We start from the raw sequence: 72,089 nt of genomic DNA, 5'->3' as shown, positions 1-72,089 counted from the left end.
TGGGTGCAATCGCCTAAAAATCCTCCTGAACAGGCTGATATTATTGCGACCGGTCATGACAACACCGTTTTGGTGATGAAGCCAGGGAAAGATGGCTGGGAAGCTGTCCCAGCTGATAAATGTTACTTACGAGAATGATTAAGGCCTGTGTTTGTATTTTTTCAGATCATTCTTTGGATTGCTGCTGCAGGATGTGTCGGCGCTGGACTCCTTTTGGCTTGTTACGCCGGGAGAGGAGAGGATCCACCGACGCCGGTTGATGGGATAATAAGAGCCCCGCGGTCCGCGTGGGTACAGTCATCGAATTTCTGGGTCACACTCGCGAAGCGGGTGACGAACTCTCCGCATTTTTGCCTTACACCCATGAAGAGCGTTACTGACATTTTAGCGACCTGTTTGGTAGCTGTCCCTGCATCCACTGAGACTCTTCGCCATGTCTTCAATGTGTCTAATGCCCGACCTAATGTTATTCTGGGTGATTTCGCGGCCCATGAGTTTTGTCCCTCATGTACTCTTATTCCAGATCTTGATGTCCCTATTAATTCCAGAATTACTACTTTTAATATTACCCCTGGAGATCTTTGCTTCGTGATGACCTGTAACCCTAAAGCTATTACCGAGTGTTTGCGGTTGAAGCTCCAAGCCGCTACTACTTTTTCATTTCATCAACGTTTGTTATGTTCAAAAAGACTTCCTAATTCATGTCTTTCAGTTAAGAATAATATGACTTGTAAACGTTTAGTAGTAGCCACTAGCCATTATCGTTCAATGCTATTGCCAGCTGGATGGCTCTTTTCTTGCGGGAATTCATCTTGGCCCTATATTCCTGCGAATATTTCTGGTGGCCCATGTGCCATCACTAGATTGAGTTTGCTAATGTTTTCCTCACATCCTACTTCACATTCCCGTATTGTACGTGATTCTATGTCATTGCATGAAGATTGTGATTCCTCTGTTCATCTCTATTCCAGATCAGAGTACCTTGGTTTAGCTTTTTCTATTATTGGTGTGCCAGCATTGGCCGTTTATAATGCCAAAACAATCGGCAAAATGGCCTGCTGGATGGTAAAGTCAATTAACCAAACGTCTACTGTTTTATCAGACTTATTATTAGATGCCCAAGGTGAACGTAGAGCTATTTTGCAGAACAGGGCCGCTATTGATTATCTCCTGCTGAAACATGGACATACATGTTCCGATTTTGAAGGTCTATGCGGTTTTAATTTGTCTGACCATTCTAAAGCTATCCAATCCCATATTGACAAACTCCACGACTTGACTGCAGAAATTAGACAACATATAGCTATTTGTTGCTTTATTCAGTGTATCCCTTCCTTGCTGCAATTTTTTAGACTTAATAAGGGTCGTAGATCAATTAATTTTGTTTCATATTATTCGTCTACTGACGTTAGCTCCATTTAGTTTGTGGTTAATAGACTGGAGTCAAGGGGTGTAATGTTATGGCTGTCTTTTTGCTAGCCCTTTGGAGAAGGAGAATGATGGAGAGTGACTCCAGCCTATCACCCCCATAGCATAGGGATTAGGCCGATAGACAGGGGCCCTGTCTTACATATATAAGGGTATTTTCGTACCATTTTCCTTAGAGTAAGGCTTATGAATTTAAGTTAGGGGATAGATATATAAGTATTAGTCATGATTTGCTCATTTGCTAACATGCTAGGCTATTTTCCATGGAGCTATGCATATTGTGGGCTCCGTAGGCCTTAAACGAGACAGACTCCATTTTGCTTTCTGCCCGGTAGCTCGAGAAGGCTTTCTAGGTGAAGAGTAATGTTTTAGTTTCAAGCTGTTGTTCGCTTGGAGAGAACCGGTTCAGGCTGACCCTTATCGAAGGAATGTATTTTTCTCCACTCCGAAGACACAACTTCAGGCCGGCCGGCTGGGAAAGTGTCCTTGGTACGGGGAGGTACAAGAATTTGGTGGGCGGCAGGTTACTGGCCGTAACTTTCCATGAAGGAACGGGCTTTGATATTAGCGAAGGTGTTAGTCAGTTTGTGAGTTAGTCCGTAGGCGGCATCTAGCCGTTAGCATCTCTGCCATTATTCATTTTCATGGTGGACAAATCGCCATCTTTGAAGTCGGAGAAAGATTTAAGACCGAAACTCTGAGAAAGACTGAACGAGAAGTAGCGCGGAGCGCACTGATACAGAGAGAGAGAGAGAGACGGTAGCTAATAATCAGCAAGGTTCCGAGGTCCTGAGGGGAAGCAGACGAGGTTGAGCCTAGCGGTGCAGACGTGTACTTGTGACGGCTGAGGGTGACTGCGAGGCGAGCCAGGACACAGAGACGAGAAGGGAACCTAGATGACTGCCGAGCCCAGACTTCATATTAATCAGGTGACGTCCGACCAGCTCTAATAGAATGTGCACTCTAATCTTTACCTTTTCTTTGCAGAAGTGATGTTGCATAGTAATGTGATTTGTGTCTATTGTTAATAAATACCCTAATTCTTATGGAATTATCGTGTGCCTTGTGTTCCTGTTCAATCTCGGTAAATGCATCTCCTAGTCGAAAGTTGTTTATGTGAACGGATGTGTAATCCCGATCAGGTAAATGGTGATCGAACAAAGAGGGAGTGAGTGGACCTTTGATGCCAAGAACAGAAAGTACACCATATAATTTGGAACCGTGTTTAAAGTCATTATTATAGTTTTATTCCGAGTAGGTAACTGAGATATTATCCTGATAACTGTTCATAGGAATGTGGTCGTCGTTGATATGCGGCGTTAATGAGAGCACTGGGGGGGATTACCAGTGTGGATACCCACAGGATTGTGGCTTGAATAAGTGAGAACGCCAGGGAGGATACTGGTGTGTAGTTTCGCAGGATTGCGAACAGTTTGGAAAAGAGAGCATTGGGTTCTGCAGGCCCATGTGTAGACGCACCGGATTGTGTGTCAGATCTGCCCTAGGGTAGAACGGTCTGGGTCGGGGTGGCCGCGAGACCAACTGATGTGAATAAGATATTGTAGAAGATCCGTACATGTATATTGTCATTCCCCATCCTTAGGTGCGACCTGTATATATATCTGTATATCTATTCATTGTGAATACGATCTGATGAGGGAAGGTGAGTACGTTTTGGCTGGGTCACAGGGGCCCCTGGGGGCTGATCCCATCTAAACAGAAAATCCAGCCATTACAACATCTCTGGCTACATGTCAGCATGGTACCACAGGTCTCCAGGGCACTGTGACAGAGAACGCCTCTAATGGCTGCAGCACTTATTGTGCCACCCTTAGAGGCCCTGTACCCTGACACTCACACACTGCCTTTGCAGGCTGCGTGTCATGATGCAGAAGAAAGTGAAGAGTCGACATGGCACCAATCCTTGTGTGCCATGCCCACAAACCACTGCCCTGTCTTACATAAGTCACCCCTCCAGCTGGGTGCCCTATGCCAGTGGTGAGGGTACAGGTGCATGAGCCCTGTACCCCTACAGTGCCCAAGTCTATTCCCAGGCACTTTAAGTGCAGTGCTGCCATTAAGAGTATATGGTACTGGGAGTTTGTCATTACGAACTCCACAGCACCATAATGTCTACACTGAAGACTGGGAAGTTTGGTATCAAACTTCTCAGCACATTAAACCCACACTGATGCCAGTCTGGGATTTAATGTAAAATGCACAACAGAGGGCATCTTAGAGATGCCCCTTGAAACTCGACCAACTCCTAGTGACCTGACTGATTGGCTGCTTAGGCTGCCACCACCAGACATGTTTCTGGACCCCTGGGTTGAGAGCTTGATGCTCTCGGGGACCTGAAACAATGCACATCCTGGGATGAGGTGCCATGCCTCCACCCCCAGGATGGGCAGGGTTCATGAAGGGGAAGCTTCAAAGGCATGCCATGCAGCCTTTGTGAGCCTCTCCAGACCATTTGCCACTTTCAGCAACTGTTCCCCACTGGTTCTACCCCCCACTTTGGGCGGGAGAACCCGCAGGAAAAACAAGTGAGGAAGAGAGGTGTGCCACCTCTGCCAACTCCACCCCTAAGGTGGGGGAGGCGAGGTGAAGCACTACCTCGAGTCCCTGCCATCTTGAGGATGGGGGACCCAGCCAACCAGGGACAGGCTTCAGCCCCACTCCCACTGGAGAGTGGCAGAATAGGGGGTGTACCCACCCCAGGGGAATGGACCCATTAGTCCCTGCCCTTTACCTACCTTTAATGCCCCTAAATTTCGTATTTAGGGGCACCCTGAACCTTCCTTCCTCAGATCCAGCAACAACAAGAAAAGAAGAGAAGGACGAGAATCTGCACAGAGCTAATAAGAGTACGACGCCCACTGACTTGGCCCAAGCTCTACAGGCCTGTCTCCCCTAGAACCTGCTCCTGCAAAACCCCGGCGTGTCCAGTAGCCAGCTACCTCACAAACCCCGGAGGACCTGCCTTCACTTTCAAGACTGTTTCTCTTGTGAACACCGGACATGTTTAAACTGCAGCTTCTGGTGCCAGCCACAAACCGAGAATCCAGACCACTGTGCACCTGCCGAACCTGGCACGAGCTTGAGTGAAACAACACCACGAGGAGGTCCCCCCGGCAATCCTGACTAGAGATCCAGAGACCCCTGACCTGTCTCAAGCCTCCAGACAACGCCTGCAGCCTCAATCCAGAGGTCCCCCCTACCGCGACCAGAGCAGGTAAGAAAAACTGATGTTGAAAGGGCCCCCTGCACTCCACGCCCCACGGCCTTGTGTGCCCAACCAACCCTCAACATCCCAACTTACCCCTCGAAGTGGTGGTCGCTCCTCGAAGATCCTCGTCCCCGAGCCTGCAGTGTTTTGTTTGTCCCGAGAATTTCCATTGAAATCAACAGGGCACCCGACCTCAAAACAGCCCCCTGTGCCCGGCCGCCCTAGTGCCGCGGAGGGTCCACCTTTGGTCCCCAACTTGCCCTGAGCAAAACCCTAAGAGCTTTACTCCCACAATCCCGTGGCCTGCTTGCCAACCACACAAACCGGTGCTCCCCTATCCTCCATAGGATAACATTGGGCCTCAACATTCTGCACCCCGCTGTCCTAGTGCCGCTGAAGGTGTAACAACAGTGCATCATTGACCCTGGGCGACCCCTGAGTCTAACCCTAGAACCTGAACACCCACAGTTGATTACTTACCTGAAAACCGTTATTCTGTTTTCCCTACATAGGATAACATGGACACTTTTTCTCCAAAATGTTTTTAAGTGTGGAGTTTTGAAACCTCAAAATAGTCTTTAAAAATTGCACTAATAACCAAAACATGTTTACTTACCTGTTTCTAGGGAATGCCCCAGTGCTGAATCTAGGTATCCAGCATTGATTTAGAAAAGTAATGCAACAAGTAACTTACCTGCAATTTATTGTAGAAGACCATTCATTTCAATGTGCTGCTCCAAAAAGTTTCCAAGTGTGGTGTTTTGAAAACTGAAAATATTCTTTAAAAATCATGTGAATAACCAAAACGTAATTACTTACCTGTTTCGAGGAAATGTCCTAGTTCTGAATCTAGGTATCCAGCACTGAGTTAGAAAAGTAACGTAAAAAGTAACTTACCTGCAATTTACTGAAAAAGCCAATTCATTTCAATGTACTTTATTTGCTAAGTGTTAGATACTACTGCTCCCCTGTAATTCAAACAAAGTACAATTTCTACTGCATATTTGAACTGTGTTCATACTGTTATTGTTATTTTTGATTTGTAACGCGCTCAATCACCTGCAGGCCTCTAAGCGCTCGGAAATCGATGGTACTAACAACAACTTTAGCAATACAGAGAGGCATCCACTAGCCTAGATGGCACTCAAGGACCTCCTAAACAGCAGCGTTTTCAACCCCTTTCTAAAGCGTAGGAGGTTCTCTTCCCTGCGCAGCGGCTCAGGTAGTGTGTTCCATAGCTGAGGAACCAGCACCGAGAAGGCTCTTCCACCCTTGGTGACAAGTTTGTACCGAGGGCAGACCAATAATTGAGAGTCTGAAGATCTGAGAGTTCTCCTTGGGCTGTACACCGCCACACGATCTTTGATGTATGCGGGCGCCATGCCATAGATGGCTTTGTGGGCTATACACAAGCTTTTAAATTCCACTCGCTCCTTGATGGGGAGCCAATGGAGGCTCTGTAACAGGGGGGATGCTTTGGTTCGTCTTGGCAGTCTAAAAATGAGACGAGCCGCATCGTTCATCACAACCTGTAGCCTATTTGTCAGGATTTTTGGCAGGCCAAGGTAGAGGGCATTTCCGTAATCTATCCTTGAGATCACGGTGGCTGCGACAATGGAGCGTAACATACAAGTAAATTATTACTGCAAAGTATTTTTATGCTTACCTGTGCCAGACTAGAATAAACAAAAGAAGTGCAAATACTGTGACTGATTTCACAGACAAAAAACAACAACTCAATTGGGAACCAGACTAACAATGACTCAATTGCTAGTCGGCTTTTGAAATAAATCAATTGTATTTATTTATATATATTTTTGAAATACCTTATTTTTTTGTACAGACAAACAAACATTGGCAAAATACTTTGTGTATTTATATGTATATATATAGAAAGACAAACAGAAAAATGAGCAGAATAAATTACAAAGTAGGACAAGCAGTCCGTGTTGTGAACACACTCTTTCATGCATCAGTCATTCCACATTCACACTCGCATTCCTTCCATACCATAATCAACATTGTGCATGTGAAATAAGACAAACAAAGAAATCAACAAGGTCAGGCAAGCAAAAGCAAATCAGAAATAACACTAAAAATGTTGAAAAATACTTAATATCACAGCAATTGTATGACAGACATCATATATACAATTCCTTTCTGACCAAAAAACCTAAACAACAAAAGGTACACAAGGTCGACGCGTTTCGAATCGGACCCTTTGTCCGATTCTCATCAGGACCAGAGAATCTGAAAAAAGGAAAAAATTTCCTTTAGTATCTTTACGTTTACAGAGTGAAAACAGCGACCAACAAAGCCAAGCATAGCCTCCTACCTGTGTGTATTCAGTGTTAGGTCACGGGGGTTGCTGTGGACAGAGAGTTAGCCTATGGTTAGTAATATATAACAAACCTGCAGTCATCTATAGGGGTGTACAGCTAAAGAAAAATACCTGCATCAAGTGTTGTTTAATCCAAAGGGGCTGCGTGAAATGGGAGTCGTCAGGGAGCCATCATGACGAGGCACTTTTTTGTGAAGGCTGTGAACGTGGAAGACACATGCACCATGAGTTGTTTGCAATAGAGGGAAAGTAACGTTGAGCTAGTTCACTAGAATGGTAATGAAGCGCTAAGTACCTCTGGGACGTGGAAGATTGCTCGGGGTCCCGTTCCGATCGTTTGTGTAAGATGGTCGATCAACAATTCACAGCCGCTGGCTGAAAGGGAACCCGGGAGCGCGCGTTAGTTCTTACGCTCGGAAATTGAAAAATAAATAAACGTCGAGCAAAACCGCATAGCAGTGTTACCTTGTGTGAACTCCTCTCGCAGCATAAACCGGGGCGTCTCTTAGTATTCAGCAAGCCGGTGTTCATGTGCTGGGTTCAAGCAGGACCATTGAATGAAGGCATACAGTGCGCGAGATTTCAGTCACATGGTCTCAAGGAGAGTTATGGGAGTTGTAGTTGCAAAGTGAAAATGAGGCGAATCGCGTTGTTTTTTAAAACACTCTAGAGACTTCAGAGAGTTCATTTAGCCCATTAAGGACCGTATCGAATTTTAGGATAAGGGTAGCTTCACGTTGACACAGTTTTTCTTCGATGTCGCCGCCCCTTATGTCTAGATCCACCTTTGACAACACAGTCCATTTGATGTCCTGTTCCGTGTGTCCAGCAGCAGTCCAATGATTGACAAGTGGTGCATTTGCAACAACTTTTCTCACTCTTGATTTATGTTGGCTGATGCGCTGCCTGATTTCCTGAGATGTTTTGCCAACATACAATTTTTGGCAGGGGCATAAGATTCCGTAGATGACATTTTTAGATTTACAATTAGTGAATGTCTGGTGCCTCCAAAAAACACCATTGTACGAAAAGACGTCACCCTCAATCGTTTTGTCGCAACACACACAGGTGCCACATTTATGATGTCCCCGTATAGGCTGTAAGCCCAGCAGATTTCTTAGTGTGGGTGGTTCCTTTAAGGGGACTGCTGCACGAACTAGAAAGTTGGCAATGCTTTTTTCTTTTTTAAATGCAAACAGTGGTGGTTGGAGTAAGCTATCTTCAAGGTGCCTCACTAAGTGCCAGTTCTGATTGATGGCTTTCTTAAGTTGATTTGCGTGCGGGCAGAATGTCGTTACGCAAACTGTTCTTTCGAGAATTCGCTTCTTCTTTTTCTCCAGCAGGGTCTCACGTGGGGTCCACCATGCTCTACGCATGGCATTTTTGAGCAGTTTTTTAGGGTACCCACGTTCCAAAAGACGTTCCAGCAGTTTTTGGGCATGATCAAAATATTCGTCTTTGACTGAACAATTACGCCTGATTCTTAAAAATTGGCCAAAAGGAAGATTTTGGCGAAGATTTCTCGGGTGATTACTGGTGTAATGTAATGCCCGGTTTCGGTCTGTTGCTTTTCTAAATAGCGTTGTCGCCAATGTCCCTTCCAGTGCATAGACTTTTACATCAAGAAAAGTAGTTTGGTGATTGTTGTAATTGATGGTAAATTTAATGTCCTGAGTGCGTCCGTTCAACCATTCCAAAAAATGTTTGAGGTGTTCTTCTGTTCCATTCCAAATAAAAAATGCGTCATCAATATAACGCATGTAGTGACTGATACAATCTTTAAATGGGTTGTTGTCCATGATGAATTTAGCCTCAAACAGGCCCATAAACAGAACAGCCAATTCTGGAGCAAAGGGGCAGCCCATGGCTACCCCTTTGATTTGGTAAAAGAAATCAGATTCAAACATAAAAAAGTTTTTTTGGAGTGCTAGTTTAGCCAGAGAGATAATAAAATCTGTAGGCACTCTCACTGGTTGTTCCCTGTTGTTTAAAAAGTAACTCAAGGCCTCGAGTGCTTCTTCTTGGGGAATCTGAGTATATAGGGCGACCACGTCCATTGTGACCAGCAACTGGGTGGTTGGGTCAAACGTAATGTTAGTAAGTCTGTTAAGGAATGCCGTGGTGTCTTGTAGATGAGCTGGGATTAAGGCAGTGAATGGTTTCAAGAAGAAATCAATGTACTTCGACACTGGTTCCCATATTGACTCGCAACCGGAAATGATGGGTCTACCAGGTGGATTAGTTTCATTTTTATGAACTTTAGGAAGTGCATAAAAAAGTGGTATACGTGGTTTTTTATTTTGAAGGAAAGAGGCTTCCTTTGGTCCAAGAAATCCTTGTTCAAGTCCCATTTGAATGATATTAGACAGTTGTCCTTGTAGTTCTGCAGTAGGATCACTTTTGATTTTTCTGTAACACTCCAAATTGTTTAGTTGGCTCATAACTTCTTCTTTATATTTATCCGTTTTCCACACCACCTGTGCCAGACTTGCATGGTTCTAGAAATAAAACAGTATTTTTTAATACAAAAACAATTGGCCTAGAGTTCAGTTCTTGATTATATGAATTCATTTGCTGACTGAGTGTGTACATCAAATGCTTAACACTGTCCTCTGATACTGCCTCACTGCGCGACCAAGCTACCACTTTAAAGAGTAAGGTTCTATCTAACTTTAACCTCTATCTACCTCTGGAGAACTTGGACTCTATACACACTGTACCTCACTTTAGTGCAGTATACAGAGCCAGTTTCTTACACTACCTCACTATATGTCTCTCCCAATTCACATGTGATGTTGTTGTCCAGTGGAAAGAGCAAGCTACTTCTGGGTAAACTATTACAACGGGGGAGTTACACACCCGGATGAGGGCTGTATAACTCTGCTGGGGTCTGTATTTCAGGATAGCATCTTGAAAGGTCAGAGTTTTTTTTTTTTTTTTTGGAAGACCTTTATTGCAATTGATACAAGTACACAGCAGCGTGCCTACAACCCATAGAGAGGGCCGGCTGCATCCAACGAGATAGAGAATAAAATGAAGCATACAATCAATGACATCTGGCATTACTGTGCGATATATGCAAGAGCAAACGATAAACCTTGCTCCAGGTACCACTTGTATCTTGTAATAGCATCATACACATTAAACGCGGTCTCATTTTGTAATTTTATATAACTAACAATACAGAACCCCAACATCCCTCCACCCAAACATCCCAGTATTCAGGTCATAGCATTGTCATATATTACAAAAGAGCATAGGTCAAGCAACGTACAATACGCATTTGATCAGGAAATCAGGTGATCAAACCTCGTGGCCCGTGATCGCCCACCCCAGCCTGTAGCACAAGTCATTGGCACACGGTTAAAAGGTCAGAGTTATCACTACATTTTTTTAACAGGGGATTTTAACACTCATGTGTGGGGACATCAGGCAAGGAGGAGTGGAAGCTATGGGCTGTGCACGACAAGCAGGCTTACACATGGAACATACTCCCCAGGGTATTGAGCTTAACTCCATCTTGCTTGAATTTGATCTGACATCTGTAATGAATAAGCTGCCTCCAGGGAAAAAAGACATTACCCCACCTTTTTGGGAGAGGGTGTGAGACCTTTATTGATTTCACATTTGTATCTACCCCCTTTTACTCACTGGTTACCGATTTTTCTGTGCAGGCGAGTGAATGTAGTGTCCATAACCCCATTTGTGTCTTAACAGGCTGGACCGGAACACTTTGACACACCAAGGTGGGCGTGGGGGGGGCTGGTGTCGCCCTTAAAGCGGTGGAAGCAGGAAGGAGCGTAACGTGGGGTTGTATTGTCCCACAGCTACTCCATTAGTCCCTTTTAACTCAGTCTCGCAGTGAGTTTGCCACCTGTCTTGATGATGATGCAAGTGCTTCGGAAATCATGGGTGCATTTGGATCCATGTCTACTGTCATAAGGAAGTTACTACAAGCCCCGGGTGGGGGCCGTAAGCAACCAGGTCCACGATGGTTTGACTCACGTGCTCTCACGCTTCCAGGAACCTGAGACTGGCCTTGGGTGTTAAGCACCAAGACCGGGTGGCGGTCAAAGGACTAAGAAGAGCATATAAGGCTGCTCTAGCAACTCGCAAGCCTGCCCTGAAGGAGGAGGCCTGGATCGATTTAGTGGAGGCTAGTACACTGCGTAATAGCTCAAAGTTCTGGGGCATTATTAACAGCCCATTTCTATCTGGAAATAATGCTAATGACTAGAATTACTAAATGCTCATGTCACAGAGGATGATTGGGTACATAATTTCGAGAGTATCTTCCAGTCGGATACCCCTCCAATTGAGGGGCAGGAAAGGGTGGAAGGCAAGTCAGAACTTATTTTCACCATGAAAGAGGTGAGAGGCGGTATTCTGGGTCTGTCTAAAAACAAGGCCCACGTGCCAGATGGAATCCCGCCAGATCTCTACATCGCCCACATGAAAACCTGGGTGCCTGTCCTCACAACTGTTATCAATGCTGCAGTCCAGGTTGGCCGCTCAGATTCTTGGGCTTTATATAGTCCCGGCATTTAAAAAGGGAGATCGGTACAGTACCTATTGTTTTAGGCTCATTTCTCTGTGGTGAAGGTGGTGGGCCACATGGTACTTGACACACTTGTATCTTGGGTTGATGAAAACAACTTTTTATCCGATATCCAAAACGGCTTTCGCCCAGGTCGTTCCACTGTGGAACAGTGTTTGAACCTGTACATGGTTCTGAACAAATACACTGTGGCTCGTTCCAGCCCCATATACCTAGCCTTCATGGACCAGTCCTCATTATTCCACTGGGTCAATAGGTCCAAGCTGTGGCAGTTGATGACCTCCATTGGCATTGACAGTAACATCATTTTATTTCTGAGGGATCTTCACCGTGATTCAACCGCGGTTGTCTGCTACCAAAGGACCTGAAAGTGTCCAGTCTGCTTGACATCAAGAGAGGGATGTGTCATGGGTGCATTTTAGCACCCGTTCTTTTTAACCTATATATTAATTCCTTAGCCAAGGCCCTTTTGGCCACAAATGTGGATTGTCCCCAGGTAGGCAAGCGTAGCCTACCAGTCCTTCTATACGCGGATGACGCAGTCCTCTTGGCGAGGACAGCTAGGGGCCTACAACTTCTCGTAAAGCTAAACAGTTCACTTTTAAACTCGGACTTTTGTCAATACCGAAGACCAATGTTTTCTCCTATTTGGGAGTTGTGTTTGGCGATTCCTTGAGTTGGTGCCCTTTGCTTACTTGGAAGAAAGGGGATCTAGTGAAAGCTTTTGCAGCTGTTTTTAACTTTGCTAGCAGAGTGGGAGGGAAGCCAATAGGGTCTCTTTTGCAGATATATGAAGCTAAATATATCTCAAAGGTTAGTTATGGGAGTGAGATATTGGGCCACATTGGGGTAGGGGCAGAGCAAAGTGCTGAAAACTCTTTCCTGCGATGGGCCTTTCAGTCCCACAAAGCACCCCATTTTATGTCGTGCATGAAGAGTTGGGGATGCCTTTCCTCTCAGATGTACTGACTTTCCGTCCCCTGGCTTTGTGGCTTAATATTTGGGCTAGGTAAGAAAATACAATTCGCAAAGATGTCCTATGGGAATGCCTTTCACTTGACCGTGTCTCGCGCATCCGATGGCTCCAGTATATAAGAGTAGGCCTTACCAGGGTAGGTGGGAACTATTTGCTAACCCGGAGCGCATATGTAAGAGGGACCTTTCTCTGGTCCAAGAGTGTTTTTTAAGAATGAGCCGCTGTGATAGAGAGGGAAATGAGCTGTGTTAGCCTAGTGTGCGTAAGTACATCGTGTCAAAAACTGTACCAACCAATGAACCTTATCTTCTAGGGTTTAAAAGCATCCATGATCATTTTCTAGTGACCCGGTTTCAGCTCAACCTCTTCCATTACCTCTTGGCACACCCTTGCAGCTTCCACAGAGGCCAGTGCCTCATGCCCTGTGGCTGCAACGGTGTGTCTCCTCAGGACATGATGCACTTTATAATGTTTTGTAGTTTTTATGCTGTCCCTAGAAAGTTATTGATTATTCCCATTCTCAAAAAAGCGGGTTTTAGGCAGGTGAGACCAACTCTTATCTGTTTACAACTTTTTACTGGTTGCTGTTAGACTCAGGTCAAGCTGAGATTAACTTCTGTACTGTAATTCATGCATTTTTATCTTGTGTTTTGATGAACTTAGACATATTATATTTGTCAATCTGTAACTTGGAAGATGTTTTATCATTTTATATATGACTTTTATTGTTTTCTTTTATAAAACCGAATAAGGTAGGTTGATAAAAATCACTAGGGGATTCATTTTCAGGGTAGCATGGTATCCCTCACAATAACTCCAGGAGTCACAGTCCACACAATGTACATGCTTTGTTCCCCCTACTTCCAACCTTACATATACCCCCAATCACCTGCCCAAACCTCCCCCTGATGATGCCAATGTGGTCCTCCGTCATCCCGCAGACCATATTTTTGGCCCCTTTGAAAGTTCCCATACAATAAAAATGCTGCAGTTGTAAATACATATAAACTACCATTTGTTGTGTTTGAAACATTTTATTGAATAATAAAACCTAATAAACATAAGCTGATTATTAAAGCAAAACAAAACATAAGTTGCTATGCACATAAGAGACAAAATGTGTACATAAAAATCAAAATACTGAAACAAAGCAAAGTTATGTAGAGCACAATTCTTAATTTCGGGTAAACTAGAAAGTTCAACAATAGAAACGTTCATAAAGAACAGGAAATACTAATTATTTTCCTTAAGCAATAAAGTCTGCACACTAAAATACTAAGAGAAATATACTGAACAATGAACATTTCATATGGAAATAGAATTCAATTTGAATATTTTAACCTCCTCAGCCTTATTTGACTCATGATTACAACCTGACTGCTTTCTGGAAAAGAACCACCTCATGGGGTTCAAAATCACATCTTTTCCAACAATAGGATTCAAATGATAAACTTGAATTTCAATTCAAGTTATTGATTTAGGCCTTTTTGGAGATCAACAATTTTAAGTATATACAAAATCCAGATATATTTGTGAAATTGTCACCTAAACTTTAATTCAATCCACCTTCTAATCAAACACTTCCAGCACGCATCACAGGATCACTTGTTGTTATCTTCCTAATTAGTGATAATTTTTCGGATGGCAACAACAATAAATATGTTTAGAATGTTACCTCCGAAAGCAAAAACATACCATTTCTGAATCATGATGCACAATAAAATGTAGGAACAGAATGGCATCTTTTGGTGTAGCATTCATTAAGGTTTGACCAGGCTTGAAACTAGAATTCCTGAACTTTTGGACATTTAAATGTCATATTTCAAAAGAGTTCAAACAGCCAGCACGAGCTCCGCGAAAAATAGAAGATGAGTGAAAATGTGCTGATAAGTAATCTATTGATGAAAAATACAGTGTTCAGGCAATGCTTGTGGATATAATCTATTCAGATTTTAACTCCATAGTTTGTTCAATAAATTGACTGAGCATAATACTTGAAGGTCCATCTGTCAGATCAGTTCTATTACAGTTTTAGTTGCGATAACACTAATAGAGATCATTGATAAATAGGTTTTAAAAGCCATGGGTGGAATTGATCCTTGGTCTAAATCTAGATTATTGTCTGCAATAGACACCAGTACAAACAAATCAAATCTAAAAGGATTGAATATGCTTATTATAGTGGTTTAGAGTAAACCCAGAAGACACACATTGTTCCTAAAACTCAGAAGATGTATCTAAAGATTATGATTACATCCTATTTTATGTCCAGAGACTGTTTTCCTGTTTAAGTTACAACATTTGCAAATATATTTAACAAAGCATTAAAGCTGGATGTCAGAAATTCTGTCTTTAAGTATTGTGTAAGAGTTACGTGTGATGGTTTTTATTTGATCTGAAGCAACACTAACACTAAATAGGTACATGTACAGGTTATCATTCAACTAACATTATTATCAAACTTAATTTGGAGGAAATTGAGAAAAATTGCCTCATGTACCAAGGGTTTTATTGTTAAAAAAAATCCACTGGTTCAGTATTTCACAGAGTTTGGAAATGCTAAACCCCTTTTAGAAATGTACTAAGCCCATTTAACAATTCAGAATTTGGAAGGGGAATGTTAATAGTTTACCTTCTTAATATTAAATACATCCTTAAGGTATGTATTAAACTTTGAAACCATATGTGGGCTGAAAAACAGTAACAGGAGGTAGAAACCCAAGGGGACATTTGTAAATCTGAAAGTAAAATGGGGTGCATTAAAAAATTCCATTATTTAAAAGCAATCACAGACACAGTAGTGTGCTGACTCTACAAGCAACCACTTTTTACTAAATGGATTATTAGTACATGAACCTCAGTATTTCCTATATTGCTGACATTTAGTCTCTAATATTTTTGTAATGTTGTGTAAATATGTGTTTCTGTTATTTCAATATTGTCATGAAATGTACCTATTCTTTTTGTCAAACATATTGAAATATCTTTATCACAATTTTTGGGGCTTTCTAAAAAGTGTTTCCATTCTCTAACTTGAAGCTTCCTAAGAAAAATACTGACGCCAGTTCCTGGTTTCTCCTAGATCATTTAGCTATCTCACTAAACAAGCACAATATTGATTTGTGAGCGGTGGTTATTGTAGTCATACGCACTGGGGTTAGTTCAGAAAAGACCAATATAGAACTTCCTTTATATTTAGAAATAATACTTGCAAAATTTATGTTCAATAATTTCAGATAATTTACTGATAAATATATCAGATAAAGAACACCCTAATTTCTTATACCTTGTGGTATCAAAAATCTGCTAGAATTAACAGACTTCTCTTCTAGATAAATCCAGGTATGAGAAGTTATTAAATGCGATTATCAACTTTCCGTTATTTTAACACATTTTCTCAGTGCACAGAGTATTTCCACTACATAGATCACAACATTTCATGCAATGGTCTGTGCTTGAACGTACAATGAAGGGGTAAAAATTTATTTCTACCACAAACAAGAAACCCTTGGGTCTATGAGGATTACTTTTGCAAATGAAGACCTAGCTAAGATGAAATATCCCTCTAAAGGGAAGATTTCCCTCACCCACCATAGTTGGCATGCTTCCTTATTGGGAATCTCCTTGCACCGTGATACAACCCCTCACTGAGAGGAAGGAGTTCAGGCATATTTTGTTATAGAGAAAGGTATAACTAAAAACCACAATAATGAGCTCAGGGTAGTGGGGGCAGCAGAGTGAAAGTTAAAACTGGCTAAGTGTTTAGCCATGCAGATCAAGTAACAATGTGAAATAATTTCTATTAAAAAAAAGAAGACTATAAACTAAGCTAGACGTGACTTTATAACTGGTTAATCAAACGTTTCTGGAGGTTTAGTATATATAAACAACTCCTTCTTTCTATGGTGTGTCATAAAATTGATGCTCTAAATTTTGGTAAGAGTACACAATGTCAAAAAATTCAATACTGCTTTTATATAAATTTACTTTTAAAAGCTTGAAGTAAAAGACAATTCTAAGTGGCATTTGGTTATGAGTAGGCGCTAATGACTATTTACGGATGACAATGTAGTTAGTATTTTTTGTATAAGATGTGTTAAAAGTAGGGGTAGGGAAAATGGCTATTTTGGCCAAAGGCTCCCCTTTCTATATGCATGCCAGTTTTAATTTGTAAACAGAATCACAATTTTTTATGTGGTAAACTGTAATGTTAGATGAATCTATTTTACTCTGATAAGCAAGGGATGACGATGAACCGTTTTTTTGTCCCTGGTTTTAAATGGAAAAAGGTTGGAACAGACGAGGTGTTGGTTGACTTTGCCTCAGAAAATGGTTGTTTCCCGCATGCTGCTTTCATGAGACTTAAATCCCTTCAGTGGAAGAGGCGGCTGCATGCCTGCATATATGGCCAGATCAGTACTTGTCTGTTTCGGTTCTACAGTGGGGCTAGAATAGAAGCTGTTAAGGGCTTCCCATTGGTGCAGCAACTAGAGTGGCACCTGCTCCCAGATGCCTTAAAGGCCCACTGAACCCTGATAACTGCTGTTTGTCACAGTTCAAAACAGAGGCCTGATGGGCCCACAGAACAATGATTATTGCTGTTTTCCACAGTCCAAACAGAGGGCAGGGGTCACATTTTCTTTCTTGCCTTGGGGCCCAGGGCACACTGGCTAGGCCACTGGTTAAGGATGCGGCAGGGAAAAGGTGGCGAGACAGGTGGATTATTTAAACAGCTCGATGATGACTTCATGCCTGGGTATTAAAGTATTCATTGCAATTAAAGACTGAAGCAGGAATAGATCTCATAATATAGGAAGGCCTATGTACAAATGCAGCTCGATTAAAGGCTGCCTTTTTACTTCTCACTTCTCACCTCTCCTAATTTACAGTTTTATTTTAGATGCAGACTTAAATTGTGACCTATTAATATGTTTATCTATCTTTAGGTTCCAAATGACCCATCTTTTCCATATGCAAGTATCAGACAGGTCGGGAAAGCCTAATGGCTTTGAACTTGATAAAGCCATATTAATCACTGTATTGAAATGCAAATGGCAGCATTAGGCACGCAGAGGTGTAATCTACGTAATCCCATTATGTTCAGGGTACGGGAGGGTGTTGAGGGCATAAAGCACTTTGACAAAAACATTGCTGCCACCGTAGAAATTCAATCTTCCTTGTCCTACCCTAGTATACAAGTAGTACCACATTCTTTTTATACCTGAATTAAAACACAAAATAATACCGTATTTAAAGGCCCAGTTCAGAATTACATGGAAGGTGCACTATCCCAGACTACACAACGATGCAGTCTTTAGTGGGTGCTATCATCCCACACAGGGGGAGTACACCAGATTATGCTGGAAAAAGCATGTGGTGCCCCAACGTAGGTACAGTCGTAAACCACCAGTCTGCTTACAAAGGTAAAGTGTCTGGGAGCTATTAAACGGGGAGGCCCGTTTCCCCTGCAGGTGGTTGGGGTCTGTCACCATCCTGTCAGGTGGGGGAATACAATCAGTGCGCCTCCTGACTGCTTGTTTGCCCTTTCACCCGTGTCAGTAATACAGTGCAGTCGCAAGACAAAAGGTTTTCCCACATTTGAAAGTGGCCATGCCCAATACAAAGGAAAACATGCCTGCTTAGCATCTCTCCTACGTGATCCAAGCTACATAAAGGGCTATGGAAGTGTCTGCAGCCTCTTCTGTAGAACAAAAGCCAAAATGCCCATGGGATGCAGAAAGAGGGTGCATTCTGATGCTTCATTATGTACGAGGACCTTTGGCGTTCGTCTGTACTTAGCTAGTGACAGAGTTAGTGGAGTGTTTATTGCCCTCTATGTCACTCTACTTCTAAGCACCTAATACAGCTTGTACTGTGGTTACTGTCATCTGTTCACCTACATTATGCTTAATATAAATAGTGCACAATTTCGGCGTTTGTGTCTGCCTAGAACCTGGACCTGATACAAATAGCAGAACCTACAAGTTGGATGGTACAATTCAACAAGAGTCTAGGATACTCCAGCACAGATGACTTTGCATCAACATTACGGGGCATCAGTCTTGATGGCAAGCCAACTTTGTATACATTATTATCAGAGACTATACTTGCCTCTTGGATACAACTTTACAACAGAATTGTTATGAATTTTCGTACAGTTGTATTTATAGAATAAAACAACCTACCCACCATAATTGATCTATCTATTCATCTTTTTGGGTTCTGGAGTAGCATGCTACACACTGAAAAGCACTTCAACACTACATATGGGGTAGAAAGCGCTATATAAATGCAAAACCTTCCCTCTTCTATCCCCCCACTCTCTTTTTCAACCCAACTAACAGACCAACATGTCCAGCTCTCAAATACATTTTATATTTCCCTACACTAATTCACCACTAATCATTTTTGGATCCTGGAGTAGCGTGCTACTCGCCGAAAAAGCGCTTCAAATTGACCCTAACGCACTCCGCTGCTCGCAGAACTCTGCGTTGAGCGGTTGAGTTTTTTTTACACTTTGCGGAGTTCTTCAATGCGGAACACCGCCTAGGCCTAATCTTATCATGAAAATCTAGATTTCAGTCATATGTAAAGAAACAAGTGTGAGTAGAAACCTTTTGGGTGGAGAAAATTTAAGACATTAATATTGTGAATTTTTTGTTCATTAGTTGATGTTTGCAAGTACGAACCCTTCTCTGTGTCAAGTAAAGACCTTGAGAGTTTTGTAACTTTCAGACACTCAAATTGTGGATTTTGTTGCAATTAAAACATTTTCAAGGCCTGAAATTTCTTTGGAGGTTGCATGCGGGCAGCCTAAGTTACCCTGCAAGAATTTCTTGATGAATCCTATTGCAACTACAATATGTGCTCTCTCATGTAAAGTCAGATTGTTAGAAGCTTTTCTGCAACTCAAGATATGCCTTACTTTTCACATGGTGGGGGTGCATTTCTCATGTTAAGTGAGATCTCCTTTCTGAGTATAACGTTTCTGGCTTTCCCCTCCTGTATAAGGCTTTAGTCCAGTGTGAATTCTCTCATGTGAAATGACATTGTATTCGTGAATAAACCTTATCTGACATTCCGAACACACATAAGGCTTTTTTCTCCCTTGTGAGTTTGCTCCTGACAAGTGAGAAGTAATTTGTGACCAAAACTTTGCTTGCATTTCGAGCACTCATAAGGTTTTTCCCCAGAGTGGGATCTCTCATGAAGCATAACACTGTCTTTCAGATTCAAGCTTTTATGGCATAAGGATTTTCTCCAGTGTGGAGTTTCTCATGGTGAGATAGCGTTTTTCTCTGCAGCTTTTCTGGCATTCAGAGCACTCATAAGGTTTTCATCAGAATGGAGTTGATTATGGTTAGTAAGGCTGTGCCTATCAAAAAATAGGAATTTCTGGCATTCACAGCATTGGTAATGTTTTTTCATTGTGTGCGTCTGCTCATTTAGAGTGAGATTGCATTTTAAATTGATGCTTTTCTGGCACTTGGAGCACTGAATTATTTTTGTTGGTGTGTTTTCTTATGGTGCATGTAACCATCACTACCTCTGAATCTTTTCTGACATTTAGAGCACTGATAATGTTTTTCCCCCAGTGTGGATTCTCACATGTGCAGTGAAATCAGATTTACAGCTGAAACATTTTTGGCATTCGGAGCACTGATAAGGTTTTTCCCCAGTGTGGGTTCTTATATGGTGAGTGAGATTGATTTTTTCACTGAAACATTTGTGACATTCAATGCACTGATAAGGTTTTTCCCCAGTGTGGGTTCTTGTATGCCGAGTGAGTATTCTTTTTTCACTGAAACATTTCTGACATTCAATGCACTGATAAGGTTTTTCCCCAGTGTGGGTTCTTGTATGTGTAGTGAGCATTCTTTTTTCACTGAAACATTTCTGGCATTCAATGCACTGATAAGGTTTTTCCCCAGTGTGGATTCTTATGTGCCGTGTGAGATTACTTTTTATACTGAAACATTTCTGGCATTCAGAGCACTGATAAGGATGTTCCACAGAATGGGTTATTGAATGTTGAGAAAGACTTTGTTGGTTACAAAACCTTTCCTGGCATTCAGAGCACTGATAAGGGTTTTCCCCAGTGTGGATTCTGATGTGCTGTGTGAGTCTACTTTTTAAACTGAAACATTTCTGGCATTCAGGGCACTGATAAGGTTTTTCCCCAGTGTGGATTCTTATGTGCCGTGTGAGACTACTTTTTAAATTGAAACATTTCTGGCATTCAGAGCACGTATAAGGTTTTTCCCCAGTGTGGTTCATTGCATGTTGAGAAAGACTTTGTTTTTTACAAAACCTTTTCTGGCATTCAGAGCACTGATAAGGTTTTTCCCCAGTGTGGATTCTTGTATGTTGATTGAGTCTTTTTTTTACCCTGAAACATTTCTGGCATTCAGAGCACTGAAAAGGTTTCTCCCCAGTGTGGGTTCTTATATGAAGAGTGAGACTGTTTTTGTCAATGAAACATTTCTGGCATTCCGAGCACTGATAAGGTTTCTCTCCAGTGTGAGTTCTTCTATGCCGAGTGAGATGGGTTATGGCATTGAAACATTTCTGGCAATCTGTGCACTGATAAGGTTTTACCCCAGTGTGGGTTAATACATGTTGAAAAAGACTTTGTTTTTGACTAAACCTTTTCTGGCATTCAGAGCACTGATAAGGTTTTTCCCCAGTGTGGGTTAATACATGTTGAGAAAGACTTTGTTTTGTACGAAACCTTTTCTGGCATTCAGAGCACTGATAAGGTTTTTCCCCAGTGTGGGTCCTTATATGTACATTAAGGTCTCTTTTATTACTGAAATATTTCTGGCATTCAGAGCACTGGTAAGGTTTTTCCACAGAGTGGGTTAATACATGTCGAGAAAGACATTGTTTGTTACAAAACCTTTTCAGGCATTCAGAGCACTGATAAGGTTTGTCCCCAGTGTGGATTCTCATATGTTCAGTGAGATAAGATGTAAAGCTGAAACTTTTTTGGCATTCAGAGCACTGAGAATGGTTTTCCCCAGTGTGCATTTTCTCTAATTCAGTGAGATGAGATTTATGGCCGAATCTTTTTTGGCACAGGTAACTTTTTTCCCCAACTTGGGTTACTTTGCTTTGATTGAGGCGAGTTTTAACACTGAATTTGTTCTCACAGCCCGTGTTTTTATAATGTGTATTCCTTGAGTTAATGTCTCTACATTTAGTTTTCTCTTGCTTATATGCCACGGTAAGAGTGAACCCGATTTTAGAGTCGGGCTTGTTTAGATAATGTTCAGCATTTATCTTTAAACGAAATTGCGTGTAATCTTCTTAACACTTAAATTGAGAAAAATATGTCTGGATGCAGCCCTTTAAAACCTGTTGAAATGTTTCTAGCAAATAACAGTCTTTTGGTTATAGCCTCTCCGGCAGCAACTTATTTTGTGACTGAAGTTTTTCTCAAATCTATTTGTATAGGTTCTTAGCAATGCAGTGATAAGGTGTTAGTCTGATATGTAATGATTAAACTGCTAAGTACCTTTTTGCACTGGCGTAATGGCAGTAACTGAGAACATTAGAAACATGCACAGTAATATTGTGTCTCACCAGTCGCAGAACATCAGTTCCTTTTACCCTTTCTATGTTTGGTGGAAGGTTAAGGATTGCAGTTCTGAAGACGAGGATTTATTTACATTAGCTATAGCGCAACGGTGCTCATTCAATCTATTTTTATATTTAACAGTTTTACAGATCACTCCTTCACAACAGATAATGTTGAGGCAATTTACATAGAATTACAGAACAGTACACAATAAAAAGGAAACAATCTGAGATGGTCATGAACACAATAAAGGGCTGAATTTTTAAGGTTTTCGCCAGAGTGATCAGAGTGGGTCGCAGTGTTGTATCCCGAGGCAGATAGTCTCAAACTTGCGTAACTGGTTAAAAACGGTTGTTGAACAAAGGTGATTTTCCAATCTTTTGGTTGGTAGCGTGTCAGCTTCGGAGTCTTCTTTAAGTGTCTTTTCTTTGATGGTCTGCAGAAGAAACCTTTTGTTATATCTTTCTTTTATGCAGTGTGTGCTTCCACTCTGGAATTACATGATGCTTTAGATCATGCGTGCTTTAGATGAACGTTATTCTGTCATGCTGAGGCAATTTGTCTTTCTGATAATATTTCAGATGAGGATGTTGTGATTGGTCTTTCTGGCATTATCTCTGATGCTGTGTGGACAGATAGGACTTTGCTCTCGGTTAATGAAATGCAAAATTAGAGACTTCACTTACATGTATAGTACCTTCCTCAGCTCCCACTTCCTCGCCACACCTAGATTTTGGAAATTGTTTAAACTTAGAACGCTGGATGTCAATCAGTTTTTCAAAATTAACCTTCTAATGGCGCTTACATTCAGTTGGCAGGTGCTAAATCTTGCCTTCTTCGTCCGTAATTTCAATCACCTATAGTATTACAATTAAATAGTTAATACATGTAAATATCCCCAAAAATAATTTACAAGCCATATCAATGCAGAATTGCAGAATTTTGAAAGTGTTGAGCTGTTCTTCAGACAGAGCAGAGTGTAGAATGGTAGCCTGAGAGTACTTGGATCTATAATTGAGGATTTGTAGAATTTCCAACATTTTATTAAGCTCACAAAGGATACATGTACCCTATGGACTTGTAACATAGAATCCCAAAAGCAGACATTAAAGTCATATGGACTGGCACCAAAAAGATATTGAAAATAGAATACTATTAATTAATTTTTAATGTAGATTTCTAGGATGGGAATTTCCCCTCCACGGACAACAGGCGTTTCCCGCTGCCCTGAGTTACCACCTACTTGTATCTGGTATCCTGACTTTTGAGCTCTTGCCTCTGCCGCACGCAAATCTATTGTGTGTTGCGAGGACTATGACGACGAAGTGAGGGAGGTGGCAGACGAGCGAGGCTTCACCGACACCATGACAAACGTCGGAGGAGAGAACGCTGACAACATAATCAATGTAGGTTGAGGAGAAGAGAAGGTGGAAGTCGTCGTCGTAGCAGTGGCGACGGAAGTCATCGTCGACGAGGAACCCATTTTTTAGGCAAATTTGTCTCAGGAAGAGACTTAGATGCCTGAGACTTAGATCTCGGAGGCGTAGAGGGGATAAGTACCCCTTAGAAAGAACAGGAGCCCTTTTTGAGGAAGAAGTCTGGCCTTCATGAGTAGAGGTGTGGTCTTTCTTGAGCACCTTAGCCTTAGCAGATACCATCTGAGCCGCACTAGCCCTCTTCTTAGAGATGACAGTCCTGAGAGCGGAATCACTCTCAACATCTGATAAGGGATTATCCTTAGTCTTGAGTTTCTGTAACCACAGAAGTAGACGTCCCTCTCTGTCTCTTAAAGTCTTTTGACGAAAAGTCCTGCAGATTTTACAATCATGTTCAGGGTGGAGGCAATAGATACACTTTTTGTGGGGGTCTTCGGAATGAAGCCAGAATTTCCCACAAGACTCACAGTGTCTGATGAGTGACCTTTTTGTAGTAGACAAAGCAGTGAAGCTATTCTGAAGAGTTTCTGAAGTGAAAAGGTAGAGGTGCTGAGCAGAGCTCAGGGAGACTCCCTTCACATGACATGCAGTAGAAAATCTGAGAGCCTGAGCCTCTGAGGAGAAGGTTCCAGAGGGTGCTGTTGCCTGATTGGCTGGAGTTTGTACCATATCTAGTAACTTGGACAAGTTATTAAAGTGACAAGTTTTTTCCTATTAACGTCCATGTTGCAATACTTCCCATTGCTCCTTTAGCTATGCTATTGCTATATTGCTATTCTATGTACCGTGGGAATCCCACTTCAACGACGGGGAATGATTCAAGCATGTGAATCTATGAAAGATACCCCATTACTGGAGAACAGCAGATTTCCCACTACTGAAGCTCTTACCCAAGTTGCTTTAGCCTTAGTAATGTCTCACATTGACTACACTAACTCTTTACTTTGGCATTCCGGCATATCAATCTAAAAGACTGCAACTAGTGCCGATAATGAGGCCTGCACTTCTCAGAGCCTCCAGTTCTTTCCTAAGGTGGATCAGATGATCCTGCCAGGTGGAGCTAACGACAGCAATATTGTGTAGATATGCTGCACTCAAAGATTCCAATAAAGCAAGGCTTAGTTCACCAACCTTTGAAAAGTGGCAGGTGCCTGTTTCAAACCAAAGGGAATTACAGTGAACTGATAATACCCATCTGGGGTTGAAAATGCAGATATATCTTTTGTTACTGGAGTCAGACCTATCTGTCAGTACTCTGATGTGAGATCGAACATACTCAGATACTTGGTAGCTCCCAACCTGTCAATAAGTTCATCTGCCCATGGAATTTGGTAACCATTAAGAGAATGGGGTGACCCAAAAAGTCAAAAGACCTGGGTAATAAATGTTATTCAAAAACAATGGTCTCAGACTATTATTTTAACCCAAGACAAATAAATCAAGTGATTATTTAAACCTTCTCTTAGTTGTGGGACATATCCAACAGATCAGCCCACAATCATGGAATTTGGTATGCATCGCTTTTGATCACAGCATTCACGCCCCAATAGTCCACACAAAACCTCATTTCTGTCTTACCATCCTGGTTATGAGGCTTGGAGATTAAGACAACTGGGCAGGGCTCTCAGAAGGCTTTAGAACTCCCAAATCCAGCATCATGCTTACTTCAGCTTTGATGCTCTCTTTCACATGTTCAGTCTGCCTGTATGTTTTATTCTCGAAAGGTAGGCTTTCATCAGCGTCCACATCATGGATACACCAGCTAGTCTGGCGAGAGGTCCAAAAGAAACGCTCTGCAAACTGATTTAGGACTTGCCTGCAATCAATCTCCTGATGGGCAGGTAGGGTATCTTACAAGACTGCACCTTCCACTGACCCATCTTTTGGATTGTCGGACAGGTCAGGGACAGGTTCACTCTTAGCTTCCTGGTCCTCATCTGGAAACATGAGCATGGTCACATCTCAAAGAAGAAATTGAATGCACAGTTCCCCTGAATTTAAACAACAAATATATAAGGGAGAGACAGTTGTAAAAACAAAGTGAGTGAAGGCACACAGAAGGGGAATCCTCCTTTCGGAACTAGAGACCTCACACACCCAGCAAGCTAGGTGTCATGCTTCATCATATGGGCTCGCCCCTCGTCGGGTCGGCAGTGCAATACATAAAGGGGCTCTTTGGCGGGGATCTTTTGTTCCTGCCGTATGGTGCTGTGGGTGTGAGGGCCCTAGCGGGAGATTTGGGGAAGGGAAGTGTGTGTAGATGTGCAAGGGTGATTTAAAAAAGTTAGGGTAGTCCACAACTTTCTTTTTTAATTCTGCAGCTTGTCTGTGTATCTTTTATCTGCACCTCACGGACTCCTCACATTCCTCTCGAGAGAAGATCCTGCCTGCCTCCTACTCATTAGGGTTGTTTCAGTAACTGTTTCTATCACGTGTTCATGTTTCATTGACATGTATTAAAAATACATTGTGTAGCCTTAGCTTTATATACTCCAACTTGCTTTAGAGTGGATGCTCTCGTCCATTGCAAAGACAATCAGGGTTGGATTGGGATTGAAAATCGTCTCGGCATGCAAAAAAAAAAATCGGCCCACATTTGAATAATGCCTTTCCACAAATGACTGCTTCGGCGTAATTTTATAATCTTGTAATACTATAAAAAAAAGAAATGCAGCGCGGGGGGGTGCGTGAGGAGGGTTAGGTGAATGGGGGTAAAACATTTTTTACACGTTAGTTTACACTGCTGAAATACACCTGGAAACAAGTGAGGCCACTTCTGCTCAGGCCCCCTGCCCCCACTCAGTATGCACAGGTTAATGGGCCTGCCAGCGAGACTAAGGGAGAGATACCTCTGCCTGTTGCTAAACAGGAGGTAACGAGCGTCCATCTGCCTATAGAAAGGCCGCCCAGACACCCACTGGGCCGCTGCCTGTTCGAACAATAGAGACAGTGCCCAAATCGGCCCCAGACTGCTAAAAAAAGCAGCCCACTGCAGGGACTCGGACACCGGCCCCTCGGGCATTGCCCGAATGCCCACGTTACCAATCCGACACTGAAGACAATTATCACTTGTTAGTTTGCTTGGCCTTTTGCTATTTTTGCATTACATTTCTGATAGATTTGTTGTGTTTTATTTTACATATCACAAGAGATGACGAGGAAAACGACAGTCCAGTATACACATTCTTCATATAAATCAACTCACAGTATACTGTTCTGGAGGTTCAGTCCCACAGACATTACCTCTAACTGAACGCAGGCACCCTAGGAAGCATGTGCTTTTCAAACCAGTTGCCCTCTGATACGCTGTCCTCGCTATTGGATAAGTCAGTATGTCCTGAATGTTAGGAGGGTTACAGTATCTAGTGCACTCTGTTAGATAGTGCTCACCTCTGGTAATGAGATGTTAATAGGCACCTTATCACCTATGCACGGTGCAGGGCTTTGAGTTACAGAGCTCCTCACACTGTGGAGAAGATTAGGTCACATTTACCCGTTTTCACATATTTATTCCTGATGAAATGCCAACAGATTGCTCCATGACTACACAAGGCATGAAAAAGTTGACCTGAAGTACAGACCCCAGCTTACCAGCAGGTCCATAGGTGATCGACACTTTCACACAGTGATAGGGGCCATTAGTTCCTCAATTTCTCTGCCACTGTTTTTAATCTCAACATGGACCAGGAAGATCACATTAACTGTATTGTGGCAACTGGTCAATAGTTGATCTTATATTCAGACTTCACCAATCTCACATCTAATGACACAACATCCTCTGTCCTACTATGCTCATCCGGCGTACTTAATAAAAGATCTGCGACAAAGTGACCTCTTGTGGTGCCCGCCAGGCTTTGTAGCGCTGGCCTGGTGAGGAGTATAGCCCAATGATGAAGCATGTCACCTTCAGGTGAGTGAACGCAACTTGACTTAAAAGCACATGCTTCCTAGGGTGTCCGCGTTCAGTTACAGATAATGTCGCTGGGACTGAACCTGCGGAACAGTATACTGTGATTTGACTGTTTTATTTTAACAAATGTACATAACAGATATTGGCCCTTCCTTGTTTCACAAAAATGATCGGATACCTGCCTCGGAGCGCACTTCTTACAGATGAGTACAGGGTTATCATGTTGCTGCTACAAGCTTCTTACCTGTGCGAGTTATCGGGATCGATGCAAGGGGCAGACCCAAACCAGCCACATGTGGAGATCAATGACAAATAGTGAAGAATTAACAGAGCTTCCAAGCAGGTGACCATCACTTTATTGACCTTGAAAATAAAAGACATGTTTTTAGTATTCTGGTGACTCATGACCATAAAAAACAAAGGTTATGAATTCAATATTGTGTCAAATGCTTAAAAAATGGAACTGAATGTGCTGAATCGGATGTTGTTCCAGGTCATGCATGACACCTTCCACCACTATTGCTTATGGGACTTGTAGTTTTGTTTTTCTCATTAAAAGGATGGGCTCTAAAGTCCCAGTGTTCTAAGCGATGTTGGTTAAAATCAGAGGCCTGAGTGAGGGTGAAGCATGACACTGCTCTGCTTAGCAGTTAGATGAATGACAGTTCCCCAGCCCTTCCATTCTTTGACAGACAGAGGCTCATCGGCCGTTCATTTGTTTTGCAATGGGAAAGACACTTTTATTGCAGCTTGTGCCAACAGAAGAGATAAAACCCCTGGGCATGTCTAATTGACTACTGACAAACATGAACAATCAAGAACATGAGTTTCTGGAAAATTATCAAGCACCCAATCAGAATCAGCCGCCCTTCACACCCAGGAAATCCTACTCTATGGCAGGGTGCTGCCTGCCACTATATATTGCAGGTTACTTCCAACATAATCTGATTTGTACATACATACTCCAGGGTGCTGCCAGCTATCGGGTCTGCACACAGCAGTCTGGAGCCACTCAGGAAGGAGGTAAGCTCTTCATTTCATCTTAAGCCCTTAGGTTACATTCACAGCCTGATTTGTCCGGAGAACTTTTTCCATGCTCTAACTAGCCCGTCATAGTCTGTGTTGTGTGCTGGGTGATGCCTGGCATCTTATTATCGTTGGCGGATGGATGAAGCTCTGATAGGAGCTACTACAAGAAGAGCAGAGAAACAGGACCACAGATCGCCACAGAGCGACAACTTCCCAGAAGCTGAAGAAAGAACTCTGGAACAGCAAACCTCCTACACCCTGGAGATTTTCCAGGATAAGCAAATGATGGTAATGAAATGCAAACTGCAGCATTAAGGTGATACACTACATCATTCCCTTTCAACCGAAGATAACAGCCTACAAGAAAAAACTAACCAAAAAGCATCAAAACTAGAAGATGCATTTCCAAATGCTTCAAAAGAGAAACAGTTAATACAAATGAACAATATTAAACTTTGTTGGTACCTTAGTAATGTGCTTACTTCTTGGCTTCACTCCATCTGCAGCAATAACGCTCTGAAAGGAGAAATTACTGCTATGAGTCTCAGAGTCTTCAGTATTACTGGTCTCAGTCACGAAGACTGTGGTGTCGGAAGATAACTTTCTCTTATTTGGCTTTATAGTTCCACCAGTCACGCCATCACTTTCAGCAGACACGCTACAGTCGGCAGCATCATAACTTCAGGCAGACCAGCAATGCTGATCTCACCACTCACACTGGTTGAATATTCAACAAGTAAGGTCTCGGCTTACCAAGTAGAACAAAAGAATAGGGTCTCACAACCATACCCCGAGCCACAGTTAGCCCTGCCACCACTTGAGCACACCCAAACACCTCAGCACTTAAGCACCAGTCCCAGGAGAGACCATCTGTGAAGTCCTTGTTAACTTGCACCACTCCTGGGTCAGCACAAGCAGCATCATGGACAGCATCTAACACCGCTGACACAAACATTCATGAATATCCAAATCCTCATCACCCAAACTACCCAAAAATGTATTTCTAGATAAGCAGCCAGCCCTGTAGTGTCTGTCTCTGTGCACTAATTTGATGCCAAAGTTGTAATTTTAAAAACATCCTTAGCAACATTTCAGAGGCCTTTCTGACACCATTAGCATTAATGTTTCAAAGCAAAGGACTGTGTTCTGTGAACTTTAAAAGATGAATGCCCCAGACCTCTTCTGGACATTAACAAGCATTTATTTGCAATGCAATAGGTCTCGCGATTGCGAGATTTAGAGCTATTGGCACTGTAAATGACAAGGCCTTTTATTTACGTATTAAAAACAAAAACATAGATAAAAGCAATTGTCATTTACAATGCCAATAGCTCAACCTCGCGTAAATGCGAGACCCCTTGCATGCAAATGCTTGTTTGTTGTGAGCCCTGCTGGATGCTCCGCGTTTCATTCATGCAGGGGCAGGGCTCACTTCACACCTCACACCAGTTCAAGCATCTGCAATTATCGTGCAGATGCGGTAAATAGGATAAGGGAAAGAGTTGCCAGCAAAGGAAAGCTGATCACGGCCACAAACTCTGCCCTGCCCAGTCTGCTGCAACTGAAAGGGATACGGGGGTCATATTTCCCCTTCAGCCCATGGCCCCGACTCTGACTTGAGCTGCACCACGGTTGCACACCCCGAGGGAGAGTGTTTCCCACCTGTAAGTGGTACAATGGCACATTTTCAAAAGGATGATGGCCTCCTGGGGGGCCAGTCGTAGTTAGAAGGCCGCGGTGCCATGGGCAGCTGCCCACACTGGCCACGCCTAGCGCCGCCCCTGCCAGGGATACTGCCCGGTGGATATCTTGCCCCTTCATCTCTTATCTTACCTCTCACGTGGACTCAACTGGTATTCAAAATACGCCTGGCCCTCATTCACGTGAGGGGTCTCGCCTGAGTAGGAGACCACCTTTAGACAGCTGATCTCCAGCCTCCTAGCCAGGACGCCCCCTAGAGCTGACCTACCCCCTGCTGGCCACAGAGGCACATAATCCTCTGAACCTAGTGTCCCCTTGCAACTATGTCCTATTGAACTGTGTACCCGCTGTATTATAATTTGTAATTGCTGGCAGTCTTGCTGCATTCCTTGCCAACTTTTTGTCCTCTTAGCCCTGATTTATGTTTTGCTTTGCCGCTCTTCCGTTCCTTGTATTCTTACTTTCTTATTGTACTTTGTACTTACCAAAATAAAAACATTCATTTAAAAAAAGAGAAAAGACTATCAACTTGGGACAAACATAAGGGTATATTATATTTTCAAAGAAGTAGAAATGTTGGGTAATGTCGTCTTACTGGAGAATGATCCAATGTGACGTTAACAACGCATTGCTATAGTGGAAGTCGGAGTGTGGCAGGGTTGGAGGACACTGAAAGAAGAATAGAGAGTTTGAACAAGCTAACGCACAGAATCACAGCGCTCCTCAGCAGAGAATTTGGATATCCTCTGCAGCATCCCAACCCTTTCCTTTATTTAAAATACATTTTCCAGTTTTAAGAGAGCGCAAACGTCAGATGAGTACACTGAATGTCTTGTTACACCCTATTCTCCCATGAGATATTCGATCAGCCTCGCAGAGATTGGGAGTTAATTTAAACAAAGCGCTTTTCTTTTGGTACAACCTAATATCCGAGACCCTCTTGTGTAGCTTACAGCAAGTGAATGCGCTTGGCAGACTCTATGCACCGGCTCAGAGTTGTAAGCACCACCTGCAGTGTAGCATCCCGCCCCAAACCACACCTACTATTGAAGCAAAGTATGCAAATCTACAATGAATGGCGAAACTGCGCTGCAATTTTATCTGTGGAGCACTACTAACAAGCATTTGCAATGGAATAGGTCTCGCCTTTGGGAACTTATAAGTGTTTAGCCAGAGATATTGACTTTACCTATGTCTTTAAGCTGTGCTGAACAGAAGTTCGGAGCATGCTAAAAAGTTATAATAAAGAAGCGTCAGAAGCATTTTTGTTACCTTAGATATGACCAAAAAAGCATTATGTACAACTAAACGACCATATTACAAAAGTATTAAAAATAACGTCTTGAGTTTTTGTTCATCCTTTCAATGCTGGTAACTTGTATCTGCCTGTCCCAATGGTTACTTGCTGTGTTTTTATTTGTTATGGGGGGCATAAATAACAGGAGGATGAAGGTCAGTCAGTCAGTCAGTGAGAGTGAGTGAGAGAGTTAGTCAGTCAGTGAGAAAGTGAGAGAGACAGTCAGTAAGAGTGAGTCAGTAGGTGAGAGTGAATGAGAGTGAGTCAGTCAGTGAGTGAAAGATAGTGAGTCAGTAAGATAGTCAGTCAGTGAGAGTGAGTCCGTCTTTAAGCAAGAGTCAATCTTTTTGCGAGAGTCAGTCTTTTAGTGTCAGTCTTTTAGCGAGGGTCAGTCAGTCAGTGAGAGAAAGTGTCAGTGAGAAAGAGAGTCAGTCAGTGAGAGAGAGTGAGTCAGTGAGAGAGAGTCAGTGAGAGAGAGTTAGTCAGTGAGAGTGAGTCAGTGAGAGAGAGTGAGTCAGTGAGAGTGAGTCAGTGAGCGAGCCAGTGAGAGCGTTTGTGAGAGAGTCTGCGAGAGTCAGTGAGAGAGAGTCAGTCAGTGAGAGAGAGAGAGTCACTCAGTGAGAGAGAGTGGGAGAGTGAGTCTGAGAGGGTGAGTCTGTGAGAGGGAGTATGTGAGAGGGAGTGAGAGAGTGTGGCTGTGAGAGTCTGGGAGAGAGTGTCTGTGAGAGTCTGTGAGAGAGAGTTTGTGAGAGAGTGTCTGTGAGAGTGTGTGAGAGAGTGTCTGTGAGAGAGTGTCTGTGAGCGAGTGTCTGTGAGCGAGTGTCTGTGAGCGAGTGTCTGTGAGCGAGTGTCTGTGAGCGAGTGTCTGTGAGCGAGTGTCTGTGAGAGTCTGTGAGAGAGTGTCTGTGAGAGTCATAGATATCTGTGAGTCTGAGAGTGTTTGTGAGAGAGTGTCTGTGAGAGTCTGTGAGAGAGTGTCTGTGAGAGTCAGAGAGTATCTGTGAGTCTGAGAGTGTCTGTGATGGAGTGTCTGTGAGCGAGTGTCTGAGAGTCTGTGAGAGAGTGTCTGTGAGAGTCAGAGAGTATCTGTGAGTCTGAGAGTGTCTGTGAGAGTGTGTGAGAGAGTCTGTGAGAGAGTGTCTGTGTGAGAGTGTTTGTGAGAGTCTGTGAGGGACTGTGGAGAAGTGTGGCTCACTGGTTAGAGGAGGCAGTCCCTGATGCAGAGGTCAGACCCGGGACCAGGGTTCAATCCCCGACGCGGCAGGGCCTTGAGCTCAAAATGTCCACAGACTTGATAATTCTCACCTCGGTGCCTACTCGAATCGTGGGTTCACACTCTGCAACTCTGGGCAATAGCTTGCTTAATCTCCACTACGGCCCCACCGCGATGGGATGCCTGGTCTTCACCTTGGGGATGACCAGTAGGGGTAATCTCGCAGGGAAAGGCCAGGACGGGTTCCCAAAGCAAGCGCCTTGAGACCTTACGGTGAAAGGCGCTATATAAGAACGTATGATTTTTATTTTATTTTACTGTGAGCATGTCTGTGAGTCTGTGTGAGTGTCTGTGAGAGAGTCTGTGAGAGAGTGTCTGTGAGAGAGTGTCTGTGAGAGAGTGTCTGTGAGAGAGTGTCTGTGAGAGAGTGTCTGTGTTCTTCTCTCATCCTCATCTTTGTCTCCTTTTATCTCACTCTTTATTTTTGCCTTATTTGCTCTTCTTCTCAACCACTGTCTGCATCACCCTCTTTCTTTCTTCTTTTTTTACTCTGTTCTCTGATACCTTTGAGTTTCCTCTTGCTCTCCCTTCTCATCTTTCTCACTCTCCACCCTACTTGCAGAGTGTGCACCTTTAAGCACTCTGAATAAGGGGGACATCATATCTGACAATCTCTGGCTGATATCCATCATCTCACAAATTCTAAATGCTAACCTTTGACTTTTTAATTCTATTCTATAATTCCCTTGAGTTTGTAGTCACTTTCATGTTAATTTGTTTCTCTTTTGCTCTGGTTCTTACCCTATTTCATTCTCTCATGCTATTTCTCACTTAGTTTTCACATTCTCTTAGTCTATCTTTCTATCTCTTTTGCTATTTTGGTCACACACAAGACTACCAGATTTTGAAAACAACAAAAAAACTGTACTTTTCAAAAACTAAAAGGACGACTATTTTACATCAACTGAGGGGTATGGGATAACAGTGCATATCAACGTCGAAACGCCAAGGAAATAAATAAATTGCCATTTCAAACACAGTTTGACGATACTCAGCTAGTGGTCTCTCTTGCGCAAAAGAACTGCCAGCAGCCACAGGACAGCTTGACAACTTGTCTAGAACAGATCAAGAACTGGATGACGCAGTCGTGTCTCAAACTTAACGGTGACAAGACCGAGCTGATGCCTATGGGTCCATCAGCTCCCTCCACTTTGGAGCTGTTATGGCCCGTTAGTTTGGGCACGCCCCCCCACACCCAGAGACAATATAAAAACTCTTGGGGTGTGGTTGGACAAAACCCTGACTTTTAACATCCAAGCAACTAAATTGTCTGCGACTTTCTTTGGTCTCATCAGGAGGGTGAAAAAAATCCTTCCACTCCTTCCTTTTGAGGCCAAGCAGGTAGTTATGCAGGGTCTCATCCAGTCTCGTCTGGATTTCAGTAACGCCCTTTATCTAGGGGCACCTGACTACTGTCTGCAAAAACTCCAGCGGACCCAGAACTGCGCAGCACGCGCACTGCTTGGCCTGCCGCGTAGTACATCGGTGAAGCGTGGGCTGAAAACCCTACATTGGCTCCCGGTGAGGGAGAGAATTGAGTTCAAATCTATGTGCATCTCCCATCAAGCATATTGGAGATCTGGCCCAGTAATTAATCACACGCTGATCACCCCCTATCGACCCACAAAACAGCTCCGTTGTCTCCACGCCTTTTTGGCGGTAGTCCCTCGGATTCGGAGATCTAGAGCTGGAGGCCGGTCATTTTCTTACAATGCAGCCAAAATGTGGAACTCACTTCCCCTTCACCTAAAATCCAATCCTAATTTGATGACCTTCAGCAAACAGCTTAAAACCTTCCTTTTTAATAAATCAGTTTAACTCCATGCTTACTCTTTTCTGGAGGGTATTGACTTAGTCTGTTAGCGCCTGGACGCCTCAGGGCAGCAGTCGCGCTTAATAAAACCCTTTTTCATTTCATTTTCATTTCATTTCAGTTTCATACCTGCTAATTAAATTGCTTTCTGATAACTGAAACTAGCCAGTCCTCCATTGGAATACATAAAAATGTGCCTCTTTCAGTTAGCCCTCTATGAAAACAGTGACATGAGCCAAATGTCTTGTAATTTGAAACACTGGGGTTGTCCCGGTAAATCTGGGGCACCTGGTCACCCTAATCACACACACATTTCATAACGTTTGTTGTCAGCCCTTGCTGTTTTTCCACAACATTCACTCTTTTTTATATACCCATTTTCTCTCTTGCTTTGTTTTCTTCTATCTATTCTCTGCATAGCAGGTTTCAAAGAGGCCCTTCCGGCTCGCAGAGTTGAAATGGTCTTATCTAATGTATGGTTCATATGAGGGGTGCAGTCCAGCAGATGGAGTCACATCAGGGCACATAAATGTAAACAGCCCAGTGCAACCAACTCGCAGGGCACCGAAGGTTAGGGGTCAAAGTGCAAAATGCTCCTAGGACAGAGCACATGGTCACATCTATTGTGAGTGCAGCAGGCACAGTGGCACCAGGGCTGAAGAAGGGGTAAGAGCTCACTGAAGCCTACCCTATGCCCACAAAAGAACATCAATCGTTTCGTTCGTTTCAAAACTTTATTTCGATTTCATATAGAAACCATAAAAGTATACATAAACAAATTTTTAAAAAGGAAAACACAGGTTTGAATTAATCATCAGAAAGACCACAATACATAGTTACGTAGTTATTAAAAACAAAATTCAACAATATCTTTTTCTGATCACCATAGCAGATCTAATAAAATTTAAAACGGCATTACAGATATGTGCAGTTGATAGTGATAACAAATGATCATATGCCTCATTATAAAAACACGTTTCAAATGTTTCCAGCAATGGTTTAAGGAAAGTGTTTCTTGGTGCTTTATACAAAGTGCAAAAAAGCATGAGGTGGAGAGTATTTTGTGAAACTCTATTGTTACAAGGACAAAAGGGTAGCTTCTCCCACCAACCACCCTGCTTTGGGAAAGCAAACAAAAAGTGTAAGGTGCCAAGGCGAAATCTCGTAAGGTAAAAACGCCATTGTGTATTTGTGAGGTATGACAAATAGAACTGGGGGACTAATTTACCCCTTACACTTATCGCATGGTCAGTTGTCTTTAAAGAACCTAAACAATCACTAAAGGCGTTTTTAATAGTCTCCTTGGCATCACTACCAAGCAGTTCAGGGTTTGTGAACATCTTACTTAAACCTATGTTGTTAAAAGTCTCTCCAACATATCGCAGCCACGGGATTTGAGTATCATAATCAAGTTTAAGGCAATCTTGAATAATATCTTTAGTTAATTTCAATTCTTCAGATTGCCAAACCTTAGCCCATAGTATTAAAGGGGCAATGTGAATAACATCACTTATAAACTCGATTCCGATTTCTCCATGGCAGAATATATTGGATGTACCCATTGGAACAGATAGTAAACGTTTGATGAACTTATTTTCAACAGTTTGTATTTTTTCGCAATTATGCGAGCCCCAAACTCCTGAACCATAGGTCAAAGCAGAAACACACTTAGCTTTGTATAATAATGTCATTTCTGCTACGCGTCGCTGGCCTAATTTGCTAGAAAAACGGAAGAGAGCTTCAATTAGCTGTGCAACCTTCTGAACCCGTGCTATTAGCAGGGGCTCCCAGCTCAGTTTTTTGTTAAAGATGTTACCCAGATAACAAAAATTATCCACCTTCTCAATGATGGCATTCTTCACCACGTATTTACGTGTTTTTACATTTTTTGGACCACAGGTCATGGCAAAAGATTTAATAAAATTAACACCTAAATCTAGATTGCCCATGAATGAGTCAAAAGCATCCAAAGTGATCTGCATACTATTAGGGGTAAGTGTCATTAAAACAGTGTCATCTGCGTAAGACAACATTGGAACTCGTTTTCCATTTATCTTTGGGAAGTCAGCAGATGTTTCTAACAAAAAACCCTCTAAACCGTTTGTGTAAATCAAAAATAAGAAAGGTGCTAAAATGCATCCTTGTCTGACGCCTTCAGTGGATAATATGGGTTTCGATTTCTCACCACCACGGCCATATCTGACCCTAACCGTTGTGGCGGTGTGTAACCTGCGGAGCAGGGTAACCAGTGGTTCTTCAAAACCCATAGAATCCATCATGGACCATAGTTTGTCCCTACATACTGTATCAAAGGCGCTGGACAAGTCCATGAATGCCAAGTGTATGGAACCATTCTTGGCACTCATGTACTTGCCCATAATCAGAGCAAGGTTCAAGCACTGCTCGTTTGTTCCTTTGCCTTTTCTAAAACCGTATTGTGAGTCCACAATTACACCTGAAGACTCGGCCCAGGTTTCCAGCCTTGCCAATATCACCCTACCCATCAATTTACATGTTGAATCTATTAGCGATATTGGCCTGTAGCATCTAGGATCATGTTTGTTGCCCTTTTTAAAAATTGGGACCAAAACGGCCTCTTTCCAAGAGGTCGGAATAGGACCAAGTATTAGTGCCTTAAAAACATTCATAAGCAAAGGGGACCAAAACTCTCGATTATATTTAAAAAGATCTAGTGGTACTGAATCAGGACCTGGGGCCTTTGCAGGTGCCCCCTTAGTAAGGGCAAGCTCTACTTCAGCAAGCGTTATTGACTCACTCAGCTTCTTTGCTGATTCCATATTAACATAGAGATCGGAGTCCTTCTCCGGGGTAGTATATAGTATCTCTTTGGGATTAAAGATTTTATTATAACGAGTCACCCAGGTGTCCTCTGGTAGGTGAACTCGAATGATGTTTTCGTCCCCTGATGTCAAAAAGGGCCTGTTTATTACTTCCCAAAAGAGTCTATTGTCCCTTAGGTCTACTGCCTTATCTAGATCTTCCCATGCCTTGGATTTGAGATCTTTTTTCCTTTTTCTAATTGCTAGTCTATATTGTTTCCTAGCTAGTGTGACCATAATTCTATCTCTAGGCTTTTGCCGCAATGCTTTAGTTAAGGTTGTTTGGGCTGCAGAGCATTCCGCATTAAACCATTTAGGCCCCTGATCTCGGCTCTTCCCCCCTACCTTTACTAATAAATGTGTGGCTACATTTTCCATTAACTTCTCAAAGCTAGTGGGCTGGATCAGGATTAGTCGAAAGGCAGATGTCAATATAAGCCATGTTTTCCTTAAAAATATCCATCTCCAGTTGTCCAACCACTACTTTATTCCATTTCACCGTAACACCCTGATTCTTAGTATGTACTATTGGTTGTTCCTGGGACGATTTTGGATCAGAAGTAATGGAAAAGCTCAAGGTTAAGGGGTTATGATCACTAGCCGGGTTTATCTCAATTTTAAAATCTTTTAAATGATTAAAAAGTCCCATGGAAATAATTGCAAAATCAATTATACTTGATCTACCCCTTGTACCCTGAAAAGTTGGTATATCCATTTTTCCCGAGAAACTATTCATATCAAGGATACATAGATTATTATTTATTAAAATGCTATTTATGGCTTCTCCTTGTTTTGTGTGTGAGAAGTGAGCCATACAATGGTCATTTAGGTCCATCATCCCACAAGCTCTAAACCCACTAAGTTTACACAACTCACAATTGAAATCACCCAACCACATAATCAGAAGAGGGAAGACTCTGTTTCTTACGTTGGTAATCTCTTCCTGCAAATTATCAATAACTTCCGTTTCATTAGGGTCAAATATATTGTAATACCAATTTATAAGAAGAACAGTTTCCACGAAAAGGTTCTTGATAATAAATAATTGGTACCAAGGTGTTTGATGGCTGTCATGAGTCCACCCTTCGCTCGACCTGAGTTTGACGGTATTGCTAAGGTGTTAAAGCTTTGAAAACCGTCTAAGCTCAGATCGACTGTGCTCCAGGTCTCCTGTAAACAGGCTAGATCAAAGGAATCTACAAATTCTACCCAGGCCGGGTCCTCCAATCTACGAGCAAAACCCGCTATGTTCCAAGAGAGTACATGAAAGTTGCTGACATTCTCATAAGTATTACAAATCTTAACACAGTTATCATCTTTTTCCACTTGCAAACTATCTAGGAGAAGTGGTTGGGCACATTGACCTTCCTTCGCTCCTATAACATTTATAGCATTTGTTCCCAAATCCACATCCTCCTGTAGTTCAGTTATTTGGGTATCCTTATCAACATCAACATCTCCCACATCAAGTTTATTGCCCATCTCTAGAGCTTTGCACCTCGGTACACTATTCCACCATATTGGGTCACAACCACTTGTTTGATGTTCGGCTGGGTGAAGTCAATCATTTAAGTTCAAAGGTGTCAGAGGGTAAAACATATTTGACAAGGGAACATTCCAGAATTCTCTAGGATTAGTTGGATAATGGTTATTTGGGCCGGAGTACAGATTTGGAAAATTTACTCCAGGGTGGAAACTAGGGTTTCTAGGATTTCTAAAATTTCCATTTGGATAGTTAAAGAATAGTTTATTTGTATGTGGTTTCTGATGATGGTTGATGTTTAAGCCATGTCTCTGCCTATGTTTGTTTGAAGGGAACATCATATTTTCCGGGTAGAAATATGTCAAACTACGTGTGGAAACTTCACCCTCATTGCTACCAACATACCAATCATTTATGTAGGATACCACCCTTTGGTCCTTAAAGTTCACTATGATCAGGTCACCATCTATATCCTTTGGACGTATGCCTATCCATTGGCATCTCCTAGCTGATACAATGTCCCCATTCAAATATGCAGGTAAAGGTCTATTCGTACACAACCAATGAATCACTTTATTTTTTAGACTTATATCCGATTCGAAGTCCCCCTCCCCAAGTACTGGTACACCCGTTAACACAATAACAAAGCCAAAGCACTCTGGAGGTAATTGTACCGTATTTTTGTATGGTATTTTGGGTCTGTTAGTGTTAGTGTTTTTTGTTTTTAAAGTGGTGACTTTATCAGTTTGAGTGGGCTTTGGCGGCATCGCAGGTGCGTTTTCTTTTTCCAAGTTTTTAGCGGCTAAGGTTGCCGATATAGCTGGTGGGGGGAGTGGGAGTTTATTCGCAGTTGGGATCTTCGGGTTATTAAGGGAACTCTGTTGATTAGAATCTTTGCTAACAATTTGTTACCTAGGCTTAGTAGCCGGAGTTAATGGTATTATATTCTCTGGAGGTGTGGAATGGGGGAGAAGACAGTCTAACTTTTTGTCCAACCTTTTTAACCGTTCCACAAGAGGGAGAAAAAGAGCCTTCAGCATATTTTCAAGTGCTTCCAATAACTCAGCACTAGAGATGTTTTTGTCTTCCCTATCTGTGTTTGTTGGTAGAGTGTCTATTGGTAGAGTGTCTATTGGTAGAGTGTCTATTGCCTCTGTTACATTATCACTTATATCCACTAACAGGGTTTGTCTAGAAAGTACCATCTCGGCAGGTTCCCATGGGTTGTTGAACCTAATTTTATTTTTATTTTTATTTTTATTTTTATTTTTACCACCCTTTCGTCTTCTTTTTCTAGCTGGAGAGGATATACCTTGTTTGCGCTTTTGACCTTGCTTTACCTTATTTACTTTAGTAGGGGACGCCGCCACGAGACTACAGACTGAATCCAAGCACCCGACCACAGGTGCTCGGTGGTCATTACTACGACCACCGCGTCCTACGGACCTCCACGGCTTCAATACATGCCTGCACCGGAGTTGGACATTTAGAAATAGAAGAAAGGAACTTTCCTTGCGCAAATTAGTGTTCTTACATCAGACTCCCTGACGGACGCCCACACTACCTTGAATAATCGCCATACCTGGGCTTCCAAATTTCTGAACTCTGCTGGATTCAGCATCTGAATACCCACTGGGCCATCCCACTCGTTTCCAGTTTTAATAACATCGCTGCATATAAGAAGGTTACATGCCTTGAAATCCCAGTGCTAGTTGCTGTCTGATCCACAGTGGTTTTTTTTAAACAGATTGCCAAAAAACTCGTAAATTAAATCAATCCGCCCTGACGAAGTTCCACAAGGCTAATGGAACGAAACGCGTTGGCTGTGCCTGTTTTTGAAAACTGATAAATAAAGAAGAAAATACAAAATACACTATCCTTCCTTTGGACTCTGATTGTGTGCACCTTCCATTTTATGCTTTTGTATCCTTGACCTGAACACCTATTGGCAGCAGGTGTAGGAAGAAGTTTGCACCACCCAAAATTTAGGAACATAGAACCAGTAGTGCTTGACCTAGGTCTGCTGCCGTGACCCTTTTGGGATTCTACTTTAGTAGGGGGGGTTGGAGGGGGTAACGAGATGACCTCTGTTTGTATCTTCAGGGAGGAGGAGGTAGCGCAGTGAAAATCAGGTTCTGGGGATAGCGGAGTATTCAGGTCTATAAGGTTATGGGATTTTACTGTGGGCAAGTCGCTCAAACTTTCCACGACCATATCCCTAGACCCCTGGGGTTGCTGACTTTCCTGAAAAATTAAAGGTATGCTATCTGTGTTAAAAAAGTCAGCATCCACTTCCGCCTGTTCTGCTACGGATGTAGAGAGTGTCCCTTTAGTAACTAGATGAGGCTGTTTTTTAAGTGCCTCTACAGATAAACGCCGTTCGGCCCTTTTTTCTGCTAATAATAATTCACGGTCGATATCCTTAGTGGCTTTAGCGAAGAATTTATCTAAAGGACCGAGTATAGAGATACTCACATGGTCAGGAAGGGAGTTTGGTGTAGAAGCAGACATATTTTAGCAAAAAGTAGAATAATAAATTACAATAAATTAAGGGCATAAAAAACCTTAGGGCAACAATAACAATTACTTAAACACAAGGGGCCAATATGAATAGCAACACTTTACCCATATGTAATTCTAGTCCATTGGTCAGAGGGGGGGACCAGGCCTAGCCTCCTTTGGCCCCTGACGGCCACAGACGGTCCCGCCCTTGTCCCGGGCTTCTCCCGGGACGCTCCCGCACGCTCCCGCTTAGCGGGTACTGACCTTCCCCTAAATAGGTAGTCCGTAGGGTTAGAGGCGGGGCGTGTTGTCCAGGGAGAGCGGCCAGGTGACGAGAGGCGCGGTGTGCAGGGGCTTCTGGGATTTGAAGTCCTGCCCCGCACGCTCGCAGCCCTGGACCTTCACACGCTATTCCAAAGATTCTTCCCTTGTGGCGCTGGTGCGCAGCGGGACCCGCGAAGCGGGTTCCGCAAGTTGTAAGCCTGGCAGGAGTAGGAAAAGGGGTCCAAGCAAAGTCCTCGACCCACAGGAAACGATCTGCTGAGGTATCCCACGACGGTCAGCCCTCTCAAGCCTTTTGAGGGTTAGAGGCGGGGCGTGTTGTCCAGGGAGAGCGGCCAGGTGACGAGAGGCGCGGTGTGCAGGGGCTTCTGGGATTTGAAGTCCTGCCCCGCACGCTCGCAGCCCTGGACCTTCACACGCTATTCCAAAGATTCTTCCCTTGTGGCGCTGGTAAGCCTGGCAGGAGTAGGAAAAGGGGTCCAAGCAAAGTCCTCGACCCACAGGAAACGATCTGCTGAGGTATCCCTCAATCAATCATTAGTGAAGAAGGTGCAGGGACGCTCACCAAGGTGCTATTACCGTAATCAGATGTAGGATATATATATAGGCAATCACCGTTGCATGCAAGGCCGTTTCTCTCTCAGATCGGATAGACGGCCTTGCATACCCAAAGAGACTACACGCTAGAACTTATCAAAGGCAATAATCCTTTCAAGATTTTATCAGACTGGATGTGATGGTGATTACGTTATGTTATGTTATGTTAAAAATGTTCTTCTATAGCGCAACGGCTACTCCAAAGGAGTGTCCCGGCGCTTTGGCGAAGAGGTCAGCAGGGGGCAGCAACATAACAGAAAATAAGGAAAAACGGGGGCCCTAGTTGGTGAATAGCCAAGTTTTAAGGCCTTACTGAAGGACATAAGGTTAGGGATCTGTCTCAGAGAGAGGGGAAGCTCGTTCCAAGCGCGAGGAGCCAGGTGGCGAAAAGAGCGGCCACCCAGTCTAGCGCGTTTGATGGTCGGGACTACCATTTTGGACAAGGAGGCAGACCTTAGAGCTCTATTAGGTTTATAAAAAGCAAGGCGATTTCTGATGTAGCTGGGGCCAATGTCATGTAGGGCTTTAAAGGTCAGCGTCAGACTTTTGAAAAGGACTCTCTTAGCTATGGGAAGCCAGTGCAATTCTCTTAACAGATCAGAGGCACCAGTACGTCTAGGGAGCCCGTAGATGGCACGGGCAGCTGAGTTTTGAACTACTAGAAGGTGCATTAAGAGGTATTTTGGGAGTCCTAAATAAAGAGCATTTGCATAGTCTAATCTGGACCCAATGAGTGATTGAACAATGACCCTTCTATGATGGATTGATATCAAGGGGAGAAATTTTCTGAGCATCCGAAGGATGCCGAAGCATTTCCCGGAAAGGCAAGATATTTGGGGTCCAAAAGCTAGGTCATTATCAACAATGATTCCCAAATTTTTAGCTTTGATGGACGCATTTACAGGCGGAAACAGGTCTTGCGGCCACCAGCATTTTCAATTCGGTTCAGTGGCGCAGCCAAAGAAAAGCAGCTCCGACTTATCGGAGTTGCATTTTAGTCCGTGCCCTCTAAACCAACCAAAAACTGCCTCTAGGCAGCTTCTGATAAGAGTCCCGTCAAACACCTCATTCTTGCCACATGTAAACAAGAGTTGGGTGTCGTCGGCGTAGGACACGATCTGAGCGCCGAAGGACTCCGCCACCTCTGCCAGGGGGGCCAAAAAGATGTTAAAAAGCAGGGGGCTAAGAATAGACCCCTGAGGGACCCCTACCTCCAGAGGTGCCATGTCGGCGGAGTGCGGGGGCGCCCAGATCGTTTGTCGGCGGTCGGCTAGAAAGGATTTGAGCCAATTCCACACCGTCCCACGAAGACCACACTCCCAGAGTCGTAATAGAAGGGTGTCATGGGGAACGGTGTTGAACGCCATCGACAGGTCCAACATGACCAACATGGCCTTTCCTCCAACATCCAGCACCTCTCTGATGGCGTCTGTGACTTCAAGTAACGCGGTCTCCGTGCTGTAATTAGCACGAAAACCAGATTGAGTGCTGTGCAACAGATGGTTCTCCTCGATAAAATTAGAGATTGATCTGTGCACGTGTCTTTCTGCCACTTTCGCCAGAGTGAGGAGGAGAGAGATTGGCCTGTAGTTGGCATGGACGGTAGGATCTAGGGCTGGTTTTTTTAGAAGTGGAAGAATGAGAGCACACTTCCAAGCCCGAGGGACTACACCAGAAGACAGCGAGGAGTTGAGAATAGGATTGATGAGACCATTTAGGGCCGGAGCTATTTTGTTGAGACATGAGGCTGGACATGGATCAAGAGGTGAGCCCGACTTCAGCCCAGACAAGAGGTCTAAAGAAGAATCAAGACTCAAAGGGGGAAATTCCCAGAGAGTGGGAGCCAGAACAAGTTTTGAGGAGGTGTGGGCGGCTGGTAGGTCTACATCAGTTTGTTGGGAATAGACCCAGCGTATTGATAATGCATCTCTTAATAAGAATAGGCGATTTGTTGTTCTTCAATAATATGGATTGAAGGCATTAAATCAATCATGAATGTACCAAACTGATTGCCTATATATCTATACTACATCTGATTACAGAAATAGCACCTTGGTGAGCTTCTATAAAAGACTATTCCAACCCTGATGAAGTCCATGTTGGGCAATACGAGTTGGCTGGGCTGATGCATTTGAGTACAAATAAAGAATACATTGAAAAAAAGAAATTTCAAGGCCCTGCGCTGTATTTTCTGATTTGGTGGATCTTATAATATTTTGTATAGTTTGCAAAGGAGATGAGGTTTAATTACATGCTCGAGTATAATTGATGAAAGAATCTAGTTATGACTGTATGCTCCTTTTCAGAATTTGACAATCCTAGTCAGGATAAGGCACAAGCAAACCCCAAATTAAACTGTGGTTAACCTCCTGGTAGCTTGGCACAGAGCAGACAGGCTTAATTTACAGGCAATGTATAAATATTTGTGCAACACTTCAAACAGTAAAACAGCGTAAACAGCACACAAAATCAACACCAGAGCTTAGTTTAATTAGCAAATCGAAACCCAAACGACAAAAATCCAATAAGTAGAACCGGAGATATGAATACTTAAAGATTAAACTTCTATATAGCACCTAAAAACAAAGCGCCAACCGAGGCAATCTGGTCATGCAGAACCAGGTCAAAGTCAAAAGTTCAAGCTGATCACGATGGAGCGTGAATTAGATAGAGCCCCAGATTAGTTCAGCTGAAGGTTTACCCTCTCAAGTTTTGAGCCAAAAGCCCTGTTCGCATTGGAGAGGGTCGCAGGGAGTAAGAAGAGTGTTGATGGCGGTGGTGGACATGGCACGAAGAGCAGGCCGAGTGTCGCAGACGGTCAGGCTGGAGCTTCGCGTTGATGGTCTTCCAGATCGATTGATGCTTTCCCTGCAAGGAGATAGGCGGCAGGGGCCCACCCTGAAGTTCCGTGCGAACAGTGGGATTCCAGTGCAAATGGGCTTATTTGCAGTCATGAAGAGTTCAAAAGCTTGATTTAGGAGCCCACTGAACCACATCAAGGGACTAGGGCCTGGTAAGCACCATTTGAGAGCAAGGAACGCACTGAAGACTAATCCAGGAGCTGCTTGGGAGCTTGTTTTGTGCCGGAGGCTCAGATCAGGAGGCCAACAGACTAGCCCTCTGAGTCTCTCTGGATCCAGGGTTCAAGATAGAGTTGCAGGCCTAGATATTCTTCCCCAGACAAGAGTGCAGCAGACCAGTAAAGCAGGGTGCAGTTCCTTATAGAGAAGCTGTAGGAGAGTAGGGTCTGCTTTCCTATGGTCACCCCAATTTTTGCTTTTTTGCTTCACTGGTTTTCGACTTAATGTGGCTGTGAGCCTGCTAATCAGACCCACAGCCTGCTGTTCTCTCTCTAAATTCATATCCATGTACTTTAGGTACATCACCAATTTGGTACTGGACACCTTATCAGCCCCTGAACAGTGCACTATAGGTGCCCAGGGCATAGGTGCATCCAAGGCCTACCAGGGGCTGCAGCATATCTTTTGCCACCCCTGGCTGGCCATTTAAATCAACACAACTGGCTGATCACTCAGCTGGGGCAAGGTGGTGTAATTACCCCTTGCTTAGATATAGTATACCTATATCTAAACCTATCTGGACACATTTTGAATTTTAAAATATTTATAAAGCGCTCTTATACCAGAATCGGTTTCATGGCGCTAGATAGCAGGAGACCAGTGGATGCGGGGAAGAGGGCTATACAGCTACAGATCTGGGAAACAAGAAGGTCTTAAGATGCTTGCGAAATTCCAGGTAGGAAGATGACGACCTAAGAGTAAAAGGAAGTGAGTTCCAAAAGGAAGGAGCCAGCACTGCAAATCTGACCCCACCGGACTTCTGTTTCCTAAAACGAGGGACTGACAGAAGGGCCAAATGAGTGGAACGGAGTATATATACCTATACATATATACCTATACGTCACTCCTATGGCAGGCCTTAACAATCCTGGAGGCAGAGTGCTTGGTTTTATGTGAGATGGTGCTCTAGCATGAGCTGAGCCTGTCTGCAGCTTTTGGAACCATTTACTTATAGCTGTTCCAGGATATTGCCATACCATATACTCTTAATTGCATTATAATCCTTGCGGTTATTGCTAACTTTGGTTTGGCTTTATCAAAACATGTCGTGTAAGGTGTCATACACTTTGGAATACTACCCCTCGCCAGTTCTGGCGACGGGGGTAGCATTCCACCCTTCTAGAGGGAGAAGACATGTTACTTTACTTAAAACGCGGTTAATCCTAACCAGAGTCTCAGCATCACAAAATGGATGCTGCTGCCACAGACAGAAGTCTGACCTCCTGCTGCTGACCGAAACTTGGCAGGGGAGGCCTGGACAAAAGGTTTCCTGTCACAGGGAGGTGCTACACCACCCCAGACAGGAGATAGTGGATTGGAGCAGGGAGGGTTGAATGAAACTAGACACTGCCTGGGGCACACAAGGTGTCCCAGGCAAATTCCAATCAAACTGGTTCTGGGGCACTCCAGCCCCAGCTCTGGCGCGAAACTGGACAAAGGGAAAGGAGTGTAACCACCCCCTTCCTGGGTCCCACCCATAGGAGGGACCTAGCAGGTAATCCAGCCCCTTGTTTTGGAATAAAAGTAGGAGCTGTGCTGATGCACATCAGATTATCCTGACTGAAACTTCGATACAGAACTCTGGACCCTTCGACATCCCACTCGACGTGGAAGACTGAAGAATCTCCCTTGTGGTCATGGAGTGACCACCCTGTGCAAACAGGTACCATCCAGCAACTCACCGTTTGCATTGTTGCAGTTCCCGCCGGAACTCGAGCGACAGAGATCGACGAGACCCAGCTTCCCTGACTTCTAACAGCCCGATCCACAGTCCCAGCGAATACGAGACCCGTGGAGGCGACGTGAAGCGTGGAGCCGGCCATCTTGGAAAAACTATGAAGTGCTGACCGTGCAGTTCCCGAGGCCCCCTCGAAGCTGTGCACTGGGGTTTGAGAAGCCCCAGCGCGGAGCAGCTTTTGCACCGAAGCTCTCCCCTCCACACTCATCGAGTGCTGCGTGGGGCCCTTTTGCATTTTCCTGCTCGACGCGTTGGTCCGGTCATTTGCCCGTTGGCTAGTGGCCCCAGTACCGACGAACCAAAGAATTTACACTGCTAGTCTGGTTGCTTCAGACTGACCCTCGCTCCCCTGAAAAGGAGCACCCGCTCTGACCTTGCTGTTCCGAGTAAGAAGCGATCTTCAAATCCTGCGTGGGTTGCATTTGCCAATGCCTTTTAACTTCGATTCGGAAGCCGACACCGCCGACAGCGAGAGCCTTCGTGGGACAGCTCGTGATTCACTCCTGGACCTCCTCGGTGCCCCAGAGTCCACATGGCAGCGGAGACAAGCTTCTCGACAACCACCTGATTGCGCCCGACATTGCCTGGTTCCTTCCTTGTTCCTTCCTGGTCACTGGCTAGTGACCCAGACTCTGTCCCCTCTGCTTTCAGGTACTCTACATCTTCGATCCACCCTTGGATCCAACCGGACTCTTCTCTCCTGGCCGCCTGCAGCATCTTCATCTCCAGGCTCCATAGAACTGCACGACGAAACCCGACATACTTTGGCACCTATGCACCCGCTTCCTGTGGGTGAGGTAACGATCTAACACCGGTGCTCCTGTAGTGGTTTACACCTCTAGTGTCCAAGTTTAAAGTGTGGTAATTCTATTCCAGTTGGAAGACTCCTAAAACTGTAATTCGATAACTTTTACGCACCAATGACATTGCATTGGTTCAATTCCCCGCCTCAGCGGGTCTTGGGCTCAAAATTCCACGGACCTGATCATTCTCGCCTTTGTGCCTATTCTAATCATTGAGTCCCACTCTGTAACTCTGGGCAATAGCTTGCTTAATCTCCACAACGGCCCCCACAACGCTAAGGATGCCTGGCCTTCACCCTGGGGGTGCCCAGGAGTGGACACCTCACAGGGAAAGCCAAGACGGGTTCCACAGCGGTATTCGTACAAGCGCCTTGAGACCCTTGCGGGTGAGTAGTGCGCTATACAAGTATCAATTTAAATTTTTTACATTTTACATTTACATGCGTGTGCTTTTAGCGCTGCACCCGAATCCCGCGGGATACTCCCGTCCTAACTGCTGTTAGTCCAGTGTAGTCCCAGCGATTCCCAAGGCCCCAGGCCTTACCACTGTTCGTAAAGTGATACTTATACCACTTTTTTGATATATGGTTTGAGTGGCCACCGGCCTCATCCATAATTGTGCAACTTTCATATGTTTAACTGTGCTTTTGTTTAAACGCTTGTGCTTCTATACTCATAAAGAGTACAGGTAATAAATACATATATTTTTATAATATATAACTTGTGTGGTGTCCTTTCATTTGATATTACAGGATTGCATATGGTAAAACAGCTGGCTTCACATGCCCTCTTGAGTATAGCCTGAAGGCTGCTTAGTCTATGCTACCATTAGGATAGCTTGTCTTTTAAGGTTGACTTACAACCACCACCATAAGGGATTGTTTGGACTGATACAAGGTGCCCCCAGAATTGGGACATCATACATCAGGCCAACTTCTCACATTGGTGTGCAGCGGTTGGGATTTGAGCTTGCTGTTGTTTTACCATTGTAATCTTTTCATCAAATTGAAAGATCACATTAAGTACTTTGACACGAGAAACCCTCCTTCCCATACTGGCTCGGGTAAAATCGGGCTCACCCCAGGACATCGGCCCGGCGTTAGCCCTGAAAGAGATTTTCTCCAGCTGTTATTCCCCTCCACTCACATTAATCAACCACTCCCTTAAAACTGGCATCGTCCCAAACGCCCATAAATCAGCAGTTATCATTCCGATTCTGAAAAAGGCAGGTGCCGATCCATCTCTGCCCGCTAACTATCGTCCCATTTCCCTTCTCCCTTACTTAGCGAAGGTCTCAGAGGCTCATGTCACCGGAACTCTGAGTTCCTTTGTGGAGTCTACCGGCCGCCTTTCCTCTTGTCAGGCAGGTTTTCGCCCGCTGCACTCAACCGAGAAGGTAGTAGTTTCGGTGATGGACAAACTGAGGGAGGGCATTGACATCTGCCTCCCCCAGGCCCTGGTCCTCTTAGATCTGTCCGCCGCGTTCGACACGGTGGATCATGACATCCTGTTGACCCGTGTCGAGGCGGCGGGCATTGGGGGCACGGCCCATGCCTGGCTCCGGTCTTTTCTAACGGACAGGGAGCAGGCTGTCCATCTGGCCGACTTTGCTGCCCCTCCTCGTAGAGTGACATGCGGCGTTCCCCAGGGCTCCTCTTTGTCTCCCCTGCTATTTAATTTATACATCTCACCCCTTATTTTTTCTTTACAGCAGATGGAGGTCTCGGTGTTCAATTACGCCGACGACCTCCAACTTATTTTTAACCTTTCCCATTCTCCCTCCTCTGCCCAGAATTTCCAGAGGGTGATGCTCTTCATCCAAGATTGGATGAACTGCAACCACCTCAAACTAAATCCCGACAAAACCGAACTGGTTTTGACCGGGAGTGGTTGCAGTCTCTGGTCCCCGTCTTTTTGGCCCGACTCACTTGGTCCCCCTCCCCTCCCGGTCCCAAAGGTTAAAACCCTGGGCATCTTTATCAACTCCCAGCTCTCCCTTCACACGCAGGTTCACTCAGTGGTGTCCTCTTGCTTCTTTTCACTTCGCACTATTCGTAAGGTTTCCCGTTTTTTTTCTGTTCCCGCCCTAAAGCTTATCCTCATGGCCATGGTGCTATCGCGCCTTGACTATGGGAATGTGGTCTACAATGGCGCCCCAGACTACCTGATCCGTCGCCTTCAACAGATTCAAAATCAGGCTGCCCGCCTGATTTACGGGCTCCCTAAATTTCATCATGCCACCCCTCTGCTGCAATCTCTGCACTGGTTACCGGTGAAGGAGAGGGCTCTCTTCAAGTTGGGCTGCATGACTTATCAGGCTAGGTCAGGGACTGCCCCTGTCTTCCTCTGTGATGTCATATCACCCTACCTTCCGGCCAGAGAGCTCCGCTCATCTCACCAGGCCCTCTTGACAATTCCCCGCTTTAGGAAGAAGAGGTCCGGGGGGACAAGATTTGCGGTCCTAGCTCCATCCTTTTGGAACTCTCTCCCTTCTGCCCTTAGAGCTTCTACCTCCTATGCGGAATTCCGCAAACATCTTAAGACCTTCTTGTTCTCCAGATCCCTAGCAGTCTAGCCTCCGTCTCTATGTCCACTGGTTCACCACTACCTAGCGCCATGAAACCGTCCCGGTATAAGCGCGCTCTACAAATCTGTTAAAATTCAAATTCAAGTACCATAGGTGCATATAAACAAAGCTTACATATTTAAGTTCTACTGAACTTAGTAGTTGTAGTTAAAAGGGCTTAGCACACCATGCCTACAACTCACTAGCAAGGTACAGTAGGAAAACACTTGGTGTAGGTAAGTGCATCACGTACACCTCACTAGAGTCATGTCTGGCACAGGTGAGCAACCCATTGCTCTGCCTGTGATAGGTGACCTTGCTCAGGCACCTTCCAGCTATGACAAACTCAGCCACAGGGACTTGAGTGCCTTCTGCACCGCAAGGAGGCTGAAAAAGGGTCACAACCCTACCATTCCTATCCTGATAGCCATCCTAGAGAAGGATGATCTTGAGAAAGCTTGTACAGTTCCCTCAGGAAATTCAGGTAAAGGAGTGAACCCCCCAGATACTGAGAACACCACCCCAGAGGTAGAAGATGAGGAGGTGGACCCAGAATCAGAAGGTGATGAGTCAGATCATGATCAAGGGGATATCCAGGTACAAGTGGGGAGGCTTAACCAAACCAACTTGGACCTACATGGAAATGGGGAGGGCCAGCACCTCCCCAGAGTCCATAACAGAATACTCCCAGGCAATAGAAGAGAGAGATCTCCTTCCAGGAAATCTCACCTTTCTAGTGCCTCAAGTGAATCTCAAAGGGGAATGACTTCCCCCCAGAGAAAAGAGCATAAGGCCAGGATGAGAGCTGTCAAACTCCAGATAGAGAGGGAGGAGGTAGCCCTGGCCCAAGCTAAACTTGCTTTAGCAAGGGAACAAAAACTGTGTGGGGAGATACCCACTGGTGGCAGCATTATTCCTAAAGAGAAAGACAGGTCCTATGATAATAGAAACCTGACAAAGATTGTGCCCCCCTACAAGGAAGGGGATGACATCCACAAATGGATGACTGATCTGGAGAGAGCCTGCATGGTACAGCAGGTTTTTCAAGAACAGTGGGCAGCAATCTTATGGTACTCCTTTTCGGAGAAAGGGAGAGACAAGCTCCTCACTGTTAGACCTGAGGATGCTAAAAACGACTCTGTCCTGAAGAGTGCTCCTATTGATGGGTTTGGCCTAACCACTGAGCAATACAGGTTGTTGTTCAGAGATACCCAAAAAGCTCAGACTCAGGACTGGACTGATTTTGTTAATTGTGCCACTAAGGCTCTGGAGGGTTGGTTGCAGGGAAATAAAGTCTCAGACTATACAGGATTGTACAATCTTATAATGAGAGAACAGATCCTTAATAACTGTCAGAAACAGCTATTGCATCAACACCTTATTGACTCAGATCTGACCTCTCCCCAAGAATTGGGAAAGAAGGAAGACAAATGGGTCAGAACAAGGGTTAAGCAGAAACCCCAGAACCATGGAGGTGATCAAATGAAGGCAGACAAGAAGGGTGGAGATAAGAAAGAAAAAGAAAAAGACCAGAAGTCTTCTTCAGGCCCCCAAAATAATTCTAATAAGGAGGGTGGTTCCCAGAATGGAAACAAGAAGAAGAAGAATGATGGCACAAAGAAACCTTGGTGCAATTACTGTAAATCCACCTCTCACTGGGGTAGTAAATGCACTAAGAAAAATCCAGTCCCTACCACTGCAGCCCCTAAGGCACCTGCACCCCCTAGTACAGTCAGAAGTGGAGGTACACAACACAAGGCTATAGTGGGATCAACCCTGGGTACTGAGATGGAGTCTGGCCTAGTCAGAATCCCTACTCAGGCAGTTCTGCTATATGATGTGGACATGTCTGTGTCCACTCCTATGAGTCCCAATACGTTGGGCAAATATAGGCAGACGCCTTTAATCAATGAGAAACTGGCTCAGGACTACAGGGACACACGTGCCAGTGTCACTATGGTGACACCTAACTTTGTGGACCCTGGACAAATCATATTAGGTGAAAACTACCTAGTGACCAATGCTAGCAATGCCACTACTGCCCATACTGTGGCTGTTGTTAAATTCTCCTGGGGAGGGGTAACTGGCCACAAGAAAGTTGTTGTAAGTACAGACCTCCCAGTTGACTGTCTTTTGGGCAATGATCTTGAGGAATCCTTATGGTCTGAAGTGGAGTATAGGACTCATGCAGAAATGCTAGGGATTTCAGCACATGTCCTTGCTGTAACCAGGTCCCAGGCAAAGAAGTGCCTACCTGAAGCTGTGGTGGGTCTTGAAACAATAGACCATCCACAACCCAAGAGTAAGAGCAAGAGGGTTAAGGCAGTGCCTTCCCACTTGCCCCAGGTTGAGGACCAGCCCTCTCAGGAGGATGATTCTGTGATCCAAGAGGAGACTGTCCTGGAAAAGCTTGAACCTGATCAGGTTGAGTTTCTGGGGACAGGGGGACCCTCAAGGGCAGACCTGGGGCAGGCTCAGTTGACTTGCCCTTCTCTTGAACCCCTCAGGCAGCAAGCTGCTGCTGAGGCTGTTGGGAATGCTCAAGGTACCCATAGAGTGTATTGGGATGATGGGCTCCTTTATTCAGAGGCTAGAGACCCCAAGCCTGGTGCTGCCAGGAGGTTGGTTATACCTCTGCAATTTAGGGGCTTCCTTCTCACCTTGGCCCATGATATTCCCCTTGCAGGACACTTAGGCCAGAACAAGACTTGGGAAAGACTTGTCCCACACGTTCACTGGCCTCACATGTCAAAGAATACCAAGGAGTTTTGTCGCTCCTGTGAAACCTGCCAAGCCAGTGGCAAAGGAGGTGGAACCACAATGACCCCCCTTATACCACTACCTGTGGTGGGGGTGCCCTTTGAAAGTGTTGGGATAGACATTGTGGGACCAATGGATCCCCCAACAGCATCTGGGCACAGGTTTATCCTGGTGGTAGTGGATCATGCCACCAGGTACCCAGAGGCAATACCCCTAAGGACCACAACAGCTCCTGTTGTGGCAAGGGCCCTACTTGGAGTTTTCTCCAGAGTGGGCTTTCCAAAGGAGGTCCTTTCAGACAGAGGTACCAACGTCATGTCTGGATACTTAAAAGCAATGTGGAAAGAGTGTGAAGTAAACTATAAGTTTACCACACCCTACCATCCACAGTGCAATGGGCTTTTTGAAAGGTTCAACAAGACCCTAAAGGGAATGATAAAAGGGTTACCTGAAAAGCTTAGGCGAAGATGTGACATCCTTTTACCCTGCTTGCTCTTTGCTTACAGAGAGGTCCCACAGAAGGGGGTTGGCTACAGCCCTTTTGAACTTTTGTTTGGCCACCCTGTGAGGGGTCCATTGTGTCTTGTGAAGGAAGGATGGGAGTTACTTCTCAAAAAGCCTAAACTTGATATTGTGGACTATGTACTTGGTCTCCGCTCCAGGATGGCTGAGTACATGGAGAGGGCATCCAAAAACCTGGAGGCCAGCCAAGAATTACAGAAAGCTTGGCATGACCAAAAGGCTGTTCTGACTGAGTACCAGCCAGGGCAGAAGGTGTGGGTGTTGGAGCCAGTGGCCCCAGCAGCTCTCCAAGACAAATGGTCTGGACCCCACATCATACTTGACAAAAAGGGAGAGGTCACCTACTTGGTGGACCTTGGCACCCCTAGGAGCCCCCACAGGGTGCTCCATGTAAACAGATTGAAACCATATGTGGACAGGGCAGACATGGGTTTACTCATGGCTACAGATGGGGAACAGGAGGAAGAGAGTGACCCTCTCCCAGACCTGCTTTCCCAAAACCCTGATGATGGTTCAGTGGATGGAGTAGCCTTGGCAGGCAGCCTCTCTGACCAGCAGCAATGGGACTGCAGACAAGTGTTGCAGGCTCATAGACATATGTTTTCTCTTACACCCAGTCAAACTAAGTGGTGCACCCATGAGGTGGACACTGGTGACAGTCCGCCTGTGAAGAATAAAATCTACAGGGAACCTGACCATGTCAGGGATTGTATAAAGGCTGAGGTGCAGAAAATGCTTGAACTTGGAGTGATTGAGCCATCAGAGAGCCCATGGGCTAGCCCAGTAGTCCTTGTGCCAAAACCTCATACCAAAGATGGAAAGAGAGAAATGAGATTTTGTGTGGACTATAGAGGTCTCAAAGCTGTCACTAGGACAGATGCTCATCCCATTCCAAAGGCAGATGAGCTCATAGATAAATTGGCTTCTGCCAAATTTCTGAGCACATTTGATCTGACAGCTGGCTACTGGCAAATCAGGTTAGCTGAGGAGTCTAAAGCCAAAACAGCATTCTCTACCCCCAGTGGACATTATCAGTTTGTGGTGATGCCCTTTGGTTTGAAGAATGCACCTGCCACCTTCCAAAGGTTGGTGAACCAAGTCCTTGCTGGGTTGGATGACTTTTGTGCAGCATATCTAGATGATATTGCTGTCTTCAGCTTCACCTTGGAGGATCACCTGATCCACCTAAAGAAGGTTCTGGAGGCCCTGCAAAAGGCAGGCCTGACTATCAAGGCTACCAAGTGCCAGATAGGGCAGAGCAAGGTTGTGTACCTGGGCCACCTAGTAGGTGGGGGTCAGGTTCAACCATTGGAGAGCAAGATCCAGGCCATACAGGACTGGGCTCCTCCAACTACCCAGACACAAGCCAGAGCCTTCTTGGGCCTGACTGGGTATTACAGGAAATTTGTGAAGAATTATGGATCCATTGTGACTCCATTAAATGATTTGACATCCAAATAGATGCCCAAAAAGGTTCAGTGGACAGTTAGCTGTCAAAAGGCATTTGATGACCTGAAGAAGGCCATGTGCTTTGCACCTATCCTGAAGAGTCCTGACTACTCCAAATAGTTCATTGTCCAAACAGATGCTTCTGAGTTGGGGTGGGAGCTGTGCTTTCACAACTTAATGTAGACGATCAAGACCAGCCCATTGCTTTCATTAGCAGAAGGCTGACCCCTAGAGAGAAACATTGGTCAGCCATTGAGAGGGAGGTCTTTGCTGTGGTTTGGGCCCTGAAGAAGTTGAGACCATACTTGTTTGGCACTCACTTCCTAATTCAGACAGACCATAAGCCCCTCTTGTGGCTTAATCAGATGAAGGGTGAAAATCCCAAACTGTTCAGGTGGTCCATTTCCCTACAGGGGATGGACTTTACAGTGGAGCACAGACCAGGGACTGGCCATGGCAATGCAGATGGTCTCTCCAGGTATTTCCACTTAGAACATGAAGACTTATCTGGTCAAGGTTAAGTTTAATGTCCCTGCGTTTGGCGGGGTTGTGTAGGAGAGTAGGGTCTGCTTTCCTATGGTCACCCCAATTTTTGCTTTTTTGCTTCACTGGTTTTCGACTTAATGTGGCTGTGGGCCTGCTAATCAGACCCACAGCCTGCTGTTCGCTCTCTAAATTCATATCCATGTACTTTAGGTACATCACCAATTTGGTACTGGACACCTTATCAGCCCCTGTACAGTGCACTATAGGTGCCCAGGGCATAGGTGCATCCAAGGCCTACCAGGGGCTGCAGCATATCTTTTGCCACCCCTGGCTGGCCATTTAAATCGACACAACTGGCTGATCACTCAGCTGGGGCAAGGTGGTGTAATCACCCCTTGCTTAGATATAGTATACCTATATCTAAACCTATCTGGACACATATATACCTATAAGTCACTCCTATGGTAGGCCTTAACAATCCTGGAGGCAGAGTGCTTTGTTTTATGTGAGATGGTGCTCTAGCATGAGCTGAGCCTGTCTGCAGCTTTTGGAACCATTTCCTTATAGCTGTTCCAGGATATTGCCATACCATATACTCTTAAGTGCATTATAATCCTCGCGGTTATTGCTAACTTTGGTTTGGCTTTATCAAAACATGTCGTGTAAGGTGTCATACACTTTGGAATACTACCCCTCGCCAGTTCTGGCGACGGGGTAGCATTCCACCCTTCTAGAGGGTGAAGGCATGTTACTTTACTTAAAACGCGGTTAATCCGAACCAGAGACTCAGCATCACAAAATGGATGCTGCTGCACCGACACAAGTCTGGCCTCCTGCTGCTGACCGAAACTTTGTTTCAAGGAACATTGGTCCCCAACAAATAGTTGATAACTTGGAATGAATATAGAACAACAAATGAAGTCTATATAAACTGTCCAGCCGGACAGAGTTTAATAACACAATAGTAGAATTTTGCCAATCAATTAAATACAATATCAAAAAGTGGGACACAACCAGTGTCTTACTACTGTATCAGAGACAGTTGTGACACAAATGAACATGAATGAGGCAGAGCAAACAGTCTGCATACATTCCAAAATTTGGCAGACATATATTTGCACAGGTACACTGTTGTGATTTAAGTAGTAATCAAATCAAATCATCCAGTGTCAAGTGTCGACGACGTTTCGATCCCCTTAGGGCATTACGGGATCATCATCAGGACAATCAAAATTCATGCCTTATCATACTAAAAACCAGAATCATGCCCAATCATTAAGTTAAAACATAAACAATAATTAAACAAATAGGGAAAATAACCACATGAAAAAACGGGGAGGGTGGGGGGGAAAAAAAGGATACAAGGGTTAGACACAATCTTATTTAAGAACCACACAACATAAAGGGTCTTTACAACATAAAGGGTCTGAACAACATAAAAGGTCTTGTCTGATAGTCCACCCCATTGCCGGAGTACACATTCTAATTAAGTCTATACATGCAACATTTTGTTACCGCAAGATCGGCCTGTAAGATGCAGCCTGCATCCAACAAGTACATGCTTGTATTCAAATGCTACAGCAAGGTCGAGCCCCAGGGAACAAGTGAGCAGCTTATTCGTGAAACCCGTGAACGGAAGCGGCCATTAGTGGACATGTAGGCGGGATTTAATACAACCAGTTGACTAAAAACGTGGTCCTTAATGTGGAATTCGAACCAACGCCAACCAGAGGACCCGTGCGCTTACAGTGAAAAAGGTCCTCCTGTGTGGATGCAATTAGTGAGCTTACCGTAGCGATATTTGCACTAGGCGTGTCGCCAAGGTTAAATGATTAACGCAGGACCTGTAATGAATAATCCCAACATGAAGGGGGTAATGGCTTGAAGATTTAATGCAATGGTTGCGGAACAACGGAATTAGCTTACCGCAACAGCAAGTCTGCTAAGCAAGGGGAACACGATGGTCCCTATAGAAGAGAACCAAGGTATCAGTCAGTTAGCGGGTACAAAACCGAAACTTGGCAGGGGAGGCTTGGACAAAAGGTTTCCTGTCACAGGGAGGTGCTACACCACCCCAGACAGGAGATAGTGGATTGGAGCAGGGAGGGTTGAATGAAACTAGACACTGCCAGGGGCACACAAGGTGTCCCAGGCAAATTCCAGTCAAACCGGTTCTGGGGCACTCCAGCCCCAGCTCTGGCGCGAAACTGGACAAAGGGAAAGGGGTGTAACCACCCCCTTCCTGGGTCCCACCCATAGGAGGGACCTAGCAAGTAATCCAGCCCCTTGATTTGGAATAAAGGTAGGAGCTGTGCTGATGCACATCAGATTATCCTGACTGAAACTTCGATACAGAACTCTGGACCCTTCGACATCCCACTCGACGTGGAAGACTGAAGAATCTCCCTTGTGGTCAAGGAGTGACCACCCTGTGCAAACAGGTACCATCCAGCACCTCACCGTTTGCTTTGTTGCAGTTCCCGCCGGAACTCCAGCAACAGAGATCGACGAGACCCAGCTTCCCTGACTTCTAACAGCCCGATCCGCAGTCCCAGTGAATCTGAGACCCGTGGAGGCGACGTGAAGCGTGGAGCAGGGCATCTTGGAAAAACTACGAAGCGCTGACCGTGCAGCTCCCGAGGCCCCCTCGAAGCTGTGCATTGGGGTTTGAGAAGCCCCAGCCCCCGAGCAGCTTTTGCACCGAAGCTCTCCCCTGCACACTCATCGAGTGCTGCGTGGGGCCCTTTTGCATTTTCCTGCTCGACGCGTTGGTCCGGTCGCTTACCTGTTGGCTAGTTGCCCCAGTACCGACGAACCAAAGAATTTACACTGCTAGTCTGGTTGCTCCAGACTGGCCCTCGCTCCCCTGAAAAGGAGCACCCGCTCTGACCTTGCTGGTCCGAGTAAGAAGCGATCTTCAAATCCTGCGTGGGTTGCATTTGCCAAGGCCTGTTAACTCTGATTCGGAAGCCGACACCGCCGACAGCGAGAGCCTTTGTGGGACAGCTCGTGATTCACTCCTGGACATCCTCGGTGCCCCAGAGTCCACGTGGCAGCAGAGACAATCTTCTCGACAACCACCTGATTGCGCCCGACATTGCCTGGTTCCTTCCTGGTTCCTTCCTGGTCACTGGCTTGTGACCCAGACTCTGTCCCCTCTTCTTTCAGGTACCCTACATCCTCGATCCATCCTTGGATCCAACCGGACTCTTCTCTCCTGGCCGCCTGCAGCATCTTCATCTCCAGGCTCCATAGAACTGCACGACGAAACCCGACACACTTTGGCACCTATGCACCCGCTTCCTGTGGGTGAGGTAACAATCTAACACCGGTGCTCCTGCAGTGGTTTACACCTCTAGTGTCCAAGTTTAAAGTGTGGTAGTTCTATTCCAGTTGGAAGACTCCTAAAACTGTAACTCAATAACTTTTACGCATCATTAACTTTGCATTGGTGCATGCGTGTGCTTTTAGCGCTGCACCCGAATCCCGCGGGCTACTCCCGTCCTAACTGCTGTTAGTCCAGTGTAGTAACAGCGATTCCCAAGGCCCCAGGCCTTACCACTGTTCGTAAAGTGATACTTATACCACTTTTTTGATATAGGGTTTGAGTGGCCACCGGCCTCATCCATAATTGTGCAACTTTCATATGTTTAACTGTGCTTTTGTTTAAACGCTAGTGCTTCTATACTCATAAAGAGTACAGGGGATTAATTATTCTAGTAATAAATACATATATTTTTATAATATATAACTTGTGTGGTGTCCTTTCATTTGATATTACAGGATTGCACATGGTAAAACAGCTGGCTTCACATGCCCTCTTGAGTTTAGCCTGAAGGCTGCTTAGTCCATGCTACTATTAGGATAGCTTGTCTTTTAAGGTTGACTTACAACCACCACCATAAGGAATTGTTTGGACTGATACAAGGTGCCCCCAGAATTGGAGACATTATACATTAGGCCAACTTCTCACAGAAGCAGTCTACCGCAGTGGCACTCCTTGTAGCGGCACAGTAGTCCTTCTTCCTGGCAGTGTCCCCAAGTCCAAAAGTGTACTGAAGTGGTGGCGTCCAATGACCTTCTTTCATACACAATTGTGCCTTTGAAGTGGAATAAACTTCTAGAGGCATACCTTTGAAGTGTACAGATGCCCTACCTTCCCTGCCCTTGTTCCAGACTAAAACAGGGGGTGAGCAGTTCTTTGTGTTGACTGTATGGAAGAGTCTGTGGCCCGCACTCCTTGTTTCTATTCTCTTTAATGCAATGGTAGTCTTTAGGGGGAGCAATCCTGGCTTACGCTGCATCCTGCAGCGCCAAGTAAACAATGTAACAACCACTGATATGGATGATATCAGTCCCAGGATGCATCACGCCTTGTAGGATGAAAAAATCATCGTAAACCAAATTTAATGAATGTCCCATAATTTTAGTGTTTGAAAAATGAGGTTGTAGAACGAGGTAATTCCAATTTTCAAATGTGTGCATAATGCCCAATTGCCTTTAATACAGCATGTCAAAATTCCCAATTCCTTTAACAATGATGAAAAGCTTGACCCAATGCATTTCGGGCCATACTGGCCCTTCGTCAGGGGTTCTGTTCTAAAAAATGTTAATCAAAAGAATTGTCATTAGTATGCTATAAACTCATTACCACGAGCAACATTAAACACCTTATATGTCAGCCATGTAAATTGTCCCATAAACAACTCTTTCCCTCTAAAAGCGTGAAGTAACGCTGTATTAAAGGCAATTGGGCATTACCCTACAAGTCGTGATGCATCCTGGGGCTGATATCATCCATATCAGTGGTTGTTACGTTCTTTGTATTGAGACACTACAGAGCCTATTCAGGCCCTCCCTCGTATCCTGCCAGTGATGTCTTGTGCAGTTGCAGGCTTGAGGCATGTTTAAAGGGCTACTTAATTGGGTGGCACACGCAGTGCTGCAGCCCACTAGTGGCATTTAGTTTACAGGCCATGGGCACAAGTAGGGCTACCTAACTAGGGCCTTACAAGTAGATTAAATATGCTAAATCGGCAGAAGTATATGTGATCATGTTTTAAGAAGAGAACACACACACTTTAGCACGGATTAGCAATGGTAAAGTGCACAGAGTCCCAAGGCCAACAAAACAAATGTATCAAAAAGTAGTAGGAGGAAGGTATAAAGTGTGGGGATGACCATGCAAAAAGGACCAGGTCTAACACAACCCCCTCTAGTCTAACGACAGGGGAGTTTAATCAATACCTTGATAGACTTTCCTGCTTAGGTGATAGAACATGGACAGTGGCCCTCTACTTCAGAGGCACTCATCAGTTCTATGCCCCTTTGAACTCTGTTGGATACCTCTATCTACACTCTCCTGAGCCACTGAACTGACAAACAGGGAACTCTTCTCCTCATCTGTGCAGCACCTAACATTAACTTGTTCACAGATACACCCCAGTTTGCAGACAGTACCACCATGTGATCTGGCTCGTTACACCCCTTGGATCAGACATTTGTCCCCAACCCAAGGAAAACTCTGTGAATTAAGACAGCAACCAACAGAGGCCCCTGACAGCGGTCAGCAGACAAAAACTTCAAAGACAAACAGGTACGTGCCAATACACAGATGAATAGACCAAAGGTTTCCATACAGACCAAGCTAGCACTACCTCCCATAAAAGGACACCACCGATGTGGAAACTGCATTTCATGCTCGAGTACCATCGAAGGAGATAAATTTGAATACAGAGGCATAAGTATCATACATGAAGAATTCATAAATTGCAATAGTACCAAAGTAATATATTGTGTAATATGCCCATGCCAGCTTGCATGTGTAGGTAAAACAACTCAGGCAGGAAAAAAGAGGATCCCTCAACACAGATCAAGAATTAAATGCAAAGTCCAGAATGCACCCATGGTACAACATTGCGAAGAAAAAAGACATGGGGCATAAGACATAAAATGGACAGTCCTAAAACACGTAAAAGGAAGTTGCACTAATTCCATACTATCGCGCTTCGAAGCAAAAACGATCCTACTTCTGGGCACAACCGACAATGGACTCAATGAGAAGAGCGAAATAATGCATTGCATACGAGGAGCCAACTACATACAGACCCTCCAGGATTTCGTGGCAAACCGCGAAATCAGCACTTTTGTAAAAATGCTGCGATTTTTACAAAAGTGCCCAGGAATGCAGGGACTTCAACGGTTAAAACAGTGGCAAAGGGAGACCGTGGGAATTAAGAATAATCTGCACAAGTGTGATAAAAGAGCTAGGAAGTGTAGATAGGTAGAAGAAAACGGCATGGAGTGAAATCAAGAGTAGCCAGCTTGGTATCTGGCAATATAAATATATATTACGTTATGTAACCTCCCCCTGTTTGTACAAATTAAAATTAGGCCATATCCTAGGTTGCTCAAGGTTTACATGTTTCATTCTATGTCGCGGAAACAGTGCCCCTTTAATTAAAATGCTACAGTTAATTTATCTCTACAGACATATTGAAGATATGAGAATTAAAATTCGGAATTATGAAAAAGTCAAAGTGAAAAATAAAATAATGAATTGTTAAACCAAGTACCTGGTTGGAAATATTTAATTTGAAGCTAATGTCTGAAATTGCGACCTTTTCTGAAATGAAATATTGTAAAGGTGTTCTGATATCTGAATTGATTGATTCCCTAATTAGGAATACAATTAAACCATCAGCTTCAGATTGATTCACTCAACTCTGACTGATAGTTTTAAGGCCATACCTGAAGATTATAATGCTCTCAGACCTCCTTTTCTAATCAGGTTCCAGCCCTCTGTCTTGGCGTAAGTTCAACAGACTCTTAATAGACAAGTGAAAAATGACCATGACCATATTTCAGAATGTTGGATATTGCCTAATATGAAAGAAACATGTATTTTGGTCATTAGAATTACAGAAGATTCAGGCGGTGCTGTTCTAAGTAATATTATGGTCTGTTGCATTCTGTAGTTTGTTGTGTAATGTGATTTTTTTTAACTTACCACGGATTTACCTTTTAAAAAACGTTCAAAATTCACCTTTGTATTAATGGCCCTCTCTTAGGACATATGAAAGTCCTACTTTTTGGGCCGGGGTAGGGATTTTAAGACTTTTATGGGGGCATACCCTGGGTCTACTGGGAAAGAATGTTTATGGAAATGGTGAGGTTTAGGGTTTTGGGATAATTTAGGGAAATGCGGAATAGTTGAAGGAAGTGGAGGAATTGGGTCACCCGAAGACATTGGGTGGACTTGGGACAGTGTGAGTGCTTTGAGTGGGGTCAGGTGGTGGAATGAGGTCATAGGTTGGAATGGATGTACATGGAGGAATAGGGGCAGGTGTGCTGGAAGCACTTGTGTCAGAGGAGGTATTAGATCTCCCTGTGTGGCAGACAGGGCAGAGAGCATATCTTCCAGGATGTTAACCAATTTAGACAGTTGCTGAGTTAGATTTGCTTTAATACACTAGGAAATTGTGGCTCGTCATCCTGTGATTCTGGGCACGTCACTTAATCTCCCTATGTCTATAAACAATGCATGTGTTTGTGTTGTAATTGTGTAGTGTGACTGGTGCACATGTGAAGAGCTTCAATACCTTCGGGTCAAGTTGGAGCTATAATTGAAAACACTACAGAAGAATGCACTAGGAGGCTAAAACTAAAAAAAACGTCTTAACATAAGGAAAGACAAATTGATGCCCACTTACTTGCTATTTTGTACAGAGTGAAACCAGAAAATGTGGATAAAATCGTGGCTTCCCTGCTGAAATTGTGTGAATTTAGGCAAATATTTAATTTCACTAAGGTAGGTTCTGGAATGCCATTTCCTATGGGATGCTCTGCTACCAGGCCATCTTTGATGGGCTTCTCAGAACCTATACTAAATCAAATGGAGGATTGCATTACAAGGAATAACAGCCTTCACCTGTGGGCTGCTTCCTCTGTTCCACATCCCAGGTTGCCTATTTCAAAGCGGAATACTCTGCTAAAACAGTTTCCATTGATATAAGGCTGAAAATGATAGATTATGAGTAAAATAAAGTGCTGCAAAAATGCCGCTAAATTGCCATATTTTTGCAGCTAAATTTCCATATCTGTGCGGCTAAATTTACTAACCCATGCCGCTATATCCTGGGGGGTCTGTACATAACACACAGCACAATATGCATGTAACATTCGAACTGATCGTTTTTCACTAGGTCCTGATGAATCGCCACTGATCCTCCAGACTATGAGGCATCAACATGTCGACCCCTTAAGAGTAGAGCGCAGTTATCCCAAACCATTACTTCAGATAGTCGCCACTCTTCCTTTTAACCAGGGGAGGAGCCAACCTGAGTAAAAGTAATTCTTTGGACTACCCAACCTATTTTAATCACTTTCCATTACACCACATCTACACTTTTTAGGTCCCTTACCTCCACTGCACCAAACGGCAAGGAACAAAAGATATCTGCCAAAGAGCCCCTCTTCAGCATCTTCGGGCCAAAACCTCAGGGGGGATACAACGTGGTTGGGAATTAAAAGATAATTCCAATTTCAAATCTGTGTGCCCTTGACTAAAGTACAAGCTAAGGTTTATTCTTGAAAAAAGGTTTCAAGTCTTATCCTGCGGAAATTAAAATACTTGCCCAGGATCACATCATTTGAAATCAATTTAGGGGTCAAGAGCATTATAATTAGGTTGAGTATATTATTTGAGTCACTTGCCCTACAAGTCTTCTAACATTTTTAAGATTTTTCGAGGCCTGTGTGGGACCCGACTGTACCAACCAGGATGTGAGAGGCCCCAACACGGATAATCTCAGCTGCCTGCTAATAAATTATCATAACTACTTAAAGTAACTACAGTCTGCCAACTTGGAGCGCTGCCCAGCCCGCCGCAGTACTGGGCAAACCGCAGGAGAGTGAGAAGCTGAGGCAAACAGGATGTAAATTTTTCAAAAGGCTTCAGCTTAGCTGCTAGCTCCCTGAAATAATTTAAAGGCAATATGCCAGATCTGTTTATTAAGAAAAGCTATGCAAAAACATACGGTCGGATGTATTTATTGTGAAAAGCATATGTTAAAAGTGCCTAGAGATATAATATAGGGGAATTGCTATTACATGGCACGCCCCAGATCAGCCAAATTAAAAGATGCTCATGTGGACACATTTGTGTCAAATACATCATTTATAGATGTGGTCAGTTAATGGGTAAAGTCCGTGGTTGCAGTGGCCCAGGAGAAAGGTAAGAATGTGCAACTTGAGATTCGGCGACTACGGCGGCATTCATTATCATGCCTGAAGCCTCCAAAAGCAGCCTGCTGGAGCCTGAGGAATCGACAGTTCTGAGTTGCAAGCAGCAGACAGTCTTTAGTCTACAGACCTGAGGACGTGTGACTGGGAGCCCCAAGGCCACGAAGAGTCTCCAACAGCCTGGTCGCAGCGCATTGGATTTATTTAGGCATTTTTCGATAGCACATGCTTTACCCAGAGGTGTCAGAGCGCTTTACAATAGAGCGAAGTATATAAGATTAGATATTATGGTAACATATTTACAGAGTATAAATCCGCAAAAAATTACACAATGCAAACTAAAGTTGGCGCGATTATGGTCCCAAAAAAACACATTCCACAATTTAAGTGAAAGGACAAACTAGTTCTCCAGTGAGGAACACGAAACAGTCAGAGTTATTGGTAGCCGTGTCTATGAAAGAGAAGAGTTTTAAAATCCTTTCGGAAGATGCGGAAAGAGGTGGCAGTGTGGAGGTAAGGAGGAAGCGAGTTCCAAATTCTGGTCGCACAGGGCCTCCAGTCTGGGCAGGTTTATTGTTTTGACCCCGCTCTCATTAACAGACCCCCCCCCAAACCCAGACCCGCCCCCACCCACAGACCACACCCCCAAACCCGCCCCTATGCAGTTCCCAACCTAAGTTCTGTGGTGGGTGGTAAGAATGTCGCTGCGGTGCCGCCGCCAGCGAGAGCGCAGCTCGGCCCGGCCGGACCTGCCCCCGGCAGAGGAGGAGCATTCACACCACAGGCCCCGCTCCAACATTCACTGACCATGCCCCACAGACCCCAACCCACACCCACAGGCCCCGCCCCCGGCAGAGGAGGCGCATTCCCACTCACAGGCCCCGCCCCCACAGGCCCCGCCCCTTGCAGTTCCCAACCTAACCTGTAGTGGGTGGTAGGAATGCCGCCGCGGTGCTGCCGCCCGGACCCGCCCCTGGCAGAGGAGGTGCATTCATACGCACTCTGGAAATAGCCATTGAATGCCCCCAGGCTGGGCAGGTTTATTGTTTTGACCCCGCCCTCATCCACTGACCCCGCCCACTGACTCAGACTCCACCCCAGCATACACAGACCGTGCCCCTACAAACATCCCCCGCCCCCCACAGGCCCCGTCCCCACATCCACAGGCCCCGGCTCCTTTCAGTTTTTATACTTTAATGCTCTTGACCGCTGCCTCGAGGTCATGTCATACCTTAACTCTTTTGTGCGTTCGGCCTGCGAGAGGCGGCGAGGGAGGAGCTGCCCTGAGGGGGGGGCAGTGGAGCCTGGCGGAGGGGAGGGGGCACACCGAGGGACTCGGGCTCTGGAGGCGCCGCCAGGACAACAATTCTGATGAGCTGTAGCTGCGCATGCGCAGGACACACGGTATGTTACAAGTGGCTATGACTGCGCATGCGCTGAGAATAGCGAAGCACGTGAAACTGTAAGATTGTGCCATTGTGTATTGAGCTTTTCTTTGGAAAAATGCCAACCTACTTTGTTTGGTTTGCTCTGAATTATAAGCTACAGATCAATATTAATTTTGATGTGTTAGGTATATTTATTTTTACCTTACCTTTAGATTCTCTTTTTTGAAAAAATCATTGGTTTCTATGTCAGAAAAACAACACAACATATATAACACATATGTAAATCAACTTATACACAACATTTACCAAAAAACATTATTACATACATATATACATTCACTATACACAACATGACTTATGCATATCTATTTTTGACTGTTCCAAAGGCAAATATCAGCTCCTCGCCTTATTAACCATCAGTGATTTACAATGAAAGGAACAGTAGTGAACAAAGTCACGATCAACCGGAGATAGCACACAACATTAATTCTGTGAGTCAATGGTTATAAATATTTTTTAATTTTATCTCCGTTCTGCCGACGCGTTTCGAACACCATACAGCAGTTATGGGTTCTCCTCAGGGCCTTGTCACTTCTATCTTTCATGTAGCCGTAGTCGTCCTATGTCTGATTCTAGGTCTTTTGAGCTGCAATCTTTTTGTATCTTTTTGTGTCCGTGTCTGGGTGTCTCCCTATGGCTCGGAAACACTTGTCACCTTACTGTAGCTCTTCCTCACTTCACTATGGAAGTGAGGAAGAGCTACAGTAAGGTGTTAAGAGTGTACCCACTGGAGAGTAATCCGAAAGGAACAACGCGGCACACATAACGAGAGTCCGGAGGACCGTTGTAAACAAGATTGCCCGCGCATACAAAATAAAGTGAACATGGAGTGAGACGCTCCCAAAGCTATCGGTGGACCTAATAAGGTGACAAGTGTTTCCGAGCCATAGGGAGACGCCCAGACACGGACACAAAAAGATACGAAAAGATTGCAGCTCAAAAGACCTAGAATCAGACATAGGACGACTACGGCTACATGAAAGATAGAAGTGACAAGGCCCTGAGGAGAACCCATAACTGCTGTATGGTGTTCGAAACGCGTCGGCAGAACGGAGATAAAATTTAAAAATATTTATAACCATTGACTCACAGAATTAATGTTGTGTGCTATCTCCGGTTGATCGTGACTTTGTTCACTACTGTTCCTTTCATTGTAAATCACTGATGGTTAATAAAGCGAGGAGCTGATATTTGCCTTTGGAACAGTCAAAAATAGATATGCATAAGTCATGTTGTGTATAGTGAATGTATATATGTATGTAATAATGTTTTTTGGTAAATGTTGTGTATAAGTTGATTTACATATGTGTTATATATGTTGTGTTGTTTTTCTGACATAGAACCAATGATTTTTTCAAAAAAGAGAATCTAAAGGTAAGGTAAAAATAAATATACCTAACACATCAAAATTAATATTGATCTGTTGCTTGTAATTCAGAGCAAACCAAACAAAGTGGGTTGGCATTTTTCCAAAGAAACGTATATATAAGGTCCAGCCATCCCCACACTTTAAGGACCTAACTCCTTTACCCTAAAATAAATTGTGTATTGAGCAGCATAGCTCATAGGTTGCGATGTGTGACATTTTTATAATTTTTGTGTAATAATGAATGACATTTCAAAGACTATGAGTGACACTTTCTTGCGAGCAAAATCAAGCAATGAAGATGAAGGAAACAAACAAATATTATAAATTACTATCCACTGAGCAACGAAAAGCTCTAATTGTATCTTAAAATTGCTTAAAAGCACCAGAAATGTAAGGACACTAACGAGACATAATCTCACCCCCACCATGCAGATTAAGCAAAATTGGTATTGACTACACCAGGTTGACAGGTGATGGCAGTGGGTCGGAGCAGGATGTTATTTAACTGCGTGAGGGGGAGCCCTGTCATTAGTCTGCTGTGTGTCTCTCCCTGCACAGAGAAACTGGATCTCAGCAGCCAATTAACTCATTTTCTGTAGTTTCAGTAAGTTGTTTAAGTTAGGGGTGGGTGCTCTGGTTTCTGGATGGTTTGGGCAGAGTGGACAGGTTTTCAGTTTGCCCATGTGTGACATTTATAGGCTTTCAGGGTATTTATGAGTAAAATGTCAGTGGTTTATGTTTGACACTTTGTAAATCATTAAAGAAAGCTCAATTGTTTTTTTCTTGCATTTTCCGTTTTCATAACTTCTTCTTGTAACCGGCCCTGGTCATACCCCATTGCCCTCCAGTGCAAAGTAAGGACGCTTTTGACAAAAGTTTTCACCGAGATTAATTTCCTTTACAGACACAAAATGTGTTCACATTCCGGATGGCTGCAGCAGCAGTTCCTATTTTAAAGCAGGGCTACTTACGAAGACAGAAGATAACTCAATTCTGGTGATAATGTCTTTCGACAAAGAACGAAGAATATACCTCCAACAGGTGCCCACCGCTGCTCTCTGGACAGGATCATTTTTAACCTCTTGGTCCCCGCCGGGGCTGCTGCAGGGCTCTGTTTGGGCCTCTCAGCTCCTTGGCCTCAGAGACGCCGCCATGATGTTGTATGGGGGGCGGTGGGGAGGCCAGAGGCACGAGAGCGATATGAAGCAGAGTCTTCTCTCCGCACATGAGCAGGGAAGACGCGCGGTCCGGCGCATGCGCAGGTATGAGACGCGGTCATATTGTTTGGGGGGCGGGGGAGGTCAGGAGCACGAGAGCGATAGGAAGTAGTATCTTCGCTCCGCACGTGCGCAGGGATGATGCGCGGTGCGACGCATGCGCTGTTATGAGACGCCTTCATGATGTTATTTGGGGGGCGGGGGAGGTCAGGAGCACGAGAAATAGTATCTTCGCTCCGCACATGCGCAGGAATGACACGCGGTCCTGCGCATGCGCAAATATGAGATGTCTCATGTTGTTTGTGGGGCGGGGGAGGTCAGGAGCAAGAGAGCCATGATAAAGAGATGCCCTCACCTGACTTCCTTCAAGGAAAACAACGTGACTGTATGAGCTTTGATACACGGGCTGCGAGGCACTACAGCACTAATGTATGTGAGCAGATATGAGTAATGTCTTCGCTCCGCACATGCGTAGTGATGATGCACGGTCCTGCGCATGCGCAGTCATGAGACACACCATGTTCTTGGAGTCGGTGGTTCTTATTTATACAATGGCGCACATTCCTTTCCGAGGCGCAGTGTGTCTAATCTGCGATAGGAAGTAGTATCTTCGCTCCGCACATGCGCAGTGATGACGCGCGGTCCTGCGCATGCGCAGTTATGAGACGGCCCGTGTTCTTGGAGTCAGTGGTTCTCATGTGGTAAATGGTTTCTATGTCTTTTCCCTCTCTACCACTTTATCAGAATGTCCTATGACATCATGGAATGTTTGAGTGCCTTACTGTGTTGAGATTGTCAGTTGGTCATCTCAGGCTGAGGAGCTGGTAGCTCTCTCCTGGTGGGGTTTCTCCTTGTAACTTCCTATCCTGTAACCTGCCACCTAACAACCTGCTAATAAAGAGGGATCTACTTCTACACCTGGACTACACATCTTTTTTTGTGTACCACATTTTGGCAACGTTTCTTGGACTAACCTATGCTGCACATAAAGAGGACTGTAACTGAGTACTAAGGAAATCAAGGACTGTTTTGGGACTCTATCAAAATTAAAACAGAAGTAACTTTATATTCTTTTGTAATCGGAGAAACGCCCAGCAAACCCCACCAGTGTCCTAATCATCTTGGACAGCCTGTACCCTGGGCGTTTGTTTTGTGAAGGAGTTACTGCTGTCTTGCTGTCATCTGGAGACTGACTTCCTCCAGCCACATAAGCTAAGGAGTTTCAGCTGGCCTGATCACCCTACTGCATCTCTTTACTGCTCGTGCATCTTGACAGTTCGCCTTTTCTACATGTTCACAGTATCTCTACAACTACTCTGTGATAGGTGCGCTCTCACCCTGTGGGCACGTCCTTCTTGTCAGCGTTTCCTCTGTTTGCTGTCACGGAGTTGCACCGGCGCTAGCAGTATATTTCCTTCCTCAACAGCTACCCACCATCTGTTTTGTCAATCTCTACAAGCTCTACCTACTCTTACAGCGTGAGACTTTCCCTTGCTTTCAAGCTATTCGCTTTCGATTTAAAAGATTGGTCCTGAGCGCGAGCCTACGCTCGTCTTTGTGGAAGCCTACTGGTATTGTTGCTGTGAGTGGGGCACACTTTTCAGATGTTTTTGTGTCTTTTCACCATGCGTTTTTTTTGTGGCCGTTTAATCTCTTCATTTTGAACAAGCTGTCCGCTATGGCGCACGCACAATCTTACCTGTCTCGAGGAGCCTGCTTCATGCTCTTTGTGACGTCTGCTCTTCTGCCACTGCTTTCTCCGTTACGAGTCAGGAAAGCACGTCTTCGCCATGAGCCATCCAGCACCGACGTGACGACTTGCCTCCATTTTGGTTGCTCTTGCTGCGCAAGTCTCCGCAGTGTGTACGAGTCCGTCTGTTGTTGCCACTGCTTTAAGAGTTCGACGGCTTGTCTCCTGGTCCGGACATGAGGAGTGAGGAGTGTATGTCTACGGCGCTCTACGGGGAAAAGTGCTTTCGAGCTTCCTCTACATTGCTGCGTGTATTCGAGAGTTGCCTTTTCCAAGAGGGGGTTCTTTCAGGAACTCGGGTGAGAGATTAATTTTGTGACTCCTATTACGTTTCTAAACATTTCGATGCTTTCAAGCTTCCTCCACTTCACTGGTTGCATTCAAGTCTTGCCGTTTCCAAGAGGAGGTGTTTACAGGAACCCGGGGACTGTGGATATCCCATCTTTAGACGAACTCTTGGTGGGAGGTTGCCTGCATTTCACCCCACGTTTCCTGTTGTGCTGTCACTCAGTGGAACTTATGGACAATTCTAACTAAGAAGTCCTCGGGTGAGAAATCGCTCACCGGAGCTCATGTTTTTTATTTTTGTGTTGGGGTTTATTTATTATGTATATTTATCTGTGATTTCATTTTCCTTAACAGTGGTGGGTGTCAGTTTTTGTTTCCTTAGGCAACATGTTTACTCTATGGTGTACCCTTACTTTGGGGAGGTACTGGTGTCAGTTTGTGCCAAATTTTGATTACTAGGGTCATGTTACCTCATGGTGTACCCTTACTTTGGGGAGGATGTGGTGTCAGTCTGTACCAAATTTTGCTTACTAGAGTCATGTTACCTCATGGTGTACCCTATACATTCATAGGGGATGTTGCTGTCTTGGTTTTACAGGGGGTGTTTCCTGTGTTTAATCCTGCTTGGTCAGCTAGGTTGTTTGAATTTAATCAATGCCCCATTTATGTACTAAGGGTTAGTACTCTACGGTGTACCCTTACTTAGGGGAGGTTGTGGGGAGGTTGTGGTGCCAGTCAGTGCCTACATTTAGTCTCTTAGGGTCTTTTTGCTACCCTTTGAAGAAGTTACGTTGCACACTTTTAACGTGGTGTACCCTTTCATTAGGGGAGGTTGTCCGCATGTAACTATTTTGTTCAAAAGGTTCAGGGATTACTATCCTTGTGTACCCTTTTCAGGGGAAGGTGGTGTGCGTGGTCAGCGCTGCCATTATGTGATGTTGCTTTGAACAATTTCTACATTGTTCAATGGTGTACCCTTTTGTTAGGGGAGGTTGTCTGTGTTGGTCTAAATTGCATCACTCTATGTGGGTAGTCGGGGTGCGTTGTCAGCGCTACCTCTTGGTGTAGTTGCGCCACTATTGTCAGTGTGTGGCT

General features: G+C 44.4%; 1 protein-coding gene across 1 annotated transcript; it reads right to left on the bottom strand.

The window, feature by feature from the left end:
• Window positions 1–13,546: 13,546 nt before the first annotated feature.
• Window positions 13,547–68,922, bottom strand: LOC147737519 (uncharacterized). Its single transcript, XM_086935059.1, has 4 exons — window positions 68,772–68,922; window positions 28,953–29,003; window positions 27,703–27,821; window positions 13,547–22,969 (listed from the first exon to the last, which is right to left on the bottom strand). The coding sequence occupies exon 4, from the start codon at window positions 21,560–21,562 to the stop codon at window positions 20,099–20,101; it is 1,464 nt and encodes a 487-aa protein (XP_086791185.1). The 5' UTR covers window positions 21,563–22,969; window positions 27,703–27,821; window positions 28,953–29,003; window positions 68,772–68,922; the 3' UTR covers window positions 13,547–20,098.
• Between the last annotated feature and the right edge of the window lie 3,167 nt (window positions 68,923–72,089).

The sequence above is a fragment of the Lissotriton vulgaris genome, chromosome 1_1 (genome assembly GCF_964263255.1).
Source record: "Lissotriton vulgaris chromosome 1_1, aLisVul1.2, whole genome shotgun sequence".
NCBI classification, from domain to species: Eukaryota; Metazoa; Chordata; class Amphibia; order Caudata; family Salamandridae; genus Lissotriton; species Lissotriton vulgaris.
The sequence above is the reverse complement of the archived record's forward strand: the minus strand, read 5'-3'. Positions and strand labels throughout refer to the sequence as shown.

What these genes read in the sequence shown, in the direction of transcription:
- LOC147737519 (XM_086935059.1), bottom strand. Translation starts at nt 21,562, where the DNA reads ATGCACACTGGGGAAAACCATTCTCAGTGCTCTGAATGCCAAAAAAGT.